Source organism: Capsicum annuum, chromosome 4, assembly GCF_002878395.1.
Source record: "Capsicum annuum cultivar UCD-10X-F1 chromosome 4, UCD10Xv1.1, whole genome shotgun sequence".
In the NCBI taxonomy this organism is placed as follows: Eukaryota; Viridiplantae; Streptophyta; class Magnoliopsida; order Solanales; family Solanaceae; genus Capsicum; species Capsicum annuum.
In genome coordinates this window covers 49,063,344-49,129,526 of record NC_061114.1, presented here as the reverse complement: position 1 = coordinate 49,129,526, position 66,183 = coordinate 49,063,344, and the positions used below count along the sequence as shown (strand labels likewise).

Below are 66,183 nucleotides of genomic sequence, written 5' to 3'. Positions count from 1 at the left end.
AAAAAAAATTATGAATCACAATAATTAACAACTTAAAAAATTTAAAAGATATAAAATATTTGCTTGACTCTTGAAATTATATCATTATCACTTAAATTGAAATAGAAAAAAAAAATTATAAATCACAATAATTAAAATCTTAACTTACTTTTAAAATATAATTGAATATCAATGTTCCAAATGTTTGGACAAGGAAAGTAACATATATTATTTAAAACTTACATAAAAAGTATTATAAATTACAATAGTTAACAACTTAAAATATCTAAAAACATACTAAAAATATGATTGGTTATCTAAATTCTATTCGTGTCACATAAATTGTGACAAAAAGCTCGAGTCCCTCGATATCTAGACTATATATAAGCGAGGATCTCCAACTTTGATAGTCCTCACATGATTTTTTGGTCCATTTTATCCTTAAATGAAGGTTTAATAACTTTGCAAATTTTCAACCATTTTGATAAATTAGATAAATTCTATGTGTTTTTTAAATGCTATACAAAAGTGATGAGTTATAAAAAAAAAAAAAGTGATAGTGACACAAAAAAAAAAAAAATTATCAAATTAAATAAAAAATTATGAGCTCTTCAAAATTTTGTAGTATTTTTTTCTATATGAAAATAATAATTAGATAAAAGATTTAATTTTTTAATCCTCATAAGGAACACTATTTTGTCTTTTTGCCCCTAAGTGAAGCTTTAACAACTTTATAAGCTTTCACCAATTGAAGAAACATCAACAAAAACATTCTGGTGAATTAGATTTGTAATAATTTATCTTAAATGCTATATTTATTTGTAAATTAACTTTATTAACGTGATCATACAATAATTTGTAGCATCAAATATTTTTTATATTATTTAAATACCATACTTTTTAATTAAAAAATGTGTTAGCCAATATAAATTTAATAAAAAAAATTAATGAAGTTAATTCAACGTAAGGTAAAACTCAATTTAGATTGATAAAAATTTTCATTAAAATTTTTTAAGTAAAATATAAAGGATAAGAGTTTTAACACACACATTTGTTTGAATTTTTTTTTTGTTTAACTTACAAATACTTTTACTACCTCTATTTTAATTTTTTTTAATTTGATTTTGACTTAGCACGAGCTTTTAAAATGTAACAAATATTTTAAAATTTTATAATTTTAAATTAAATATATATGAAAAGGACCAACATATCTTTTATTCTTCTAATCTTAAACAATTTCCTTGAAAGAAAAGAAGCATTCTTTTTGAAATAAAATGAAATAAAGAAAGTAGGATTAAAAATTAAAACAAATATATTATTTAATATTTTAGAAATATTGATAAATTGTTGAAATACTTCTAACTAATATTATATTATATAAAAAACAAACATAAAGCAAAGTAATAAAAAATAAAAATAAAATAAAAATTCTTTATAAATATAAATCTTAATGTAGTTTGAGCCCGGATATATATATATATATATATATATATATATATATATATATATATATATATATATATATATATAATTTCTACTGAGGTTTATACTAGTTCAGTCAAACATATCCCAATCTAATAGAATATTTTGCTTCTCCTTGCTGAAGCCAAGCATGGATGAAAGTGTTTTCTAACACGATTTTTTCAATTATACCACCAACTCCTCCTTTGTTGAATATGTAAACCTCACGCACACTGTAGCCTCATATATGCTATGCAAATAGCTAGAAGCAATAAAAGAATGAAAATTGATAATACTTTATGATAGAATTGGATAAATTGTGTCCTTAAGTTTAGAACCATATTTCATCTAATGTCTCTGTAACCGTCTATGTAGATAACTGTCGTAACTTCTTCAAAGAAACTTACTTTCAATTTCAAAAATCGTTCTGGATGGAGAAAAGTATAAATATGACATTTGATTCAAGGATCTCTGAACATATTACTTCTTTAAAACTTCATACAATCGGTGAGTGAAATTTTGAATGCTTAGAAAATCTTCGAAGTAGGAAATACTCACAAAAAAAAGGTGACTTCACCGACGCCTCCATAACAATGATTGGAGGTATGTTGTTGATCTATTTTCATTGCGCTATTATTTTGTATTTTTAATATTTAGTATCAGAGCAATCATTATACTTCTCCTTTATGAATTTTTGGAGTTTGCAAATGATTCAAAAATGGTGTTCTGATTTTTTAATCTATAAATTTTGAACTCGTGATGAAAATTAGTGTTAGAAATCATAAAAAATATAAAATTTTCTAATATTTTCATGATTTTGTAATTAATTTTTGGGGTCTAATTTGATAAAAATAAAACTAGATTAAATAGGTCTTCTTCGCCCCTATTTAAGGAAGAAGATGAGTATGTAGTTTGTTGAAAGTTATTCGGTGGCTTATAGAATTTTATTTTTTATTCTTTTTGAGGGCTAAATAATGAATTGTTTCTATGTGGGCTACATCTGGAAGAATCTTTTAGTTATATGCTGGCAATAATATTTTTTATGACTGCATTCACATTTGAGAATTTTTCAACTAAACTTCCATTTATGATACTAAATGTATAAAGTTTTAAATATTATTCTATAAATATTTACGTGCGTAATATATTATTATCACGGTATATAAATATCGATCACTTTTTAAATATAAGTTTTGAAAAATGTTTAAGCCATAAACTTTAAACTTATAGTATAATGTCTAGCAATAATTTTATATAAAATTTTGATTTAATGTATAGTGATCTATATAATTTAGTTTGATTGAGATTTAACCAAAACAATCTTGATTGAATAAAATCATATATGCTATGTTTAGGATCACATAAAAAAAAAATTATAGATATTAAAGTAAGTACGAATGTTTATGTGATTTATAGATTTGTTTAATTAAAGATTAGTCACAACATCTTCAATTGAATAGAATCTTTAAAATTAAGGATCACATTAAAAAATATTAGACATTAGTATTGTGATGCACGGTATGATAACTCAAAAACTTTTATTATTAGGTTGCATAAATAATTAGAATGTAATATTAAATATTTTCATAATTACTCACTGAAATTATGAATAAGAATTTAATAGTTTATCATAAATATAAAATTTTATGCTAGTAAATGATAATTTTGTCATAAAGAATGAGTCTAATTAAATTAAAAATTTAGCCTACAAGCAATTTTTATGCCAGTAGAATTGATTTTACTAAAAATTACACAAATACACAACTTATGTTTTCAATATTACAAAAAATCCCAACTCCCTAAACATATTACAAAAATCCCAATATATACATAGAATGCTATGTATATGTCGGCTATATTATGTATATTAATAGGAAGAGAGAGTAAAGTAATTAAAAAAGTGGGAGAGAGTGTAATTACTTCTAAAATAGTTGATATTTATGTTATTTATTCTTAATTTTATATTATTTGCCTCAATTAAGCATATATGTCTATTTTTATAGTTATGCAACCTGTGAATTTCTCTGATATTTGTGATATCCCTGAATTGAATGGTGAGAACTATAAAATCTGAAAGGAGAGAATTCTTCTTCACTTAGGATGTATGGACATTGATTATTCTGTTAGAAAAGACGAACCACTTATTGATGAAATTAACACTCAAACTGAGATTTCCCTTTATGAATAATGAGAGTGCTCTAATCATTTAAGTGTTATGTTCATTAAGATCAAAATCTCTGCTGGTATTTCTGGTTCTATCGAATAGCATAACAATGTCAAAGCATTACTGAAGGCTGTTAGTAAACAATTTGAGACTTCAGATAAGGTATTTGACAACTCCTTAATCATGAAATTCTCATCAATAGGGCTCACCTGCGTGAGAGGTGTGCGTGAGCACATCATGAAAATGCGAGACTTAGCGACTCAACTAAAGAATCTTGAGGTTGAAATATCTGAAACTTTTTTTGTGCACTATATTTTGAATACGCTTTCTTCACAAAATCACCCCTTTAAGATCTCCTATAACACACATAAGGACAAAAGATCTATTAATGAATTTATGACCATGTGTATTCAAGAGAAGAGTTGATTACTGATGGGAATAGAGAAAGTGCATTCATAACTATTCAAGGATACAATTCTCATCAAGACAATAAAAAGTTGAAAGAAAAATATTTCCTTGACTCTGACATCAAGAATAAATTTAAGTGACGCTTCTATAGAAAGAAGAGGGACATAAAAAAAATTATGTCAAGTTTCAACGATGGCTTGAGAAGAAAGACACTTCTATCTCTCTTGTTTGTTATGAAACTAATATGATTGATGTTAATTATTACAGGTGGTCAATTGATTCAGCTTTTACAGTTCATATTACTAATTTCTTACAGGATTAAATAAACCTGTGAAATTCAGTGGGAGCTAACGAAGTTTCTATTCAGAAAACAAGATGCAGTCACATGTAAAAGCTATTGAAATATGCACTTTAGTTGTTAGTAGTGATTTTATTTTAGATTTTTTTATGTTTCTAATTTTTCTAGGAATTTAATATTCAGTATCAAAACTTGTACCTTTGTGATACTCTTTTTTCTAAAAGGTTATTTTAATCTATTTTATAAATAAAAACTTGTTGGATATGATACATTGTCTGGTGATGTTTTCTCTCTTGATTTACAAAATGACTCCGCTCATAATGTTGTGCATGTTCAAGCTGGCACTGAACGATGGGTTATGAATGAAGATTTCTCTATTTTATGGCATCAGAGATTGAAACATATTTCCTTAGATAGAATTAAGAGATTAGTAAATGAAAGAGTACTTACTACTTTAGATTTTACTGATTTTGATACTTGTGTTGACTGCATTAAAGGCAAGCATATAAAAAAGTTAAAGAAAGATGTCAAGAGGAGTTCAACCATATTAGAAATCATACATTAAGATATATGTTGTCCAGATATGAATGCATATGATTAGAAATACTTTATTATCTTCATAGATAATTACTCACAATATATGTATCTCTACATGCCTCATAATAAAAGTGAAGCATTAGAAGCCTTATAGTGCTTAAGGATGAAGTGGAGAAATAATACGAAAAATAAATTAAAATTGCGAGGAATGGTATAGGTGATGAGTACTATAATATAAACATTGAAGATGGACAAGCACAAGGTCCGTTTACAAATTTTCTTTTAGAAAATGAGATTGTTGCCTAATACATTATGCTTGATTCTCTAGATCAAAATTGTGTAGCATAAAGAATAAATTGAAAATTATTGGATATGGTGCATAGTATGTTAAGTAGCTCCAAGCTACCTAAGTCCTTGTGGATTGAAGCTCTTAAGACGATAGTATAAACATTAAATCAAGTTCCAATCAAGACTGTCCCAAGAAATCTTTTGAGTCATTCAAATGTTGAAAATTAAGTTTAACACATATTCGCTTATGGAGATACTCGTACAAAGTAAGAATCTACAACCCACATGAAAAGAAACTAGATCTTATGATCATTAGGAGATATTTTATTCGATATGCCGAAAGGTCTAAAAGATATAGATTCTATTATCCATTTAACAACACTAGGATTGTGGAGTCAAGAAATAATTTTTTTTTAGAATGATATAATATATTTGAAATTCATCTGACTCAGGGCATACGTTGGATAGTTGGGTTGGGTACTGGGGGTGGTCCCCGTTCTTGATTGGACTTGGGATTATCATTACGACAAGGCCCCTAGTCGGGTCGTGTCAAGTTAGTATCAGAGCTTTAGGTTCTTGGTCAATTACGAGTCTACAAAGCCGTATCGAGTGAAGTGTGTGTAGTATGACACACTCATAACGGAGAGGCTACAAGGCATTTATAAATGCTTCAATTTCTTTGTATTCTGTTTTAAGATGCAAGGTCTAAGATTTTTTCTAATCTTGGTTTGTTTGATTTTTCAGATCATGCCTCGACGATCTGAGATGCAAAGTAACTCTTCTATCCCAACTAGGAACAATGTTGAAGGGACACGTATTACTCAAGGGGATCCATACTCGGTCTAGGGGTTCAGTCCCTAATATTTCTGGAGTTCCACCGATTCCTACTAGTTATCGTCAAGGTGAGGTGATGAATGCAGAATTTTGTCAACCGATTCATGCTATTACTTAGTTAGTTGTTGCTCAGGATGAGCGGGATGCATTTGATGTTTCTTTTATTGAGGACACAAGGGTTAGAGAAGGATCCATAGGATTTCTTGGATGAAATAGAGAAGATATTCAGGGTGATGTAGGCCACAGATATGGAAAAGGTGAATTTTGCAGCTTATCAGCTCAAGGAGTTTTCATACCAATGGTACGGAGAGTGGTGTGAGGATAGAGGTGATATTAAGGAGTTGTCCTTATGGGATACTTTATCAAATGCTTTTCTGAACTGTTTCTTTTCTCAGGAGCTAAGAAAAGTGAAGGTGGAGGAATTTGTCAATCTGAGATAAGGGAAAATGTCAGTCAAGGAATAAGACTTGAAATTTCATTAGCTGTCAAGGTATGCTACGAAATTGGTTTCTGATATAAGGGTGAGAATAAGAAAGTTCGCTTCTGACTGTCTCAGGAATTAATCTTTGAAAGTAAGACTGCGTTGCTGATCAAGGATATAGATATGTCTAGGTTGGTAGTTTATATGCAACAGATGGAGAAAGAAAAGAAGAAGCAAGTTGAATTTTGGGAAAGGCAGAATAGGGTGATGGACAACAACAAGGTGGTCGGGATGGTGGAAAGTGGCCAAAAAAAGTGGGGAAGTTCTGGTTCCTTATCTTTTGCTAGTGCTCTTTACCCGACGACTTCGGGTGATAGGCGTCAGCAGGGTGGTGATAATTTTCAGGTACAGCGTGTCCAATCTCAAGAAAGTGGGGCATAGTTGGCTTCTTCATGCGCTCTTTGTCGATTTTATGGTTGTCTTCATCAAGGATTTTGTGATAAAGGGAGGGATAAGTGTTTTAAATATAGTCAACCAGGCTATATGCTCAAAAATTATCCGGTTGGTAAGGGTGCTTTGGGAGCGATCATAGCTCCAGTTGCTTCATCTTTTACTATTTCACATAGTGGTGTTGCTTCGATGTTTGCTCTTACTTCTGGTGTCGGTGTTGGTTGGAATAGGTTATATGTTCTTGATACTTAGCAAGAATCCAAGGAATCTCCTAATGTCGTAACTGGTACATTATAACTCTTTTCTCGTGACATGTATTACTTGCTTGATCCAGGACCAACTCTTTCTTATGTGACCCCATAAGTGGTTGTATGTTTTGTTTTTGATCCCGAGGTTATCTCGAATCCTTTTTCTATATCTACCCCGATAGGTAACTCTGTTGTTGCTAAAATGGTCTATAAGGGGTGTATGGTATTTGTTGGTAGTAGGTAGACTTTGGTGGATTTGTTTGAGATTAATATGGTGGATTTTGATGTTATTCTAGGGATGGATTAGTTACCCTCTTCTTACACGCATCCTTAGATTGTCGGACCTGTAAGGTTGTTTTTAGGTTTCCCAGTGAATCGATTGTTGAGTGGGAGGGTGGTTCCCTAGCTCCTAAGGGGAGGTTTATGTCTTATCTTAGATCTTGGAGATTATCTCTAAAGGTTGTCTCTATCATATAGTCTGGGTTACAGATTCTAACTCGAAAGGTCCTTTTTATTTGGTTTTGGTGGTAAATGAGTTTCCTGAGGTCTTTCCAGATGATCTTCCTGGTATTCCTCTAGATAGGGAAATTGAGTTTGGTATTGATTTTGTTTCTGGTGCTCGTCCAATATTTATTCCTTCTTATAGAATAGCTCTGGCTAAGTTGAGGGAACTCAAAGAGAAACTTAAGGATCTTTTGGATAAGGGGTTTATTCGTCCTAGTGTATCCCTATATGGGGTGCATCAGTTTGATTCGTGCGCAAGAAGGATGGTTTCATTCGGATGTGCATCGACTATAGGCAGTTGAATAAGGTAACGGTTAAGAACAAGTATCCTCTTTCAAGGACAAATGACTTTTTTGATCAGTTACAAGGTGCTAAGTTTTTTTCTAAGATAGATCTTCAGTCTGGGTATCATCATCTTAAGATTAGAGAGGAGAATATCCCTAATATAGCTTTCTAAACTCGGTATAGGCACTTTGAGTTCTTGGTGATGTTATTTGGGTTGACTAATTCCCTGGAGACATTTATGGATATGATGAACAGGGTTTTCAGGCAGTTTCTGGATCTTTTTATCACTGTGTTCATTGATGACGTCTTGGTGTATTCTAAGAGTGAGGTGGATCATACTAATCATATTCATGTGGTGTTGCAGACCTTAAAGGAACAACAGTTGTATAGAAAGTGCTTCATGTGTGGGTTTTGGTTGAACACTGTGACTTTTCTTGGTCATATTATTTCTAGTGAAGGGATCATGATGGATCCTCAAAAGGTGGTTGTGGTTAAAAGGTGGCCTGACCCATTACTCCAATCGACATTCGGAGCTTCTTTTGTTTGGCAAGGTATTATAAGAGGTTTGTGGAGGGTTTTTCTTCTATAGCTGCCTCATTGACTAAGTTGACTCAAAAGAAGGTAAAGTTTTCTTGGTCGGATGTGTGTGAAGGGAGTTTCGAGAAACTTAAGGATAAGCTAACTTTGGATCTGATTTTGACATTGACTGAAGGTAATGAGGGATTTATGGTTTATAGTGATGCATCCCGAGTGGGACTTGGTTGTGTTTTGATGCAACATGGTAAGGTGATCGCTTATGCTTCCATGCAGTTGAAGGTGTATAAGGAGAATTATCCTACTCATGATTTGGATCTTTTAGCAGTGGGTTTTTCCTTGAAAATCTAGCGACATTATTTGTATGGAGTGCACATGGACATCTTTTTTGATCATAAGAGTCTATTGTATGTGTTCACTCAAAAGGAGCTAAATCTTAGGCAAAGAAAATAGTTGGAGCTTCTCAAGGACTATGATATGAGTCTTTACTACCACTCAGGTAAAATTAATGTGATTGCTGATGCTCTTAGCAGGTTATCCATGGGGTGTTTGGCTCATGTGGAAAAGCAGAAGTGGGAATTGGTGAAGGATATTCACCGACTGGCTAATCTTGGAGTCTATCTTCTAGACTTCGAGGATGGTGGTGTGTTGGTAAAGAAAGTGGTTTGGTCGTCTTTTGGTGCAAAAATTAAGAAGAAATAAATGCTAGATCCTATCTTGATGAAAATCAAGAGTGATGTAGGTGGGCCAAAGGTAATGGTATTCAAAATCAGTGTTGATGGTTCTTTGATGTACCAAGGAAAGTTATGTGTTCCTAACGTGGATGGTTTGCGTGAAAGGGTATTGGCTGAGGCACATGAATCACGCTATATTATTCATCCTAATTTGACTAAAATGTATCATGATCTCAAAGTGGTATATTGGTGGAATGGTATGAATAAGAATGTGGATAACTTTGTAGCCAAGTGCATGGTGTGTCAACAAGTCAAAGTTGAGCACATGAGGCCTGGTGGGTTGTATCAAGAAATTGAGTTATCCGAATGGAGATAAGAGGTAATCAATATGGATTTCGTTATTGGTCTTCATTGGTTTTGGAATCAATTTGATTCAATTTGGGTCATCATGGATAGGATGACAAAGTCCACTCACTTCTTGCCAGTGAGCAGTAACTTTTGGGCGAAGGACTATGTGAGGTTATATCTTGATGAGATAGTAAAGTTGCATGGGGTATCTATTTCGATTATCTCTAATCTTGGAACGTATTTTTCATCTTACTTCTGGCGGTCTTTTTAGAAAGGATTGGTTACTAAGGTGAGTCTGAGTACTGCTTTTCATCCGCAGATGGATGAGTAAGCGAAAAGAACTATTCAGACATTGGAGGATATGTTTTGGGTATGTGTGATTGACTATGATGGTAATTGGGTTGAGCATCTTCCTCTTGTAGGTTTTCTTATAATAATAGTTACCATTCTAGTATTGGAATAGCCCCTTTTGAGGCGTTGTATGGTAGGAGGTGTATATTTCCTATTGGGTGATTTGAGCTTGGTGAGGTGGATATGTTCAGCCCAAATTTGCTTTATCAGGCTATGAAAAAGGTGAAGGTGATACGAGATTGGCTTAAGGATGCCCAATGTTGCCAAAAGTCCTATATGGATGTAGGATATAGAGACTTGGAGTTTGATATTGGGGATAAGGTATTCCTGAAGGTATCTCCCATGAAGGGAGTAATGTGGTTTGGTAAGAAGGGAAAACTCAGTCCTCGATTTATTGGTCCTTATGAGATCTTACGGAGGGTTGGTAATGTGGCTTATGAATTGGAGTTTCCTTCTAGTTTGAGCTCCATTCATCCGTTTTTTTATGTATCTATGACGAGGAATTGTCTTGGTGATCTTTCTTCAGTGGTTCCTTTGGAGGACTTGGGTATCTCAGATTCTCTATCTTATGAAGAGGTCCTGGCTGAGATATTAGATCGGTAGGTTCGTTGGTTACGAACCAAGGATATGGCTTCGGTTAAGGTTCTATGGTGGAACCAAAAGGTGGAAAAGGCTACATGAGAAGCGGAGAGGACATGAAGTCTAAATATCCACATCTTTTTTCTGCTCTTGGTATTCGTACGGAAGGTATGTTTTCTTCAACATACTTTTGTTTTCAAACTTTGTTAAAGGAAAGGTTAATATCTTTGCATCTTTATTTTCTAACTTGGTTAAAGGTTGGATTGATATTTGATAATGCAAATGAATTGTGCTTCTGTTTACCCTACCTTATCCATCATTCGAGAACGAATGTTCCTAGTGGGGAGACTGAAACACCCTGGGTTTGGGACCCTTAGAAAATTTACTGAATTTCTGGGTTCTGGATAACATATGACCGTGAGTACAGTCGTACACTAGGGTACGAGTAGCATGCCTTGGTTGGTGGATTGGATTTGCTTTCTAGAATGGATACGACTTGGGTGGTATGAGTCGTATCGGTGGATACGGGTTATTTGGTTACTTCAATTAATCTTGGACTAGGTAACTTAAGTTGGATCTAAGTACGAGTGGCTCACCATGAGCCATAAGCCATGGTATGAATTGTACTATGGACTCGTATGATGGACAGTGTATAAACCTCTTGTGATTCTACTCTTCCAGGGGTACGGGTCAAAGGTATAGGTCATATGCTTTGGGTATGAATTGGTTTGGGTAAGTCATAACCTTTGACAGTGTTGGGTCTAAGGGGGAGACCTAGGGTACTAGTGGTGGGAACCACTACTGTTGAAGGGTACGACTGTTATGGTTAGTCGTACCCCTTGAGGGGAATTTTATGCAGTTTAAGTGAGGACAATCTGGATATTTCTCCACTCAACCTAATAAGGACCCACAACTTTTAACACATTCGGGAGGTTATTTGCCCAGTTATTTTATTCTTTAACACTTAGAAAACACTCTCTAATTCTCTTTAAAGTTCTTGGGCAAAGGTAGCTAGGATTTCATCTTAAGGATTAATTTGGGGCTTATGTTGGTGATTTCTCTCCATCATCTAGTCAATTTAAGTCATGTACTCCTTCCCTCATTGTTAGTTCCAACTAAAGGCATATTTTGTAAATTGTTTTCATCGCATAATTGTTATATGGTTTTGGGTTTTTAATTATATGTTGGGGGTTTTGGTTATAATGGCTTGGTTATGGTTTTTTCATATTTTAATTATGTACACTACTAAAAAAAAGGCCAAAAAACGACGGTCAAAAGCGATGCAAAGCATCATTTTTTTGGCCAAAAAATGACGCACAACGTCGCTGTCAGCTGCGTTGCAAAAAGACCTGTTATTTTTTGTAAACGATGGTCGGCGTCGCTTTTTGAAAAAAATTATAGTTATTTTTAGAAAAAGTGACCCGGTGTGTTGTTTTTTATTCTTCATATGAAGAACACATGACAAAAAACGACGGACATCGTCATTTTAATTAAGAATTTTTTTTTTCAGAAAAAATAACACTGTCTGTCATTTTTTGAGAAAAAGAAAATCTTTTTTCTAAAAAAGCAACGTTGGTCGTCGCTTTTTGTTCTTCATAATGAATAAAAAAGAGACGACCATCATAGTTTTTCTTTAAAAAATATAAATTTTAAAAAGAAACAGTAAACGTCGCATTTTTGGAAATATATTTGAAAATATTTTTAAAAATGACAGACAAAAGGGACCCTGTCCGTTGCTTTTCTGCATTCTTTTGGGATGTAGAAATCTGCATTTTCTGCATCCCACCTGTCAAATAAAATATAATTTGTTATATACAATGCCATGCTACACACATTACTAATCATACAATGAACTACATCATCAAAATATTTAAGTAATTCAAATCATCAACGCTTTAACAATCAATCAACAACATCCAAAACACTTATCCAACATTCAAAAACACTTAACAATTAATTCCAAAACATCCAAAACACTGAAGTCTTTAAGCTTCCTCAAAAGTTAAAAGTTAAATTCAAGAATTAATGTCTAAAAATTTTCTAGAAGTTAAATCCAACTAACACTAAGGAGTAGTCTCAACAAACTCATCACTTTCTGTTTCTTCTTTGCTACTTTAATCGGTAGATGGAGAATGGCGACAACGACAACTCATGCTAACCATTTGTTTCTTGAGTGCCTCGACGGTCTTGCTCATGACTTCATTTTGAGCAATGAACTGTGCCAAGGCACGTGTAATCTCTATAATCTGTTGTGACATAGCAGTGAGCTGAGCACCGTCAATCGCCTCAGCCTAGCTTGAGGAACCAATACCATCCCATCCAGCACAAAGACGTCGTAATTTATTTTGAGAACCAAACACATAGGTTCTCCCCTTTTTTTCCTCCCGCCACTTTTTCAGTCCAAATTTTAATAGATTCCTCCTGTGTAGGCTCAGTTGAACCAAACTCAGACAAGTAGCGTACGTATTCATTCTGCATATTAAAAAAGACACATTATTTTACTATCACCAAGTAAGGTGGAATTTATTACTTGCTAGTCTATAATAAAAGGTAGCCAATAGGATAATGATATAGATAGTTCAATATAAAAGTGTAACAGAGTAAAATATAAATATAAGTCTTACATTGACATTTTCAGCCCTGGTCTCAACCCACACATCCGGGTCCGACTCATTCATATTTTTCTTCACATATGTTTGTTTGAAGACCTCAAGTTGAGTTGGTTTGCGACCTAAGTCCTTCTCCTACAAACAAAAGGGAAACAAACGTAATCAAGTAATATTTAATGAACTTTATATAAACACATAAATTAAAACCTAATGTTATTACTTACCATTTCTCGAACTATGGCCCCGACACTCTTTATACCTACTGTGTGCAATGAACCACCTTTTAAACTAGATCTGGGTTTTTTTATTTTGATTACAGAGTGCCTTATATTCAGGAGAATCCCAAATAATACACATCTCATCATATAAATTTTTGAGAAGCCATTGTACAACATTGCCTGTACGTCTAACACGTTCAAGCGAGTTTCGTAGCCTTGCACTAGCATGTCTCTCAAAATTAGTGGATATAACTTTATTGTGCTTTTTCAACCAAGTACACATTGTCTGAAAATCAATTGAGTAGCGTTATATGATATCCATATATACACACACATATACAAATATATATTACTATTAAAGTTAACTAAATAATAATTAAATCTAGTATTCCTTAAACTCTTCAAACATGGCTTGTCTATGGTCTTCTGGAATGTCCGACCAAATGTGCCATGGTTGTGAAAAAAGCCTCCTAACGCTCTCACTTACAACCTTATTAACTTCTTTTAATGCGGGATGCCACCTATAAAGAACAAAATAAATATGCAAGCATGAATATTTCATTAATGAAAAAATATACTTATGGATTAAAAAAGCTCGATGAAAACTCTACCAAGCCCGTCCTTATCTCTAGGAACTAGATCAATCAAATATGCATCAATATCATCTGCTACAGGTAGAGGTGAAGGTGCAGATCCAGATGCGGATGCTACTCTCGGGAGTACCCAAGGTTGACTAAATGGGGGAGTAGATGTTTGTGCATTGAAATCAGAGTTGTCTCTCAACCGTAATCCTGAGAGGTGGGGGGATGAATTGCGAAGAAATGGAGTACCAAATGATAATCTCGAAGTCCCTATATCTGTAGGAGGCCTGAAAGTATGTAGAGTATAAGAAGTGCACGTCTGTCACTGTTTTTTGGGACCATGATAATCTACAGGATTACCAATGCCAAATAGGACATAAGACCTCATTGATGAAGAGGTGTGCATCTGTGGCTATGAAGAAGGTCGACGAGGAATATCATCAGAATTTATAAGTGTCCTAGATTTTTTCTTAGCAGTTGACTTTGAATTATTTTCAGGACGGGGCCGATCACCACTACCACCGGATGTCATCTGTATGCAAGTTTACATTAAAACATATAAAATCAATTTGTATTCTACCAGTGATGAACAACCGATAAAATTACCTTCTTTTATTTTTGCAATCAGTAACTATCACTAACAGTCTGTTTATATGTTAAGAAGCATTATATTTTATATCAATGATAGTAGATGGTACGCTAGTAAACTCAAATTAAAAAGACATAGCTGGGACTTTATTACTTTGGTGAACATTAGGAATCAGTAAGGTTGGAAAACACAAATAGTAGATGGTACGTTAGTAAACTCTCTAACTTGTCCTTCATATTCCAATACTTGTACTATTTATATTTCTCTTGTTAATGTCATCAGGTTTTGTGGCTTGTGGCAACTTAAGTTTCTGGGGAAGTTATATGTTCATATGCAATTGCATAAATCCAACATTTAGCTTTTAATTGACTTGTATGTTGTTTTGTTATCCAGGGATTATGATAGGAAAGTGACCCCTGAGGAAATAGCAACTGCAGCCATGTAATTGAAGGATACTCTTGGCAAAGAAGGGGTTCAAGAACTCATCAGTAACTTTTCCAAGGATACAGGTCAGTTTTCAAGAACACCTTTTATGTTGACACACTATTTGTTTTATAATAGAAATTAGCTAATATTTTCATGTGCTAAAGAAGTCACATATTAAAAACTAATCATAATCCTTGAATTAAGAGTTCCAGGCCTCAACTGTCCTAAAAAAGGCCACTTTCACTAGATAATATTAATGAGGAGGACAGTAGCATACCAAAGCAAACAAGGTACATAAATGTAAAATCATACTTGGAAAGTGAAACCCAACAAACTGGAGATTCAAGATGGATGAGGGAGTACTAAGTGCAGTTGCGTGCTCATAATCCAAAAAATGTATCAACACTGCTTACCCTTTTGATGTGCTGTAAGATGAGACGAAATATAAAAGGGACTCTAATAAGTAAGCTGCTAAAGGGGATAAAATAAAGGGATACTTCCAAGAAAGTTGATAATGGAAATTTAGATTAAGGATCTAGGGAAAATCAAATTTACTGGTATGAAAAGAAGGAGATCATAACCAAATGCAGCAGCTAAAGAAGATCGAGAAAAAATTTATAGAGGAAATGCAGATATCAGACAATAATCCAGGGGATACTGATAAGCACAACAACATAGTGCACAGTGAAATAGATGGTTTCACATTGAACCAAAAAGACAACTAAACATACTCATGTTATAACAGATATGGATAACATATGGAATGAATCGCATAAATATGAGAGAAAAGTATCAAAGTTACAACTACAATAATAAGGGCGAAACAATCAGTAGTAGTAGGAATCAGACAAATGATTTAACATTTGATCTAACTAGTGTACAGAAAAATAGCAATGCACTTAACAATCAAGCCTAAGCTAGCACAAATAATTAAATCTCTAAAAACTCTAACCAACAAAATGCAATACACTTACCTAGAAACCAAATTACCTAGAACCGATAAATAATTATTCTCAAAACGCAACAATTAACTATATAAACTTAAACAACAATCAAATTAGCAAGAACCCCATTATTAGTTACATTATCAGCATACAACAAAAATCATAAGTATTAACAAATAACTAGTGGTAATAAAAAAACTAACAAGCTAATTTATACTCTCTCAATCTTCCTCATCACTTGTTTAATTTCCATCATTCTCCCATTCTTCTTCATCCGTTGTTTTATTTTCATGGTCCCATTCATCCTCCCAGAATGATTCATTTTCTTCATCTATTTCTTTCGCAGTATTTGCAATGTCAATGATCTCATCATCAGAAACTTCTTTAATATGCGTTGAGGATGTTCTAGATTGTTTTCCAACTCATCCACTATTTGATCAACAACTACGACTTCGTTCTGGTATGCCACATCATCTGACACATTCTCAATCTCAATTCCCCCCCCCCCCCATAAGCTTAGTCTTTAAAGCCACCCAGCAATTGACTTTATCTCTATGTAATGGATATGTAGCATAATATACCTGCATGGCATTTTATGTAATGATAAAGGGATAATAGCAATTATATTGCCTCGTGTGCTTAACTTCAATTATATTATGTCGTTGATTCACCTTGGTACGTCTATGTGATGGATCAAACCAGTTGCACCAAAATAATTTTTTTTTTTGGCTAACCAGGGTACCTGATTTCTAATATCTCTTGTATTACACCAAAATATTCAACGATTTGACCATTACTGTCGACAACACCTTCAACACACACACCGTTGTTATTAGTTTTCTTATACTTAGAAACTTAAAACCGTTCACACAATATTTATCCATTGTCTGAATTTAAGTTGCAGGACCAAATATAATATCTCTCACCAATGAAAAACGTTCGACAATACTATGTTCATCCAAAACCTACATATCGTTAAATCAAAATATAAATTTTATTAAATGACCTATATATAATTTTAGTAAATGCACATATGATCTTTCATACTTACATATTCTTCCAGCCAATCGAAAAACCTCGTATATATGGCATCATTACCCCATTTTCCAATGAATAAACTGTCAAGTGTACATCATTAAGATTTTTTATTACTGAAGTGTCCTTAACAAATTAATATAATTCGATAACATCATTAACACTTACTCAAGATATGGTTGAATCTCTAGACAATTGACCAAAATACGTGTCACAATAGATTTTCTTTCCATACTATTGAGGGCTCGCGTACAATAACTTTTAGATCCTTTACCCGAATTGTTAAAAATCGATATAGGTGGAAATATAGGATCACCATCACCTTCATCATTATGATTGGACCTATTTCTCTTACATGGCACTTCATCCCCAAAGTAGTAAGAACAAAAATAAGCAGTTTCTTCTGCAAAATAACCTTTACAAATCGACCCTTCAATCTTTCCCCTTTACTTAATAGTTTGTTTTCACTCGCTAATTTTCCTGCATAATTTATCTTAGGTGAATAAAAGTAATTTTTTTAAGAAAATGATGTCATTAATTTAAAAAATTTTACCTTCCATCTCATTTGAACTAGGCCTCCAAGACGTTCCTCTTCTATGAGGTGAATTGAAAGATGCTCCATCACATCAAAAAATCCACATGGAACGATCTTTTCTAACTTAGTAGTGATGACTAGAATATTCTGCTCTATTTTGTTCAAGCTACTCTCCAACAACTTTTCTGAACACAAATATTTGAAGAACAAACTTATCTCTGTGATGGTTTCCATATCCTCTCAGGAAGGTGGCTAAATTTGATAGGAATCAAGGTTTCTATAAAACATGACAATCATGGCTTTTCATACCAATCAACTTCCCTTCTTTCATATCTGCTCGCTTTTTTAAATTTGAAGCATAGCCCTCGGACATCCTCAAATTCTTAACCTACTCACATATTTCCCGTTTCTCATCTAATGTGAATGAAAAACTTGCCTTGGGCTTAAACAATTTACCATTTATTTTTTCCTTCAACCACAATTCCTTTCTCCTGTAATACTCTTTAATATCCATTTTAGCTTTTGAATTATCTTTTGTCTTGCCCTTAACATTCATGACTGTGTTGAATAAATTATCAAAATAATTTTTTTCAATGTGCATCGAATAATGATTATGTCTTAGTTTATTGTCCCCCCAAAATATGCTTTGTTTGGTCCAATTATGTTCAACACCATATCCAGGAAGTCTAGAAGGTGGACTATCTGTAACTTTAGGCAAATTACAAACTCTCTCCCAAATCTGATGCCCTGACAGTAATGGAGGTGGCGGATCATTCTCAATCTTATTCCTTTTTAAGGTATTTTTCATCCTTCTAAACTCGTGGTCCATTGGTAAGAACTGGTGGTGACAATCAAACCAACAATTTTTTCGACCATACTTTAAAGTAAATGCTTTGCTATTTTTCATGCAATATGGGTAAGCTAATTTTCCAGTAGTCATCCAACCAGACAACATCCCATACACAGGAAAATCGCTAATAGTCCACATTAAATTTACACGCATAAAAAAATTCTGCTTAGTTGATATATCATATGTCACTACACCTTCATGTCATAATTAGTAATTTATCTATCAATGGCTGGAGATATAAATTGATCAAACTTTTTGGATTGCGGGGACTTGGAATAATACAACTTAGAAATATGTAGGGAATTGTTATGCACATTTCAGGTGGGAGATTATATGGAGTAATAAATACAGGCCAACAAGAATAAGGTGTGCCGGAATTGGAGAATGGTATGAAACCCTCTGAACACAACCCCAATATAACATTTCTTGGTTCACTAGCAAAATCAGAATAAGTTCTATCGAAATGCTTCCAAGCTTCTCTACCTGATGGATGAGACAAGACACCTGGTGGCCTTCTATTTTCATGGTGCCATTTCATGTGTCGGGAAGAACTCATCGAAACATACAACCTCTTTAGCCTAGGTATAAGGGGTAAATAGTGCATTGTCTTAATAGAAACTATCTTTCCACCAGGAGTCCGCTTTTAACGAGCATGTCCACAAAACTTACAATTTTTTAATTCAACGTTATTCATATAGAGCAACATACAACCATTTATATAACAATGGATTCTATTATATGACAATACCAACATGGAAACCAATTTCTTCGCTTGATAAAAATTCTGAGGTATGTTCAACTCCGGATTTACTATTTTACCTAAAAGACCAACCATAGAGTCCATAGCAGCTTGAGTAATATTCCAACCAGATTTGATACTCATTAATCTAACTGCAATAGATAAAGCAGAATGCAGGCTCCCTTCACATAGTGGGTGACTATCCTCTTTTAATTTTTGATAGAAACCTCTTGCTTCTTCGTTGGGATCTTCTTCTAAATTCTGTTCGAGTTCCATCCCATCCTCAATTCCAAAAGCATCATTTACCATTTCATTAATCCTATTATCATGTTTTACGCTATCATGTTGTACCCTATGTTGAACTCTAGCATGTTGAATCCTAGCATGTAGACCATGTACAAGCATACCATATTCATCTACAAGCAATGAATTATAAAATAGACCATTCAAACCATCTCTCTCTCCATAATTGACATACACAAAGTATCTTGGCTTAAATCCATTACGATAGAGATGAGTCATAACTACATCTAGTTGAAAAAACTTCAAGAACCTACATGAACTACAAGGATACCTAACCACTCTATTTTTTAAAAAACAGATCTAGTAACATCGCATGATCAATAAAACCTCTAACGCCATTAAGATATTGGGGTTTTAAACCACCAATATTTTCATAATCTATATCATACATCCACAAACGATGATCCAACTAAAAAAATATAGATATTCAATAATATGCAAGTTTACATTAAAACATATAAAAATCAAGTCATTAGTTCATATTTCAAGTGACTACACTTAAATCATTTTCAAGTAGCTACACTTAACCATTTTCAAGTCACAAGTTCACAATTCAAGTAGCCATTTAACCATTTTCAAGTCATAAGGCCACAATTTCATGTAACTACACTTAAGCATTTTCAAGTGATTAACTTCACATTTCAACTAGCTACACTAAACCATTTTCTAGTCACAAGTTCACAATTTCAAGTAACCACACAACCATTTTCAAGTCACAAGTTCACAATTTTAAATAGCTACACTTAACCATTTTCAAGTCACAAGGTCACAATTTCAAGTAACTACACTTAAGTATTTTCAAGTCATTAACTTCATATTTCAAGTAGCTACGCTTAATCATTTTCAAGTCACAAGCTCACAATTTCAAGTAACTGCACTTAACCATTTTTATGTCACAAGTTCACAATTTCAAATAGCTACACTTAACCATTTTCAAGTTACAAGGTCACTATTTCAAGTAACTACACTTAAGCATTTTCAATTCATTAACTTCATATTTTAAGTAGCTACGCTTAACCATTTTCAAGTCACAAGCTCACAATTTCAAGTAACTGCACTTAACCATTTTCAAGTCACAAGTTTGCAATTTTAAATAGCTACACTTAACCATTTTCAAGTCACAAGGTCACAATTTCAAGTAACTACACATGCATTTTCAAGTCATTAACTTCATATTTCAAGTAGCTACACTTAACCATTATCAAGTCACAAGTTCATAATTTCAAGTAACTACACTTAACCATTTTCAAGTCACAAGCTCACAATTTCAAGTAACTACACTTAAGCATTTTCAAGTCATTAACTTCACATTTCAAGTAGCTACACTTAACCATTTTCAAGTCACAAGTTCACAATTTCAAGTAGTCATTTAACAATTTTGAAGTCACAAGTTCACAATTTCAAGTAACTACAACATTTACTCATTTTCAAATCATAACGTCACATTTCAGGTGACTACACTTAACCATTTTTCAAGTCACAATTTCAAGTACCTACACTTAAGTATTTTCAAATCATTAACTTCACATTTCAAGTAGCTACACTAAATCATTTTCAAGTCACAAGTTCACAATTTTAAGTAACTCCACTTAAGCATTTTCAAGTCATTAACTTCACATTTAAAGTAGCTACACTTAAGCATTTTCAAGTAACAAGTTCACAATTTCAAGTACTCATTTAATTAACCATTTTCTAGTCACAAGTTCACAATTTCAAGTAACTACACTTAATCATTTTTAAATCATAACTTTTTATTTCAAGTGACTACATTTAACCATTCTAGTGCACATTCTCAATTGTAATATAAGTCAGATAATTTAATAAATTTAATAAAGCTAAGAAGTAGAGGTGTCGCATGTCCCTCTCACACCATATAATAATCACAAAACCTATGACTTTAAAAGCCTTCTACAATAAATAATTCCACCATTACATTACATATAAAAACTTCACTATAAGAAACTAGAGAGAAATAAACTTACTTTTGTTTGGCCTAATTTGAAGAGAAAGAGGCAAGCGATCGTTGAAAAATAGCAACCAACCTTTTTTTCAAGAAATAGCAACCCAACCTGTTCATAATGGAAATATTATATCACAAATAAAGTAAAAGGTTAGCATCAATATTATATCACTTTATTTAGTTTAAAGAGAACAACTTAAGTTCTTTTAACAGTTACTTGACTTAAAATTTCCATAGGAAGCAACTTTCAAAATAAGGACCTACATAAACAACGGAATTATAAAATAAGGACTACTATATAAGATCTTAGTTGATCTCAAGCTAATACAGAACCTGCATAACTAAACTACCTCATTGCCTACAAATCTAAGTCAACTTCAAATAATCCAATTGATATAAATACAACAAATCTAAGTCAACTTCAATGAATTGACGCTACACTAATCTCATGCTAATCCCAAACCAACAGAAACAAACTACTCACAATATTTTTCACTTACAATTTGCAACTTTGGTAAAACTCCAATTGACAAGTTCTTTCATAGAGTCTATGGCCCTATACCACTGTTCTCCTCAAAATTTTCCTTTGGAGTTCCATTTTCCATTTGTTTCTCCAGTTAATACTAATACCAATCCAATGAAGACAATCCATCATCATAAAAACAATTCAAATAACAATATTACTGTTAAAAAAAGTGCCACAAAAACCAAAGCTTCATCATCCAAAGCAACAATTGTTAGAGTTAAAACAAGCACAAATCATCTAAAGATTCAAAACCCATCTCGAATTTTCAAGAAAACATCCCAACTCCTCGAATTAATACTACCCTTATAGCTTTCTTGAAGGTAAATTAGAAACATAAGTCATCTCACCCTTTTGAGAATCTGACCTCTCCCTTGGAAACAAGGATGTAAACAAGGGCACAAGCAAGAAACTTTATGGCCTTTTTCAACTTTCATATCCCAAATTGAGCCTAAAAATGTAAAGAAATCTCTCAAAGATGTTGACTGGCAAAATGCCATGCAAGAAGAACTTCATCAATTTGAATAAAGAAAAATCCGGTACCTGGTCATCAGACCTGCTGACAGAACCATTATTGGGACAAAATTGGTGTACAAAAACAAGCAAGATGAGCATAGCATTATCACTAGGAATGAATCAAGATTTATTGTACAAGGATATAATCAGGAAGAAAAAATTGATTATGATGAGACCTTTGCTCCTGTGTCAAGAATGAAAGCAACTAGAATTTTTATTTCTTTTGCTGCTTATAGAGGATTCAAGTTGTTCCGAATAAATGTAAAGAGTTTCTTTCTAAATGATTATCAGAAAAAAGAAGTATATGTGAAAAAGACACTTGGTTTTGAAGATATTGATCTACCATATCATGTCCTGAAATTAGATAAAGTTCTTTATAGATTAAAATAGGCTCCCTGAGCTTGATATGAAAGGTTGTAATTTTTTTTTGTGAAAATAGTTTTAAGAGAGGAAAAATTGACCCTATTTCTGAAGTCTAGAATAAAAGCCTATTGATTGTGCAAAATTATTTTGATGACATTATATTTGGTTTCACTTCAGAGATTCTATGTCAAGAATTTATAGAACTTATAGAAAGTGAGTTTAAGATGAGCATGATGGGTGAATTAAGCTTTTTCCTTGGGCTGTAGATCAAGCAAACGCCCCAGGGCACCATGATTTGTCAAGCAACATATATCAAGGAGTTGCTGAAGAAATTCAACATGGGTGATGTCAAGACTATTGATACATCCATTGGAACTAGCTCAAAAATTGATACTGATGAACCTGGTTCCTTATTAAATGAGACTATATATAGAGGAATCATTGGATCTCAACTACACCTAACTACTAGCAGGCCTGACATAGTGTTTAGTATAGGTGTGTGTGCCAGATTCCAGGCATGCCCAAAAGAGTCTCATTTGAAGGATACTAAAAGAATTCTTAAATACTTAAAAGGAACAAAAGACTTGGTCCTATTTTATCCTTCAGGAAATAATTTTAACCTGATAGGGTATGCTGATCTGACTATGTAGGGTACCTGGTAGATAGGAAAAGTACATATGGAATGACTCATTTTCTTGGTTCATCTCTAATCTCATAGGGTCCCCAAAAACAAAAATCAGTTGTTCTCTCTATTGTTGAAGCTGAATATGTAGTAGTTACCTCATATTGTGCTCAATTAATTTAGATCAAGCACTAGCCAAAACAACAACAACAAACCCAGTGTATTCCCACCTGGTGGGGTCTGGGGGGTAGGATGTACGCAGTCCATACCTCTACCTCTGAAGAAGTAGAAAGGCTGTTTCCGATAGACCCCCGGCTCAAGACACGTGGTACCACACAAACACATAGTAAAGCACTAGCCAAAAGATTTTGGAATTATTACTGATACTACTCCCTTGATGTGTGTTAACACAAGTGCTCTAAATATGACAAAGAACCCTGTGGAGCACAAGAGGACAAAATATATTGATGTGAGACACCACTTCCTTAGAGACAATGTTGAAAAAGGAGCAATCTGCATAAAGTTTTGGAAGACTGAAGATCAGTGGTTGATATCTTCACAAAGGCTCTCCACAGGGAGCAATTTGTGAAAAATAGACTAAGATTGGGGATAACCAAGATGAATTAAACTGCTTTAGTGGATCAACTTCCTTATGTTTTTGTCTATGATTAGGGTGCATATAATTTAGTTTCAATTTTTTCAGTTAATCTAACTCAGTACCATACCTTTGCAGGTATACACACACGGTGAGCAAGCACTTGAAGGAGAGATAATGAGACAAACATCAAATAAAGAAATTTCTTTAAAGAAAGGAAAGGAACTGGTCCTATCCCATAGGTTAGTATCATGCGTGTCTTTCTTAAAAATTGCAAAAAGTAACTCTTCTGAAAAGCCATATGTCCTTTCTCGTGTCGCTGAATAACTGTCACATTATTTAAATCTAAAAGGGCGTGCCAATAGGGACCAGACACTTTCTTTTCAATTTAAGTCCCAATGATACAATCTTTTACCTCTTTAAAAATAAATTAAACCTCTTTCTTCTCATTAAATCCAAAATTTCTCATTAACTCTACCTTCAATAGTCTTCAGCTTTTCAAAATTTTCTTTTTTCTTACCTTCTTTCTCAAAATCGCAATGTTGCATAAAGATTCATCTTCAAACCATTCAAATGAACCTGAAATCCCTTACTCACCCGTACCCACTAAAGAAAATCCCTTATTCATCCCACCTCTAGTACCCTTAGCTGTGCTAGAACCGTCTATAGATGAGGGCTCAATAATTTCTGAGACAAACCAGAAATAGCTACTGTTAAAGGGCACCATAGTTAGGGTTTTGGGTCACCTATAGAGTCAGAATCACTGGTGACTCCTTTTGAGATACCAGTAGTTGTTACTCTTTCTGCAACCCTCAAAGAACTAGGTTATTCGACCCTCTCTGAGTCAAACCCAATCTTTGCACAACTATTTAAGAAAGATCTTCCAGTTGAAAAATTAAACCCTTCAAGTAGTGCTTTGGCAAGAGAAGACAGGGTGGCTGAGATCCTGGCTCTTTTGGCTAGTGATCAAAGAGGAAGTCAAGTTAAAATGGAGAGACACTCATATACTAAATCTCCTCTTCCTACATTTGATGCAACTCCTGCAACTACTCAAAAGACAGATGGGCCTGTGCAACCTCCAATAAAAGATAAGAAAGAGAGGAGGATGATGAGCCCTTGAAGTGCCAAAGACAAGTGCAAAGAGGAACAAAAAGAAAAATTTGAGGAAAATGCAAAGGTCGTCAAAACATGTGCCATTAGGAGTGTTGAAAATAAGTTACCAAGTGATGCTATGAAAGCCAACAAATCAGCAACAACTAAAAAGAGAAGGATGAAAAAGGCAACATTAGTAGATGAGGAAAATATTGATGTTGTGGATGTAAGTGAAGGAGAACGTCACATTGATATTGATGTTGCTGCTACAACAACCAAATGAAGGAAGAAAGCTCAGGAAGGGAGGAGGACCAGGTCCTTTAAAGAAAAACTAAAAACCACTTCCCCCAATAGACATATTGTAGTGAAGAGAAGAATTTCTAAGGGACCTAGTACTATGTAAGAAAGTTTGGTAGAAGAAGAATCTGGTAGTGCATCTAAGAAAAGAAAACTGCAAAAGGAAGAGCAAGTCTTGTCTAGGGAAAAGAGAAATAAGATGCTGAAATCTCAGAAAGTGTTGTCACACAGGGTGTTTGACCCAAGGATTTTGAATAACTAGGAATAGTTGAGTTGATTATGTATGACATCAGGGGTATATGCACCTCTTTAAGGAACCAGTTCCTTCAGTATTTGAAAAAGAGGCGAGGGAGTTCTTTTATGCAATCAAATTTGTGGAAGATGGATTGAGTCTATCGGCATTAGTGCAGGGGATAAAAATAAAGTTGGATGAGGAAATTCTAGGAATGAGTCTAGACATTCCTATTATTGGAGTTAGGTTTGTGAAAAATCAACAACCATCTGTGGAGTTCATGCAGACTGCCACTTGTCGCGCTTTAATTTTCTAGCAAAAGGCGAGATTTGATATGTCAACTCTTTTTGAAATGTGTGAAAGAGGAGTCTCCACCTAACAAATTAAGGTGTATTAAGACACCATTTAGGCTAATCACGAACTAATTAATTAGTTTATGTCACCAAAAATCGAATAAGAGTTCAAGTTACCTCAAGGCACCTTTCGAGGTCAACCAATGTGAGTCCCAGAAAAATTTTATGTGATCAACAAAGGTCACTTATTTTTATTAACTTAATAATAACTAAGTGATGAAAAATAATATGAGTTAAGACATATAACTTAATTATTTCTAATTGTAATTATCTAGGCAATAATAAAAGCAGAATGAATCAGACAAGCAAAAAGATAGAAAAATACACAAGTTATATAGCAAAAGATTTAGCGAATTAGAAACTTAAACTACCCCAAATAATTAAAAAAACCAAACCAAAACAAGGAGAATAAGTTCAAAAGTTGGCCAAAGATTAATTTTGGTTTCATTCGGATCAACGCCCAACTTATTAATGAATAAGAATATCGTATGCCGCATTGTCAAATTTGGCTCAGGTCAATTTTCATCATTTCAAATATCTTCCCACAATTTCAAATATCTTCCCACCCCACCTAGTTTGATTGTTTAGCCTAGAGAAGTTCTAAAGAAAATGATAAAACTACTGTTCCCTAAGATGCCTATCCGTACCAACTTAATGTCCAAGAGGCATTGAACTCACTATTTTGATGTGGTGTCTAAACAAAGGAAAGCTAAACTGCCTAATTCGATTCAGGTTGGCATCAAACAAAATAATAAGAACTAACACTTAGCATGTAACAGTCTCGAATAAGCCTCTTGATTAATTCAAGGTTGATTAAGTGAAAAGCATGCCAAACAAATAATTTTTTTATATATAAAATTAAACCTATAGGCATGATACCTATGTGACAAATAATTAAAAGCATGGCAAATTCATAAAATATGACAAAATTAAATAAACCTGTCGAAAATCAAATAAATATGTTGAGGAATAAAAAATTCAATTGTTGGAAATATTATTAAAGTGCTGAAAAATATAATTTTAGTACTAGAAATTAGAGTTAACCGCTGGAAGGACTATTTTGTTATTCCAAAAAATAAAAATAGGTGCTAGAAGATAAGTTAAATATGCTGAAAATTAATTTAAATACTAGAAAATGAACTAAATGTGCTGAAAGTATATTAAGGTGGTGGGGAATGAATTAAAGTGCTGAAAAACTGTGTTTTAGTTGCTAAAATGTATTTAAAGCTGAAAATTGATTTTTTTTAGTTTCTGGAAAAAAAATTTACATTGCTGAAAATTAATAAAAATATGATGAAAATTTATTTAAATGCTGAAAAGTGTTTAGTATTACTGAAAGTAGACATGCGTAAAACGTTGAAAATTAATTACGATATCCGAAATTAAATAAAATAATGTTAAAAATAGTTTTTCAAAAGTTACTTAATAATCCCTAAAACATGATTTCTAAGTGACAATCTAAGTTTATTAGTCATCCTAGATTATATTTTGCCTAAGTGATTCACACAAACACTTAATTCACATAATCCCCACCCCACGTAAGCAGTCCCCATAATTTATTTATTACATAGTGGCAGTTATACAAATATTATTACTGACCAAATGAATAAGAAAGAAGGAAAAGATTGGGTTGCCTAAGCCCTTGACAACTCTTCAAATCCCTTGAGCCAAAACATACTCTAACATGAACCTGTCGAACATAAATGAAGGCACCAAAATAGACAAAGAACAGGAATTTAGAGAGAAAATAACCTGTTGACAATGATCAATAATAACAATAAACTTTTGAGAGAGCACAATAGAAGATCAGAAAGCAAGGGAAAGAAATCCAAAGTCCGTTTTCCTGAAATAATAGCAATATCAAAATATATATTTTCTAGAGAGAGAGTAGATGCTTAAAGTTTTCTTTCTTTTGTATAGAGAGAGTAGTGATTGAAAAGTCAGTTAGGAGTAAATAATAAATCCAGAAAAATCATGAGAATTAGAGCACCACAATATGAGAATATTAATATGCAAACAGAGAGGGAAATAATGGTAGCCCAAGTAAAAGTAGAACAAATTAAAGCAATGAAATTGAAAAGTAGATCAAAGTTTACCATAACTATCCGAGCAGCAAGGTTGTCTCAGTACTATTAAGGAAAAAATCAGTCAACAAGGAGTTAAAGGAAAGAAAATCAATCCACAAAATGAGGACTGGTCCGTATTTCTTAATTGACAAGTATTATCATGTAAATCAAGACCACCGTTACCATAAACTACTAGATAATTAGCTATCACACGCTAATCAAGAAAACAAAATAAGAGTAAATAAGAGCCATAGAGAACTTACGTGGGCATTCAAATTCGTTTCAGCACAAATCAATCCAAGATTAACAAGTAAATCAAATGCAACAATTGTCATAATTCGACTTCAAAGAAAGGGAACAATCGAATTCTAACTCGATTTAAAGAAAGTCGTAATTAATAGTACTCAACCTTAATGAGTCAAACAGCAGAACAAGTAGCCCAAATAGGTCAATACTAATTAAATAATACTAAATTCGCACCAATATCAATTCTTAATCCACTAACAAAAGGAAATTGTGATAGGAGAAGAGAGAATAATTAATAGAACATCACATTACCTCTAAATGTCATACGAGAGATGCATTTAGCGAGATCTATCTTTTATCAATCTTCCGACAAACAATTAGCGGCATTGGGAGTTCATTGACAGTTCTTGATTGGAATACTCCTAAGTTCGCTAGGGAAGAAAAGCCTTGGAATTTCAGGATTGCGAAGGAGATAGAAGAGAGTATAGAGAAGTGGCGGCACTGGTGGAAGCCGGGTCGTTATCCCACTGGTTTCGCGGCCGGTGGCGACTATTGCGGATGGTGGGAGGAGAACGAGAAGGGAGGAACCGGAGCAGCTTGCAGTAGTATGAGAGGAGAAAAGCGGTGGAGCGGCGGCGGCAGCAGTCTACCGGCAACGGTGATGGGTTCTGTCGGCACGTAGAGGTGCAGCGGCAATAAAATTTTTTGGTGAGAAAGGCAGATGACTGTCATGGTCCACCGACAGATTCTCGTCGGTGGCCTGAGGGATATGGTGGCATCACTGGTTTTTTGAGACAGGAAGAGAGATTACATGGGAAGGGAAGGTCCGGAGGTTTGGGAGAAAATTAGGGCTAGCGGGTTTTCTGGGTTTAAAAGGAAAGAATGGGGCGTTTTAATCTGAGCCGTTGGATCACATTTGATCAACGATCGAGATTAAAATTAGAATCTGGGTCGGGTTTGGATCAAAAATTGGGTTGTGAGATTGGGTTTAACTTGAAAATGAATTGAAATTTTGAAATTGAGTCCAGTTGGACACAATTTAGGTTAGAATTAACATAAATTGAACAAAGTTGGGTTAGAAAATAAATAAATTGGAAAAAATAAATGGTATTAGCTGATATTTAACAACAACAATAATAATAAACAATAATCATTATTATGAATAAGTCGTCTAAAATTAATGACATGTAGTACATTTTAGAATCAGTGATAATAATAAGTTAGGCTGCTATAAATTATAAATATGACTTTTAAGAAATGTTATAACAATAATAATAATAATAATAATAGTAATACTAAAATAAAAAAAAAATAAATGTTTGTAAATTACGAGTGTGGATAATAAATAATTTAATAAATATTAACAAATAATATAAAAAGAATTTATATTTAAATTAATAAATTAAACATAATATATAAAATTATATTATAATAGTAATAAAAATAAATTATATACTTTCAAATCATGAATGTGACACATCAAGATTTACCCGATGCTAAAATAATAAGTAAAAAATATTAATATCCGAAGCTGATAGATTTTGTAAAACACCAGTGTAGAAAGATTATTGAGAGGTCAAAATTGGGTGTCAACACCTTTAAAGTGGGAGGTACCTCTACAATAAGGGTCAAAAGAAGTTTTTGGGCGAATTTCAATTGATTTATGAGTTTCTCAACAAGGTGTTACTGCCCAGATCTGAGAAGAGAATTGTGACCCCAGCAATAGATCTATTTCTGATGGAGTGTTTGAGTAAGTTTGAATTGATAAATTTGTCTGCCTTGATGATTGAGCACATTCACCACTTAAAGAAGAAAAACATGAAATGCTCGATGGGTACTTTTTGAACAGGATATTTAGTTATTTTAAGGTTCTATGTGAAAGAGGCACACCTGGTACTATGAAACAGATATTCACATTGAATACTCTGATGGAGAATGAGTGTATTGAAGAAAAAGTTGAAATTAGCTCTCAAGTTTTAGAGTTGATAGATGTCCAAGAAAATTTAAATATAGAGGTGGATGAACTGAGACTGAAACTAGCTGCAAAAGATGAAGAGATTTCACATCTCAAGTTGAAAATGAAACAACAATCATCCGAGAGACCTGGTGCTTCTGAAGAGTTGAAGATTAAAATGCAATATTAAAAGCATAGATCAATGCTTTATTTGGAAAGGTCTAGGATTTTACAAAGCAACTTTTGAACACTTACTCTATTGAAAGTGTTCGGATGAAGATGCTCCTTAGATTTCTTGCTCCCAAACCTCCACCTTCTTAAGTCCCCCCCCTCATCCTTGTGTCAGTGTCTTTTGGTTGTCCCTGTGGTTGTTTAGTTCAGTTCTTTATATTTTTTTTGGAATTGCTATGCTATGATACTTCTCCTAAATTGAAATGAATGAAACTCTTTGTTTGTGTCTATCAATTATTTCTCCTATATGTTTGTTCATTCATGTTAGTGTTGTCTTAGTGGGCATGAGTTAAACTATTATGCTTGATTAACATGGTTTACTGTCTTTACTTTTTTATGATGTCAAAAAGGAAAAGATGAGTCTCACTGAGGTGGTTCTTAGGGACCTGGTCTCTAAGGTCTCTAAGGTACTGATAGGAGTGAGGTGGAGGTGTTGGCGTAAGGGGGAATGAAGTGCTAGAGTAAGGGGGAATTTGTGATATTCTTGTGGATATAAGGGGAAGTGCTGGAGTAAAGAGGAATTCGAACGATTGTTATGGATATGGTTTGTCATCATAAAAAAGGGAAAAATTGTTGTTTTATATTTTGATGATGACTAAGGAATATACTCAAGGACCAGGTCCGTTATTTGCTCTTACTGAAGACTGCTGAAGGACAGTTGTACACTGTAGCACTCTGTATAATTTTTTTCTATAGCATCATTATTGTGTAGGTGCACAATGTACAATATGGAACACCTGGTCTAATTGAATTCTCACTCAAATTCTCTCAAAACTATATAAGCAAACGAGATCAGCTTTGGGAAACAATTTTTCCAATCTCATCTCCTAAAAAATGCGACAAAATCCCTCCTACTCAAAATCCAAAAATTTACTTGTTCTCTAATTTGCTTTATCTTGAGTCTTGTTCAAAGTCAATTTACTCTAGTGATTGTGAGTAAAATTTCCTTTTTGTTTGTTGAGTGTTTTGCTTAGAAAGAGTTACCTAAGTATGATTGATTAGAGTTAGTCGATTGAGTGTGAGTGTGATAGAATTGTCTCGTTTGGTTTGTAATAGAGGTATTACAATCTTTAGGATTTAGAATTAAATCTGATTGGAGTCTGTAATCAAAGTTGTTTGATTATAGTGAAGCTTAGAAAATCCTGTGAGGAAAGGTCATGGTTTCCTTCCTTATGTAAGAATTTTTCACGTAAAATTCTTTTGTGTTATTTATTTAGCGTATTTATTTTATGTTCATTTTTTTTTTCTTATTTATGATTTCTCAGGGACCTGGTCTCTCTATAGTGGTGAACCCTTATAATTCAACAGACCTCCAGAAGAAATTTATATCTTTGGACCTTTACAAAAATTTTGAAAGCTTTCAAATTCATTGTACAACAACTCGAACACGTTTCTCGTCATTGGATTTTTTTTCTCTTTTCCAAATGAAAATTCTAATATATGAGATTTGACATGAAAAATCTTTAAGAATATCCATGTCTTATTTTTCCAGTTCATTTTTTTTTAGTTATGTAATGTTAGTAAAGACAAAATTTGTTATCCTAAATAGGATGAACGAGGCTCTACTAAAAACTCACAATATTTTAGTTTATAAGACTCGAGTTTAAGAGAAATGGAGCTAGTGAAAAGTTTTGTAGTCAAAAAAATATTTAACTCGTATATTTGTTCGCACTAAACATTTCTCATACTTATCAACTAAGCATGTTTATTTTAATATATCCATTAGTGGATTTTTTGCACCAAATATTTCCTCCATTTCTCATACTTATCAACTAAGCATGTTTATTTTAATATATCCATTAGTGAATTTTTTGCACCAAATATTTCCTCCACTTTCTTCCAGTACTTGTTCCACTAAAAAACTTGGCTGCGCTTCGCGCAATCGTTAAAAAATTATTTTTTTGATTAATTTTATAATCACTCTATTATTTGATCGTAATATTATAATATCCCACTTGTTTTAGTTATATAGAACTGATTGCAAATGATGAAAGAAAATAAAGCTTAATAAATTTAATATCTATTAAATGAGGGATAATATGTTCTTCATGAATAAGTTAAAATATATTTTTCAATAATAATTTGCTCCATTTTTATTGCATATTCAATGAAATTGAATCTTTAATCTACCCTATATACTTTGGTGTATTCTTTTTTGTGAGTATCTAAAAAGTATCTCACAACATGAATAATTGTAAAATATTAATAAAATAAATAAATCAACTATTGAAACTTCAACTAAAAAACTGTTAAATAATAATATAATAATACTTTGATACAATTTTCTATCACTCTAAAATGAGACGTCGCCGACTCAATTTATCTAATTTAGTATATTCCCAAAAACATATTTATACATATATGTAAAGTCACTAAAGTTGTAATTATAATAAATAGTAAAAATGAACCCATATATTTAAAAATATAACGGCTTGGTGCTAAGAACATTAAATGTTAAGCCCCTAATTTAAATCTTTATTTCACCCCATTTCTTCATATCATATACTTGCTTTCATCACGCATTAAAAAGAAGTTTCGAAACTCCAAAACCACAACCTGAAAAATATATCACTCGTTTAACCAATAAATTTTTAACATTAACAAAATCACCCACTTCCTAGTAGTTTCAATCTGCATAGAGACTTGTGGAATTTTCATTATTTATATATATATAAAAAGGAAGGATGTGACATTTCTTTGATTGAGGGTTCTATTTATCTTTTTCTTATTTTGGTAATTTCTTTTCATTGATAAAATAAAATATTCAATGACATATCGCTAAATTCTACAAATACTCATAAGTCAATAACTATACAATTATACTTACTATAATGCAGTTATTTAATAACTAATGAAACGAAAAGAGTATCATTTTAGAATTCGATCTCCGTGAAATCATCGATTTCAAATCAAAACTTTAAGATTTCCAATTCAATAAAATAATTAGTTGCAACTCTTACTAAAAATTTTTAATTAATAAAAAAGCAAATAAAGTACTGTATCATGACATTCCTTTATTTTTCTTCTTCTATGTTATAAATTCTCTTAGGTAAATTTCTTTTATCGAAGTAACACTTCATGATTTGCCTAATCATTCTATTTTCCTTTATTTATTACGAATCGTAAGAGGCATTCAAATTTTATAATTACATTTTTCAATAGTCATTTGCTTTTCTACCATAATGATACGTTAATGTGCAATTATTTATCATAATATTATTAAGGCATAACTCCTAGCAAAAATATAATTATTTTGTGAATATTTCAAGTAGAGATAAGAAAAAATTAAAAAATATGAGAAAAAAGATTAATGAATATGATTTTTAAAAGAGAGATGTCACATCACCTACTTTATGCTGACCTTCACATTATTCATCTATAAAACAGATTTATATGAATTTGATTAATATGAAATCAACTAAAAATGAGAAGAAGGAAAAAAAGAAAATAAAAAAAAGAAATGGTACAATCAAACTCAAATCTTTGACTTTCCTTTTTGCTTCTTTTTTTTCTTTATGCCTTTCTTTTTATTTTTATTTATTTTTTCTTCTTCCTCTCAATTAACTATACGTTTTTTCTAATTATAATTATTATTCTTCATTAGTCCCTAAATTTTCTCTAAAATTACAAGTCATTTATTTTCTTTTTCTCCACATAATATTTCAAAATTATCTCGACTTTTTTTCTTTTTTTTTCTTTTTTAATTACATCTCCTATCATTTATATAAATTATTTTTATTTTCTACAAATTTAGGATGACTATATATGGAAAAAATAAATAAATTATTATTTATAAATTTATAAATTTTAATTTTGGCAATGCTTTTCACTTTGTCTTCTCTTAATATTATGTAAAATCCCTTAGTATTAAATTTTTCTTAAAATATTCTCATCTTTTTCTCATTCAAATTTAAAGTATTTTAAATGAAAAGATATAAAGGTGAGAAAAAAAATTTCTAAATCAAGTTAATAATAAATTTAAACTAAAACTTCTCTCTCTTTGAATTTTTTCCTTCATTCTTTTTATTAATTAATTTATCTTTATCTTCCTCGCACGTTATTATGTATTTTTCCTATTTACAACTATTGATTTCTCTTTATTTCCTAAATGTCATCTCAAATAAAAATTTAATTTTTTTATAATATTTTAAAAATATTTCAACTTTATTGTTTTCTTTATACAAAAATATGTATCTCCTTCTATTTATATAATTTATTATTATTCTTTACAAATTTAGGATGACTATATTTGAAATAAAATAAATAAATTATTTAAAAATTAAACCGTAATTTCGGCAACACATTCCTAATATACTCCATATTCTTTTTATTTTTTCTCCTAATTTTATGTAAAATCCTTAATATAGAACTATTCCTAAATATTAAACTTTTTTCCTCATACAAATAAAGTATTTTAATGATAAAAAGGTAGAGAGAATAAAAATGGTTACATTCATATGAGAGTCAAAATTAAAAAATATATCAAATGAAAGTAAAAAGTTTCTTCAGAAAGTGTTCTCAAGCTCCGCCTCCTCCCCTTTTTTTTTTCTTTTTTTGTCTTCTCTTCATCCCCCTCCTCCTCCTCCTCCTTCTTCTTCTTCTTCTTCTTCTTCTTCTTCTTCTTCTTCTTCTTCTCCTTCTCCTTCTTCTTCTCCTCCTCCCCCTCCCCCTCTTCCTCCTCATTTTTTCTTCTTCTTCTTCTTCTTCTTGGCTTCTTCTATTTTTAATTCTCCTTCCACTTCTCGTCTGTCTCCTTCTTTTTCTATCACCAAATCGATATTAATGAAACTTGAAATGTATAATAAAATGGAGAGAGAAGAGAGGAGACTACTTTATTTTTTTCCTCCTCCTTTTTCTATCCTATTTTTGTTAATACATACTGTATAAAGTTTATGAAAAATGGGATGGTGAATGTACATTGTATGATTGTTATTTAGCAGTTGTTTTTAAGTTTTAATGGTACCAAAATCTTTCAAATTCTATAATTTAGTTAATTTAGTATTATGTTGTAACTGAAAGAATTTATTTAGGGATAATTAAAGAGTCTTTTGTTATAAAGGGTGAGGATGGATTAATTTTAACTTATGCTATGAAATATAAAGTAAGAGTAAGAAGAATAGAGAGAGAAGAGAGTCGACTACTTTATTTTCTCCCGAGGAATTCTTGAGGTGTTTTATTACAATGAAGAAAAATCCCTTTATTTATAGAGAAAAGCTAACTTTGTCTCAAAAGTTGGGGTTTCTAACTTTTTCATAAATAGACATTCACTATACATGATAATATATTTATAACACCCCCCTTGAATGTCTAATTGATAGATAATGTGTCTTATTAAAACCTTACTAGAAAAATTCAGTGGGGAAAAAATCGAGTGAAGGAAAGGAGTATATATCTCTAATAATATGCATATAGGTTGCCTCATTAAAAACCTTATAAGAAAAATCAAGTGGGAAAAAATCTCATAAGAAAAAAAGAGTAGAACGTGTAATAACTCCCCTAATGAGAACATCATTGAACACTTGCATCCCAATCTTCTGCACCATCTTCTTGAAAGTTGTAGTTGAAAGAGACTTGGTGAATGAATTATCCACATTGTCCCTTGAATAAATCTATTGCACGTTAATATCATCATTCTTTTAGAGCACATTTGTATACAAAAGTTTTGACGAAATGTGCTTTATTCTATCTCTTTTTATGAATCCTCCCTTAAGTTGCGCTATGCATGCTGCATCAGTTTTGCCGAAATGTGTTTCATTCTATCTCCTTTTATGAATCCTTCCTTAAGTTGCGCTATGCATGCTGCATCATCTTCATATAAAATTGTGGGTACTTGTCACATTTCAAACCATATTTTTCTCAAATGAGATGTATCATGGACCTCAACCACACACATTCTTGACTTGTTTCATGAATAACTATTATCTCATCATGGTTTGATGAAGTAGCTAAATAGAATGCTTTGTAGATTTCCAAGATATGGCAGTATCCCCACATATGAACACATAGCATGTTTGATACCAAGCTTTATGCGGGCCAAATAAATACCCAACATCTGCATAACCAACAAGATCGACACTGCAATCTTTAGAATAAAATAAGCCCATATAGATAGTCCTTTTTAGGTACCATAATATGTGTTTGGTCCTATTTCAATATCTCCTAGTAGGATCAGAACTATACCTTGCTAAAAAATTAATTAAAAAGGCTATATTAGGCCTTGTAGTATTTACAGATATATTAGTGCATCAATTGCACTAAAATATGGTACTTTATAACCAATCCACTTTGATATATTTTTCATTTCAGATAATAATCTATTGCTTTTGAAAACTCTCCAAGAGTTTCTATAATTTTCAAGAAATAAACTTATGCAATATAAGGATTATAAATAAGTTTTTCAAAAACTTTTGTATGCTTTATACATTTTGAATCCTTTAAAAGTTTTCACATAAATTTTGTCAAGTGACAATATTCACATTTCATGTGTGACGGCAAATCAAATAAATTTTATGCTTACCAAGATGTATCCTTTCATGTCACTTCATAAATATTTCTATGTGAGCATGCTTAAATAAACATAGAATTTAGATCCTCATAATCTTTTACAATATTAAATTAAAGATATTATTGATGTATATCATTTTGTATCGATTCACAATGTGACATAAAATTTTGAGATCTCATCACTTCATTAATGTAACATAACATTTTGAGATTTATCGCTTCATTATTTTCAGTTACCTGAACCTCTTATAAGGTTTCATGAAGTGTTATGTTGTAGGATATTTAAGAGCACAATGCTTTCTTATTATGATTATTTCCTTCTTGTCCTTTTCAAGAATGATTTCATTTGGAACCGAATGATTTACCACGCTTTCTGTATGCATAGAATTTGTCCTTTAGGGACACACAATAAGATCACTTGCGATTGAAATATGAGATTAAATTTGAGTCAACCAATGCGTTCGACATTTGACTTAAACTATATTTTGAATGAGGATCTGATGATAATTCCTTACATATTTCGTAGCTGCTTACAATCTCCCCCTTATGTTAGGAAAACTAACATACATCCTCCATATGTTTTGAGGAATCCATCTTTGTGCATCATTGTATATCCATTAATCATATACTGCACATCAAAACTATTAGATGGAATATTTGATTTCTGACCTTGAACCAATTGAGATGGAGAAATTAATCATAATTTATTGGTTCAATGTATAAAAGTGATCTTGTATGCAATATATTATATTTAAGACCAATATATGAAGATTTGTTCTCATAAATAATGGTTCAACTGTTTATTTAAAGACATTCAATGCCGAACCATATTTCATAAACCAACATTATTAAGTTTAGTTGTCTTGATTTTATAATGTGGAAGTTATGCTTTAACTCAATTTATTAAAATCGTACACAACACTTTTCTTTCTTCACAAATTGTTATGAAACCATAGTTGTTATAAACCCTATGATATATCACAACACTTGATTAAAATATTATTGATTACTTAATTAAGTAAATTGCTAAACTAGTTGTCCCTGTGGGTTTTATATCAGGTTCATTTAGAGTTACTGTATTACTTGTTCGACTATGTACACTTATGTAATACCCCATGTTTTCAAGGTCACTGTGGAACCTACGACTCATTCTTCAAGTCGTTAAGACTCATCAGGAGTTGTATGATTTAGTCATAACCAAGACATTGTGAAATGATTGAAGTACTATTTTGGGTACGACTCGACCCCAAGAGTGGTAATGAGACTATACGAGTCGTATAGTCCAGTAGTGACCAGCTTAGTGGAAAGGCCTAAAGTTTATGGTCATATAACGTCTCGACCCTAGAAGTCATTATTTAATATTATGAGTCGTATAAGGAGAGTCGTAAGATCGTCCTCTAAGTTTCTGTCCAGGTAATGAGAGGTTGCTATAAGTCGTAGTGACATGTTATGAGTCGTAGGGTACTACTCGTATCCAGACCAATGAATACTTTCTTTGTTTCTACCAAGGTTATGATTCACTAGGTCAACTTATAACTAGATGTTATGAGTCATGAGATGACTCATGATGATCGATTATTAAGTTTCTATAAGTTCAGTTGAGGGGCCTTTTGGTCTTTTACCCTTTTAAAACTTCCGACCCACAACTTATAACCTAAGAGAGGCATTATTTTCCTATACTTTCAATTGATTAACAACACTCCTTCTTCGTATATCCTCGATAACAACAAGGCTAGGTTTTATCCTACAGATATATCTCTCCATTCTTTAAGTTCAAGTTCTCTTCACAAGTCAAGCAAATCCAGGTATGTGGGATTTTGAACAAAGATACTCTTTCATCCTTGTGCCCGAAAAACTTAATATTTAAAGTTGAATTTACATGTTTTATTTAGTGTTAATCCCTAAGTTTTCATATTTTCGAAGCATAACATTATCATATGATTGAAGGATTTAAGTGTATAAGAGTTTTCATCTATTCATGTTTTGACTTGCAAGATTGCTATTGTGACTTGAATTTCATTAGTTGACTTGAATTTTGATGAAAGATTTGCTATGTAAGTATTGTGCGTGATACTTTTCATAGCTCTATGAAATAAAGTATGAATTTTCAAAGCTTAAGCATAAGCACTAAGTTTACATGAAACCTAAGCTTTAAGTTTCAGTTACATGTATTTTAGAGAGATTAAATTTCAGCTTGATCTCTTGATACAAGACAAGTCAAGAAATCCACAAGTATTCCTTGTGATTATGATTAAGTAAAGAGAAGAATAATTTATTTTTCAATCTATAAACCCTTATACTATTTTAAGGTGGATTTCTTAAGTATGAGCCTATGCATATATTTTTGGAAATAGTATTTAGCACCAATAAGGGAATGTGGATGAACGTATCCTAAATTCTTGGAAACTACAAGCCACCATAGGTTTAAGAGATCTTGTCAATGAGTGCCTATTTTTCTCAATATGGATGAAGTATAGTGATCACTTAAGTTAAGATTATATTCTGATTGCAAGGTAGAATAGCTCTCCCCAATGTGGGTAAGATGTTGGACTGCATGATAGCTCACATGGTTTATATCGTTTAGAAGAACCTCCCACAAGAAAGACTAAAAATACAGATTTCAGAAACTAAGTGTAATGACTCACTAAGCTTATTCAGTATATTTTTTTATTCATGTTTTATGATCATATAGTTTTCAATTTTATTCATTCCCAATGTGAGTCATTTACACTTACTATGCATGATTTGAAAATATATCCAGTTCTTGTTTTACTTGTGCATTCACCCAATGTACTCAGTACATTCCAAAGTGCAGACCCACACGTATATGTCTATGTGCTACATTATCTTATAATGTAGGTTTTGGTACTCATTTACAGCAGCACTAATGATCATAAACATCACTTTCTGTAAGATATTTGGTGAGTCCTCATAGTCTAAGGACACAACTTATCAGACTCTTAATTATTTATGATTGTTACTTTAACTACTTGATTTCAGATTTCATCCGGGCCAGCTGGGGTCTATCCCAATGGCTCTCTAGTTAGTAGTAGAGGCTTTTCAGACTACATATCTTTTAGTTTAAAAAGTTTATTTGAGATTTCAAATTTCAAGTTGAGAACGATATTTTAAGATGTTTTCTCCCGTAATTATATATGCATATGTTAGTTCACTTCCCATAAGAGTTTCAAACTATATATATGTCAAGGATTAGCTGGTGCTATTTGTAGTCCTAGGAACTGTGTGACAACCTGGGGGTACTCCCAGGGCGTTACAAACTTAGTATCAGAGCTTAAGGTTCTAAAGAGTCCTAAGGAGTCAGACAAGCTGCCTCATGTAGAATCTTTATCATGAGTATGAAGCACTCTATATTTATGAGCAAGAGGCTACAAAACAAATTAGAAACCATCTTTTCCTTTATGACATATCGTGCTTGAAGTTGTCTCTATATACCCTAATTCGTGGTTTCACATGACAAAATATGCTTCCTCGCTGAGCTAAAGCTTGTAGAAACAATAATCAACCACCACCACTACACGCAAATTACCTAAATGGAAATATCTCACATGTGGAATTTTAGATTGCCTATCAAGCCTTTGCCCAAGCTGTGAATGCTAATGTTCAGGAAAACTAATTGACAACAGTCCCACTTAAGCAAAATGGTAATGTAGCTACAGTTGGGATTTGGGATTTTATGAGGATGAATCTACTTGAGTTCCATGGGTCAAAGGTAGATGAGGATCCTCAACTATTAATTGATAAGGTGAGAAAAATTACTCAGATCATGCTTTTTACTAAAGATGAGATTGTGGAACTGTCATCTTATCAATTGAAGGATTTTTCTTATGATTGGGTCATTGTATAGATGGATGGTAGGGGTGAGAATCCAGCTCTTATGAGTTGGCAAGTATTTCAGAGTGCTTTTCTAGACAGGTTCTATCTTCGCGAGATGAGAGAGGCCAAGGTGGAGGATTTTATGAACCTGAGGCAAGGCTCTATGACAATGAAGAAATACTACCTTAAGTTTACTCAATTAGCTAAGTATGCCCAGATTTGTTAGCTGACTTTAGAGATCTCATGAGAAAATTTGTTACTGGGGTATCAAATTTAGTGGTCAAAGAGTATCAGACTGTTATGCTGATTAGATATGGTTATTACTTGGTTGATGGCACATGAATAACAGATTGAGGAAAAGAAGTTGAAGGAAAGACAGAAGAGTAAAAAAAGAGATAGGACAGGATAGCTTAAATATAACCAATAAAGGTCTGGAGAGGGAAGTCATTTGCAGTTTCAGGGTCACTCATCATTACTTATACCATCCTCAGCCAGTGCCCCTACACCCAGGACCAGGTAGGAACAGTGGGGTACTACTTTTATTCAAGGACTCAGAACAGTATGGTCGGGAGGCCCAACTATTCGACATGTGCAAAGTGTGGTAAGACCTATTTGAGTGAGTGTTTGGTGGGCAAAGAGGGTTGCTATGGTTGTGGAAAGTTGGCTAAAGGATCAAGGAATATCCGTATGCTAATTAGGGAAGTAGAGCTATTCGTCCTCATACTCAAGCTATAGATTGAGCAGTTCAACTTGGCCGTCCGATCCCTTCGTAAGGTGCATTATCCAGTACCAGTGGCGATCAGTGCTGAAATTGGTTTTATGCTTTACCATCCCATCAGGAGCAAGAGAGTTCCCCAGATGTTGTCACTAGTATGCTTAGTACATTTCACCATGATGTATATGTGTTGTTAGTCCCAGGATCAAACCTCTTTTATATGACCCCACTTGTTGCTGTACATTTTGAGGTTAGCCCTGAAAATCTTCCTAAGCAATTTTCTGTCTTTACTCTAATGGGTGAATCAGTTATAGCTAGGCGAGTCTATAGGGGGTGTCCTATTACCTTTCTTCATAAAGTCACACTAGCAAATTTAATAGAGTTAGAGATAGTAGATTTTGAAGTCATTTTGGGCATGGATTGGCTCCATTCATACTATGCATTAATAGATTATCATACTCGCGTGTAGGAAGTTTCAGTTTCCTTATAAGACAGTTTTTGAGTGGGAGGGTAGTTCTGTGTCTCCCAAAGGTAGTTTCATATCCCATCTTAAGGCCAGAAGTTAACATTAAAAGGGTGTATTTATCATTTAGTTTGAGTCAAAGATATTAAGTATGAAGCCCCAACAGTTCACTCAGTCTGTGTAGTCAATGAGTTTCTGGAGTTTTTTTTTGAAAATCTGCCAGGGGTACCTCCAGATAGAGAAGTAGAGTTTGCTATTGATCTTCTTCCTAATACTCATCCCATCTCTACCCCTTTATTCACATAGATCTAGTTAAACTTCAAGAGTTAAATGAGCAACTTAGAGATCTCTTAGAGAAGGGTTTCATCAAAACTAGTATTTCCCTATGGGGCGCTCCAGTTCTATTCGTACATAAGAAGGATAACACTCTCAAAATATGTATAGACTATAGACAGTTAAACAAGGTTACAATAAAGAACAAGTTCCCCATTCCTAAAATCGATGATCTGTTTGATCAGCTTCAGGGTGCCTGGTGGTTTTCCAAGATTGACCTTAGGCCAGGATACCACCAGTTGAAAGTTAGGGAGTACGACATTTCTAAAACGGATTTCCAAATAAGGTACGGTCATTTTGAGTTTGTGGTTTTGTCATTTGGACTAACAAATGCTCCTGCAATATTTATGGATTTGATGAACAGGGTCTTCAAACAATACTTAGACATGTTCGTCATCATTTTTATAAAGAACATACTGGTATATTCTCGGAGTAAGGAGGAGCATGCAGATAATTTGAGAATAATACTACAAACCCTTAAGGACCGTCAATTATATATGAAGTTTTGTAAGTGTGACTTTTCGTTTGAGTCTGTTAGTTTTTTGGGGCACATCATTTCAGGGGATGGTATGTATGTGGAACCTCAGAAGACTAATGTAGTGAAGTACTTTCCTAGACCCATCACTCCATCCGATATCAGGAGCTTTTTAGGTTTGGCTGGGTACTATAGAAGATTTGTTGAAGGGTTTTCCTCCATAGCCTCACCATTGACTATGCTGACACAAAAGAAGGTAAAATTTATATGGTCGGATAAATGTGAGAAGAATATCCATGAATTGAAAGATAGATTGACTTCGGCACCAGTGTTAGCCCTGCCAGAGGATTTAGATGGATTCATGATGTATTGGTGATGCTTCTAAAGTTGGTTTAGGTTGTGTGTTGATGCAAAATGGGAGAGTAATAGCTTGCTCCTCCAGGTAACTTAAGGATCACGAAAAGAACTACCTAACTCATGATTTTTAGTTAGCTGCTGTGGTGTTTACTCTGATGATTTGGAGGCACTACCTTTATGATATGTATGTTGATGTTTTCACTGACCACAAAAGTGTTCAGTAGGTATTTTCTCAAAGGGAGCTAAATCTTTATCAAAGAAGGTGGTTGGAGTTATTGAAAGATTATGACATCAATGTGCTTTATCATTTGGGTATGGCTAACGTGGTGACAAATGTACTGAGTAGGCTGTCTATGGGTAGTGTGTCTCATATGAAAGAAGAAAAATGAGAGTTAGCCAAAGAAGTGCATAGGTTGGCCCATTTGGGAGTATGTTTGCTTGACACAAATGATGGGGGAGTAGTGGTTCAGAACGGTTCAAAATCATCTCTGGTAGTAGAAGTAAAGGAGAAGCAGCGTAATGATCCCCTACTTAGCTAAGTATTAGAAGCAGGCCAGCAGCAGAAGGTCGAGGTTTTCCCCCAAGGGGGAGATGGTGTACTTAAATATCAAAGTAGGCTTTATGTTTCCATTGGATTGAGGGATAAAATATAAGTTGAGGCTCACAGTTTAAAGTATTCTATTCATCCTTGTGCTACTAAGATGTACCATGATTTATGAGAAATTTATTAGTAGAATGGTATTAAGAGGGACATAGAAGAGTTTGTAGCCAAGTGTCCAAATTGCGAGTAGGTTAAGGTTGAACACTAGAGGCCGGATGGTATGCTACAAGAGGTCAGCATCCCTACTTTGAAATAAAAAGTAGTGAATATGGATTTTATCACAGGGTTGCCTCATAAAAGATATCAACATGATTCAATTTGGGTCATAGTCAACCGAATGACCAAATTAGGTCATTTCCAACCTATTAAGACTTCAGATGCGACAAAAGAATATGCCAAGATGTATATTTATGAATTATTAAGGCTTCATGGGATTTCCCGATCCATTATTTCTGACAGAAGCACACAATTTTCTTTTTAGTTTTGGCAGTCTTTTTAGAAAGGCCTTAGTACAAAGGCTAAACTTGGCACTGTATTTCATCCGTAGATCGATGGTCAGGCTGAACGCACAATTCAAACTTTAGAAGATCTATTGAGGGGGTGTGTTTTATACTTTAAGGGAAGTTGATATAATCATTTACCTTTGGTCGAGTTTGCTTATAATAGTAGTTATTATGCTAGAATTCAGATGGCTCCATTTGAGGCACTGTACGAGCGTAGATGCAAATCACCCATTGGATGGTTTGAGGTTTGTATAGTGGCATTGATTGGGCCAAACTTTGTTATTTAAGCTATGGAAAAGGTTTAGCTGATTTGTGAAAGGTTGAGGACTGCTCAGAGTCGTCAGAAATTGTATGCAGATGTAAGGAGGAGGGAGCACAAGTTTAAAGTGGGTGATTAGGTATTCTTAAAGGTGTCGCCCATGAAAGGGATAATGAGATTTGGAAAGAAAGGAAAGTTGAGTCCCTGATTTATTAGTCCGTATGAGATAGTAAGGCGTATCATATAGGTTGCATACGAGTTGGACTATCCACCAGAGTTAACAGTCGTCCACCCAGTTTTCCATGTCTTGATGCTTAGAAAATGCATTGGGGATCCATCCTTAGTATTTACCCTAGAGAGTATTGAGGTCAAGAATAACTTGTCCTATGAGGAAATTCCTGTCAAAATACTGGATACACAAGTTCGAAGACTAAGGAACAAGGACGTGGCATCAGTAAAGGTTCTTTGGAAAAACTAATTAGTTAAAGATCCACTTAGGAAGCAGAAGTAGACATGATGACCAAGTACCCTTATTTTTTTTCTTCCAATTCATTTCCTACCGAAGGTAAAATATTATTTCTAGCAAATTCTTTCTCTTTAAGCCTGTTTAAGTATTCCTATATTATATCATGTGTTTGTGGATCTTGAAATCCTAGTGAGAAGTTATAAGCTTAATTTTAAGATCAGTGTGGGGAGTTGATTCTGTTTGAATATCCCTATCCGAAATGAGTCTCATTTGAGGATGAATGTTTCCAACGAGGAGATATTGTAATACCTTGTCCTTTGAAGGTCAATGTGGAACCTAAACTCATTTCTCAAGTCATGAAGACTTATCATGAGTTGTAGATGTAGTCGTAACCAAGACAATGTGAACTGATTGAAGTACTATTTTGGGTAAGACTCAAACCTAAGAGTGGTAATGATACTATACGAGTCATATAGTTTAGCCGAGACCAGCTTAGTGGAAAGTACAAAAGTTTCTGGTTATACGATGACTCAACCCTAGGAGTCATCACTTGATGTTACGAGTCATATAAAGAGAGTCGTAAGATCAACAAGGTAGGTACTCTAAGTTTTTGTCCAGGTTACGAGAGGTTACTACAAGTTGTAGTGACATGTTACGAGTCGTAGGCTATGACTCATAGCTAGACCAGTGCATATTTTCTTTGTTTCTGCCAAGGTTATGAGTCACTAAGTCAACTCATAACCAGATATTATGAGTCATAAGATGACTCATGATGATGAACAGTCAAGTTTCTATAAGACATCTCTCCAGTCTATAAGTTCAGGTTCTCTTCATAAGTCAAGGAAATCCAGGTATGTGGAATTTTGAACAAGGATACTCTATCATCCTTATTCCCGAAACACTTGATCTTTAAAGTTGAATTTACATGTTTTGGTTAGGGTTCATACCCAAGTTCTCATATTTTTGAAGTATAACATTATCATATAATTGAAGGATTTAAGTGCATAAGAGTTTTCATCTATTCATGTTTTGACTTGCAAGATTGCTATTGTGACTTGAATTTCATTAGTTGACTTAATTTTGGTGAAAGATTTCCAAGGCTTCAGCATAAGCACTGAGTTTACAAGAAACCTAAGTTTTAAGTTTCAGTTACAGGTATTTTAGCAAGATTAAAGTTCATCTCGATCTTTTGATACAACATAAGACATGAAATCCACAAGTATTCCTTCTGATTATGATTTAAGTAAAGAGAAGCATAGTTGGTTTTTTAGTCTATAAACCCTTATGCTACTTTAAGGTTGATTTCTTAAGCATGAGCCTATACATATATTTTTTGGGGAATAGTATTTAGCACCGAGAAGGGAATATGGATGATCATATCCTAAATTTATGGAAATTATGAGCCACCATTGGTTTAAGAGACCTAGTCAATGAGTGTCTACTTTTCCCAATATGGACAAAGTATAAGGGGTAAGACATTAGACTCAATGATAGCTCACATGCTTTACATCGGTTAGAAGAATCTCCTACATGAAAGACTAAAAGTAAAGAGTTCCAAAACTAAGTGTAATGAGCCACTAAACTTATTCAGTATGTTTTATTCTTCATGTTTTATGATCATACAATTTTCAGCTTTATTCTTGCTCAAGATGAGTCCTTTACACTTATCATGCATGATTTGAAAATATATCCAGTTCTTGTTTTACTTATAAATTCACCCCCCATATACTTAGTACATTCCAAAGTATTGACCTGCACGTATATGTCTATGTGCTACATTATCTTATAATTTATGTTCTAGTGCTCATTTCCAGTAGTACAATAGATCACGGGCATCACTTTCTGCATCCCGACATTTGGTGTGTCCTTATAGTTTGAGAACACAGCTTATCAGACTCTTAATCATTTGGGAATGTTACTTTAGTTACTTGATTTCAGATTTCATCCAGGTCAGCTGGGGTCTGTCCTAGTGGCTCTCTAGTTAGTAGTAGAGGCTTCCCAGACTATATTTCTTTTAGTTTAAAGATTTTATTTGAGATTCCAAATTTCAAGTTGAGAATGAGATTTTAAGATTTTTCCTCCCGTAATTATGGGCATATATTAGTTCACTTCCCATAACAGTTTCAAACCATATAGATTTCAAGGGTTAGCTTGGGGCTATTCGTAGTCCTACGTACCGTGTGACGTACTGGGGGTACTCCTGGGGCGTTACAACTTGTGTGTGCGATAGTCCTTAACTAAATACCATAGGCTTGCCCTTATTTTCTATGCCTTTGTTTTCGGGCAATTGGACTGGGATTACTATTGGACTTTTCTCGACTTGTAATGTAGGCTTAGGGGCAGGTATGACATATATGGATAATAGTAACAAGACCCTCCGTGAAACTAAACATATGTTTGCATTATTCAACAATGCTCCTTTTATTTTCCCTTTTCTCCATTATTTATTTTTGAATTGAGTGTGGTTTCACTTCACTCTTTCTATTTATTATTTCTTTTTTCTTTTTTTCTTCTTTTTTCCTTTCTCTCTTTTGTTCTTTTTCTATGATAACCAACCTACCTTATTTTTTCTTAACATCTTCCCCATACCTGTATAAAACTATGCACCCCTATGATAGTCATTCTCAACTTAAGTGATTTGCTTGAGTTAGGTACACAATATCCAAGAAGGGACCAAGGACAAAATAGGTTCATTGTTATTAAAATGGGAAGGTGAATGGGTAAGACAAGAAAATAGATCACTTTAGGCTTGAGTTTGGGACAAAGGGATACTTATTTTTATTTGGTTGGTCGTTTAGGATAAATATGGACTTATTCAAGAATGGTTTATGATCCTATCCCAACCAACTATTCTACGACCTAGGCAAGACTAACCAGGCATGTTCTGGATTGCACACATAAAGTGAACTCAGTAGATACCTCATACTCACATAATACAGGATTACATTATCAACTAACACCTATAAGATTCATGCAATGCTCAGTTATGGTTATTCTGTCCTTAATGCTAATGCCATAACAAGATCCAACAATCACCATGATATCATATCTTCACAACATACGTTCGTAAACAAAATAAGAGGGGTATCATTTTATTCATCATAAAAAAATAAAATTAGACTGCACCAAGGTTCCTTATTTTTCTACTAATCAAACAAAACAAACAAAACACATATAACAAACAACAGAATATCCTAAATATGCCGACTCTACTATGATAGCACACTCTGGGAAAAAGATACACGACAACAAAAAAGTTGAGTGGTGGTATACCCACACCCTTAACTAAAAGCTGATGTATTATCCCCAGTGTATAACTAAGAAAAAAGTAAAAACACGAGAGTTAACACATATTTGTGATGCTCTAGGCATCAGATATGGCCTCACACCCAGCTGGGCGTTAGGAGGCATGCCGAGCTCAGTGCTAGGAGATAGCACTAGTAGACAAGAGGAGGCTCCCAACTCCTATTGTTTAAGATTACTCTTGTCAACGTGAAACTAGACAAGTGACTTTATAGTTGCCCTCTTCATGTACCACTCAAAGTCTTTCAAATTATGACTCTGCTCAATAGTCTCTTATTCTCTCTTTCCCCTAATAGTGAGAGGCTCATCATCAGCAACAAATAAGTCAAATACTAATAGAGGTTGTATAGAAAGTTGTTGTTGAATAGAGGTATAACTAGGGGATGATGGGAGTGTGGCTCTTGTCCAATGTACGATCCTCAAACCTCAGTGTGGCCACCTTATCTCTCAAACTCAATAAATTAAGAACCCAAGCCTCATGGAGCCTCTCCCTATCTATATCTCAAAACTATAAATCCTTTCATATATCTCTCTGGGAAATGCTTCATAAAGGCTATCATCTAGGACTCAGCTCGTGCCTCATCTATCTTAATTGTAGTATGTATCTATATCCGAATATGAGCCAACAACTTGTCCAACTAGGTGTTGGTATGAGTTTAGAGCTATTCTTACTTCATCTTCCTATCCACCAAACACTGCAAAAACTTATGGTGCACCATAACTATACATGATTGAGGTGTGTAGGGGAACTATAAATGTAGAAAAATGACTGAAGTGTCTGCGACCCTTTTGCTACCTACAGTAGTTGAACCCTCTTCTGACTGACTACCTATCTCATGATCACCATCCTATATTGATGTATCTACCTTTACATCTGACTTTAAAGAACCCTAAAAAAGGCTACTCTAGATGAGGTAGAAGGTTGTGCCTTCTTCTGTACAACTGGGTTGGTAGTGTCTCGGATCAACCCTACATCAGCTAGTCGAGTTACCTCAATAGGATGATCAATACCTAGTAGCGCTAAAACTCTTGATGTATCACATATTCTCTGTATCAAACATGGAAATTGTATACTGGCGATCTCTTTAAAGTTTCTCTAATAGATATCATCACAAATGTATCAAGCAAAGTTTATATCATATCCAACTATAATGCTGGCCACAAGCACAACCCGGTACAAAGTGAGTTATCCACTCTTGTAGGGCACAAACTATGTTGAACTAGAGTCTACCAAAACTTTCTTGTAAAGTGCAAGGTAGATTTCTTGATATCTTTCTTTCCCTCAAACTAAGGAGAATTAATACCATGCTCAGTGATCTGATGAGCCACCTAACTCAAAAAATATCTCTAATTCTATGGATCCTTCTTCTTCATATAACTCCTCATAGTCTCCATCCTAAAATTAAACTTAGAAGTAGTCACAGATATATCATAACCTAGCCTAAATAAGAATCTCTGTATTATTTGTTTGAATAAGTCAATCTGAGTACCTCTCACTAAAGTATGGGCTAGTGGAAGTTGGTCCCGATCTCTCTACCTCATTGGTGTAATAAGATATATGGATGTAATATATCAAGCATAAAACTCATGAACTAACTTTAGGCTATAAGATTCAGAAGGCTCATTCATTCATCCAAGTCTACATCTGTCAAAGGTGGCCTTAATATTAGGGATCCCTACAAAGTCTGTTGTCCTAATGCAGGGCTCCTCAATTATGATCTATCTAATACTTCTCTACTTATTCATCTCAATATCTTAGTTATAAATATCCTACATGTCCTATAAATATCATCTCTGAATCTATAGAGTTACCAATATTATGTAGATATAGGAGACCCCTGTACCCCAGTGGCTAAAGCTGATATAGTCATATCCTCACCACCTTCTATAGACTCTACTACCTTCTCAAACTAGGGAGAATCTATCTATCTCTTGCCGCTACCTAACTTAGATGACTTCTTCTTTTTCTCAGACTGAGAAGTGGCAATGTCCTCCTCGCTGCCACTAAAATCAAATACCTCCTCCCCTTACCAAATTGGAAGGAGAAGATAATGAGGTGTTGATCTCTATAAATTCATCATCTGATGCTTTTCTCCAATAATAAAAGTTAGTGAGGCCTGTGACCTAGACTGTGGTGTACTCTGAAGGGTCAACTGAGGTGCAGGTTGTCTAGCATCCTTGGCTGTAGCCTCCCTCTAGGTTTGGTATTATGTTTTGTATAGTACCAATAGTACATCATCCATGGATTACTCCTCCACAAATCCACTTTTCTTAGAAAACTCATCTTGGAGTCTAGAATTTAGGTCCTGGGCTAAGGATCTTATGGTGGTGTAACCCTTCTTCTGTATTGTTTTGGGTGGCATGGTACCATATATAGGAGTGTTAGTACGCAAACTACATCAATGGGAAAGCATGGAAAAAATAATTGAAGTTGTCAGGCTCCATCCATGAGTCCAGTATATGACTTATAGACTGAGTTCACGATTCATGGACTACACTTGTGAACTAAGGATTCAGTTCACGAGTTTAATCCATGACTTATGGACTAAGTTCATGAGTCATGGCTTGACTTGTGAAAATTAGACCAAGGTTCTAAGATTCAGAATCTCAAGTCTGATTTCCACGAGTCCAATCCACGACTCATGAATGCAATTCACGAGTCGTGGGTTGGACTTGTGAGTTCAAATCTAGGATTAACACTAATTCCTCAGAATTTCTTGATTAACATTTAAGCTTATTGCTCATCAAATTAGTTTAAATTCGATCACATAACACAAGTCCATCTCTTTAATTCAAGTTGGTCTAATTTTTTGGGAAATAAGGAATCATGTTTATAGCGTTTATTGGGGTGTGAAGAATTATCAATCATACAATTAGAACCTTAAATATCATACCATATTTTAAAATAGATGACAATTAAAGAAGGAACAAAGTAATTTCTCGATTTTAGGTATTCTTACACACAAGAATAGTAAAGTGGGGTTGTGATTTACATGGATGAGGGAATTGATATGATGGGAATGTTTGGTTTTGATGAGAAGCTAGTTTTCTTTGTTTTTGGATTAGGTTTTAGGTACTTTATTTATGTGAAGAGGACGAGTCGGGTTGGGTCACGTGGGTCTTCCTATTTTACATGAAGTTTTGAAAATTTAAACTTATCTGGGCCTATAATTAACCTACGAGTCATAGGTAGGACATACAAACCATGGGTTGAGGTTGTGATCAACCCATGAGTTATGGGTGCGACTCATGAGTCATGGGTTGGGATCGTGATTCGAGTCTAGACTGGGTTGGGATCGTGATTCGAGTCTAGACAGAAGAAAATTCACTCTAATTCTCATGAGTCTAGTCCATAATATTTAGACGTAAGTCACGACCCGTAGACTCCAGTCTGTGAATATATTTTTGTTTTATTTTCAAATTTTCTTAAGGCATTGATTCCTGTATGCTTCCTTCCCTGAAAAACAAAATAATGTTAGCACTAAAACCTTAGGTTGCCTTCCAAGTGGTGCTTGATTTAATATCGCAGCGTAGAGAGTAGTAGTATGACGAACATTAAAAAGAGTAGTTGTGAAAACTAGATCCTCAAAAGTTTGGTAGATTATTATGATGGATAGGTAGTGGACCACGAATGTAGCCTACCTAAACCCTTAAAAGAAACAGGAAGATTAAAACTGAAACTTTAAGATGAGGCATATTCTTAGCCTATATAAGGAACTGCATAACCAAAATAGATCCTAAAGTAGTATTCCCTAAGAATTTGAATGAGTTTAGTTTAGAGGGTAGTGAAAAAGGAGACTCACAAACTTAGAGTGGCGATTTTTGATGTAAGGAGGAGATAGTAGCGTTTAGAACCAATCGGATTTTAGATATTTAAGTATTAGTTATAGTTGATTCTTGAATGGAGCTAGGTAGAGGTGAAGACCCAAATGCGGCTATGTTGGGTACTCAGACTTCACCAACTAGCCCATGGGTTGCCTCCCATAAAGTTCCTTTGTTAACATCATGGAACGACTCATCTCCCTTGACTTCTCAGACTTTTTTAAGGCTCATATTCTCACATACTTTAATCTCCACTATGTTTCCCATATACTGCTTAATATGCTATTAATTTACCTAGGATGGGGCATCACCATTTTGTTGTATATCAATTTTACCATGTGGAAATACCCTCACCACGGTGAATGATCCAGACCATCTAGACTTTAACTTGCCATGAAATAAGTAAAATATCAAATTATATAACAAAACCAAGTCACCAAGTTGGAATTCTGATGTGCTATGGTTTTATAGCACTTTTGATGCTTAAAACGAGAAAAATATGCAAGTTACTTAGGTCTTTTTGTTATATATGATGTGTTTTGTATTTTGTTTTATAGTAAACTAGGTTTTGGAGATAAAAAGGAGAAACGTTGTGAAAATGAAAGATTTTGAACTCCTAAGAGGGTACCTATACCCCGTAGGTACTACCTATATGGAATAGGTGTTAGAATATGTGCCAGAAAGTTGAAGTTTAGAGATTCGGAAGCTAAAAAAATTGGACTGTCACCTACACCAGACCACCCATGGGCCGTAGGTAGTACCTATGCCCCGTAGGTGTCATAAATACTGAAGTTCAGAGAGTTTTCCAGGAGATTTGGGCACTAGAACTTACAAACATATATTTGATTCCTAGATTTGATTTTGATCTTGGGATTGCTTTGTTCTTGTTCTTGGTTGATTATTCATTTCTAGACTTTGGATTTTAGTCATTAATTATTTTGATATTTATTTAATGCTTTCAATGTGAATTCCATTGATTGTGTCACAACGATGAGCGGCTAATCTCCTTAGTTAGGGTTGTGGGAACCCTAACTAATTGATGAAGTATGGGAAGTGTTCAATCCTTATATATTATTTTGCTGCTTGTATTGTGGTTTTCTTTGCACTTGGTGATTTCTTAATGATTGTAAACATTAGGATCCCGCTTGTATTCACTACGAGCTAGAGAGAAAGTAGAGATTGGGAAAAGGAGATCACAATAGTGATTTGGAGTTAATTGTCGAAATAAGCTTATATTCTTTATCTACTTAATATAGTTTTCTTCATCTAATCAACTTGAGACTGGGAGGAGACAGTTGAAATGAGGGTCCAAGGCAAGGGTTAATAATGCAACATTCTGAGACCGAGAAGAGATGAGTGAAATTCGCCATAGTGTGTTGAGAGTTTGTTGGTAATATAACTTGATAGATTCTACATGCGTAGTAATTTGATAGTTGGATTGATCACGATAAACTTACAAAGTAAAGAGCCAGGGGGAGCACAAGCCTAGTGTTCCTTTTTTACTGTTTACAACCAAAGCATTCCACATCTTGTTACGTTTCAATGTTTATAAATACAAACCCCGTATTTATTTTTTAGTACTACCTATGATTTCAGCCAATTTGAGAAATAGTTCACGTAGTCCTTATGGGTTCAACCACAACCTGAGTTGATTTTGTTTTTTGCAACTATTTTATCTTCAATTGGAGGTGTAGCTTGGGCATTATTACATTTTTGGCACTGTTGCCAGGGACTATAGTGTAATTTTTGATTGAAGTTATTAAGTTTTTAGGTTTTTGTTTTCTATTTTTAGTTGTGTGTACACCAGTGTATTCCTAACACAAGGAGTAGAGGCAATCCATTGCTCCCACTGAATTATGAACCAGAGAGAATCCTATAGCTGAATCATACGATGATAGAACAAACACGTGAAGGCCATCTTGAAAGAGTTTGGGATGATCCTAATGTTGTGCCTCTCCCTTTTCCTTAAGGTATTGAGGGCATTGTTGATCAAACAACAAAACAGTTATTAGCATAAAAATTTGCTAACCAGAGAAAGGATGTTAAAGCCTAGCATGTATCTCGGGATGTAGAGCTAGCTAGGCAGAGACAAAAAATAGATCATCAAGTAGCACTTGATGGAAATTGAGATAGATTTAGAGGTGGTACAAATACTCCCAACCTATTATTACTTACCACCATATGTAGTTCTAGAGGAGAACTTGGGATATGTTAAGCCTACCGAGATAGGAACTATCATTCCTCCTGCATTGCCACCAAATATGATGTTTGATATCACTAGTGCTATGATTCAACTGTTGAATCTAAAAGGCATATTTTTCGGGCTTACTGATTGATGATGCAACTTTGCACCTCACAAAATTTATTAGGATTTGCAGTTCATACACTATACGGAGTAGATTGGGAGGCTCTCAGACTCAGGTTGTTCCCTTTCTCTTTAATTGGTGAAGCTACATTGTGGTTAGGGGAACTTCTTCGAGGATTAATTACTACTTGGAATGAGTTGCGGACGTAGTTTTTAGATCATTTCTTTCCATTGTATAAAATGTTTCAGTTGAAGGATGAGATATATAATTTCAGACAATTACACTTTGAGTCGATGTATGAGGCATAGTTTCGATTAAAAAAAATGATGGTGCCTAACCAAAGGATTTTTAGGTAAAGCTTGCTTGAGATCTTCTAGCGAGCCCTTAGCACCAGTTCGAGGGATATGGTAGACACTATTATTAGTGGAGCATTCATGTGTATATGCTGGGAGACAACATCAGATATATTAGATTAGGTCTCTCTCACTAGCCAAGGATGTCACACTAGGGAGAATGTGAGAGGCATAGGTATTTATGCTATTAGTGTTTCCAGCGAGAACCAAATTATTAATGACGCAGTGGTGCAAGAAGTTGCTCAACTAGGGACGAAGGTTAAGTTATTGACAAAGTAGTTTGCGATAATGAATTCTGAGAAGGGACATGTAGTTGACTCACTGGGTAAGGCCTCTATCATATGATTTTGATTTAGAAGAATAGGTAAAATACTTGGATAGTGAGTTGGCAGGTTTCTGAGACACAAGGCAAGGAAACAAAGGTCAGAATTACTATAGGGATAGATATAGAGATAAGAGCAGAGAGCGGGACGATGACTGGAGATGCAAGGATGATTACAAAGAAAAGGGTAATGTGTATGTTCCACTATGTAGTCGTGACATTGAGTTGAGAATGGAGGCTATTTTGTCCAAGCTATTAAAAGGTTAGCAAAATCAACAAAATTATCTTAAGAAGATCAAGGCAGATATCTTATGATTGATCCAGAAGGTAGAGCCGCATGCTAGTATGATAAAGTAATTAGAGCAACAGTTTGGGCAGATATCTGTGACCTTGAATCAGAGGTAGTCGAGCACCTTTACTAGCAACATAGTACAAAATCCTAAGAATGACGGTCATTGTTTAGCCATCACCACTCAGAGTGGTAAGACTACTGTAGACCCACTCTATGTTTACTATTAATGAGACAAGGAATAATAGTGTTTAGTTGGTCCGACTATTAAAAAGGAATTAGAAAGGCAACAAGTGTTGATGGTGTTGCTGAGAAGGACAAAGGTAAAGGAAAGGTCGATGAGCCGGTATTAAAGCAAATTTCATGACCTTCCTGTAATACCCCGTATGTATCTAAGCTAGGAGACGAACCATTTTTCCTATGTATGAAACCTCCTATATTGTGAGTAGCATTTTAGTGCATGACTTACAATGAGTATCCTAGCAATAAGATAGCTTATGATACATTAATCATGTTCATATGAGTCACTTAAGGTAATACAATCTAAGAGTTTTTGAATCCATCAAGTTTTAGTGTTCGATTTTTCATTGGTCATCTTTGAATGAGTATAACTAGATGTTAATGTGGTATTTCTGTATATTTCTACCCACTAAATTGTAGATAATTGAATTATCTTTCCAACGATACCAATTTCGCCTTAATCCAATACCCGAGTGAAACTTTATGCCCATTTTTGTGAGAGACAGTAAGAATAGGCGATTGATTAGGCGCCGCCCAACCAAACTTAGACGATTGGTTAGGCGCCACCTAAGTCAGTTCCAATGCCAAAAACACTCCGTTTTGAGTTATTTTGAGGGTAATTAAGTCTTTTAACACTCCTTACACGTCCCTAAACTTAACCCTACAAAATATATAGCTTCTAAACACATTACAACCCTAGTAACATCTCAAAGCTCATCATCCAAGAGCACCATAGGAGAAAAACAACTAGGGTTCCACAATCAAGCTTGAAGATCAAATTTCAAGGAAATTCCTCCGTCAATCATCAAGAACCTCCCTTCCAAGGTATGCGTAGTGTTCATCCACGAATTCCTTTCATCCGTGGAGTTCAAGAATCAATCTTTAAAATACTAAAGCTTAGTTGATTGTGGTGATATGATCATACCCATGTTGATGCTTGTTTTTTTTGCTATATAATAGTATCATGACTGTATATCTCATGAAAGTTATGTTGTTAGTTGAAAAACATGATCTTTAGATGGATTGATAGAATGTAAGTATGAAATCCACCTATGCCTTAAAGAATGCATGCAAGGTGTTTGATAAAATGCCTAGTATGTTAGAACTTCATATTTACATGATTTCATGATATCTAAATAACAAGTTCATGTTAGCTATACACTTTACTATGAATTTCTATGTTAATTATGTATTCTTATGGTAGTGGCATGAAGCATGTATGATGATGAAGATATGAATTATATATGCGAATTATATCCTTGCTTTTCCTACCATGTTTGAGATGTTGAATAAATACATGAAGTTTAATATCCCCAAATCATTACAATATGAACTAAATGTTACACGTTGCCGTTCTCTTATGCTTGAATGGTTTCCATGCGATTGCTGTGAATAGTATATGTTGTTGGAATGCCCATGATATTAGAATATGAGATTTATGACTTGATTATAAGCATTCCTATTCATGATAGATATTATGATGACCATGTACTTCATGAAATCCCCCACTCATGTATTATGGATTGTTATTGATGGTCGTGTACTCAAGAAATTCAAGTTGCGTCAGTTTCCTTCCATCGAGTCCTGGGGGTACTTGTACCCAAAAAATATAGTTGTGTGCCTAGAGCCATGTCATGTTTTCATGATACTCTCAGTCAAGCCATGATCTATAGAATTCAGTCAGTGATATAACTTAGGAAAACTCAGAAATCTCAGTAATCTCGGTAGTCCAGTAATCTCAGAAATCTCAGTGCTCAGTAACCTCAGCAACCTCAGTATTCACTGTCAATCTCAGTAACTTCAGTACTCTCAACCAGTCCTCAGAACTCAGTACATTCCGTCAGTCCTTGGAGTCCAGTAAACTTTATTTAGATCTACTAAACAATACCACTAGTATCATTCCAGTTAATCAGTATCAGTTCAGCTAATCAGTTCAGTTCAGTGTCCTTCAGATGGAAATAGAAGTTAGCACCAAGTGAACCCAAGGATGGGAACTCACCCACCAGTTCAGGGTGTGATTTATAGTAGTCATCCTTGTGTTCCAGAACTACGTATCCAACATAGGTTGAGACATCTTAACCCGTTAGATTAGGGTTGATAAGGTGTCTTAACCCATCAGTTTAGGGTTCCCACCATTCTCATTGAGTACCTGTCAGTATAGGGTTCTCACATCTGTCCTTACCAGTGGTGCAGTATTGACACCCCTCCAGTAGGGGAAGAGATTGGACCCCAGCTTAGCTATTATAGCGTATTTGGGGCATGTTAGTTTGATAACTACTTCCCACAGTTTCAGTTATAGATTTCAGGACTGTCAGCTATAGCTACCCAGTCTCAGTAAAGAACTCAGATAGTTCTTCAGATTTTAGTATATTAGGACTGTCAGATACAGTCAACTCAGAAATAGAATTGAACTCAGATAGTTTTCTTCAGATTTACGGACTGTTAGATACAGTCACTTATGCTATCAATCACAAAAGTTATCAGAACTCATGCTATCAGTAATCAGCTTCAAGACTGTTTGATACAGTCAATCAAACCAGTTTTTCATAATTTGAACTGTCTGAAATAATCATTCCTTTATCAGTAATATAGTATCAGTCTTCTAGTATTCAGTAATACAGTATCAAATCCATCACTTATTAGTGATTTACATATCAATATTAGTAAACTCAGTCTTTTAGAATCTCATTATCAGTACACTCATGTTGTCAGTATTCAGACTCAGTAGCCAGTATCTCCACGAGTTCAGTTACAGTTACGTATGCATGTATGTACTCTCACGTTTATATCAGTCAGTATTTTTCATGCATATAACCCTTTGTATTTAGCCTACCTCACTCGTATACTCAGTACATTCAGACGTACTGACGCATTTGTGCTATGGTGCTTTCTTTTATGTTACACCATAGGTTCTGAGGCATGAGCTCCAAATCAGCAGTAGATTCCAGGATCAGCAGTCAGAGTTAGACGTGAGTCCCCATCCTTCGAGGATATGATAATTTCATTTCTATTTTGGTTTCCAGTTTATTTCAGTAGTTGGAGTTAGTTGGGGACATGTCCCATCAATTCCTTATTCAGTTTAGTTAAAGGTTTTCAGACTAGATGTCAGATTAGATGTTCAGACTTTAGTATTATTGTTTCTTTTTGGTATTGTTATAATATATTTTTCAAATATGTATTAGTATTGAACCTTATGGCCTTACAGTTTATGTTTCCACATATTTTATGAGATATTATGCAGTTTACAGGTACAGATATCAGTCATGGGTTAGCTTGTGGTCCTTTGGGGTCATGAGCACCGTGTAGCATTTCGGTTCAAAAAATTGGGGCTTTACAAACTTGGTATCAGATCCTATGGTTCGACAGTGTCCTAGGAAGTCTGAAAGCTGCATCAAGTAGAGTCTAGTACATGGGCGTATTGTGCACCACACTTATATGCAAGAGGCTATGAGATGTTTTAGGAACAGTTTCCCTTCTTTCATGTCTTAAGATCATGCAATAGCAAGTTTATTTAAGGAAACCATGTAGATTCATATCATGCAACCCTCATGTTCACTTACCTTACTTTCAAGGTTATAGAAACAGTGAAGTTCAAAGTCCTTAAGACAGGGCTTTCTCAGACAGTCCCTACGGTCAGTTATGAGATTAGCAACAGACTCAAACAGTATCCCATCAGTTTATTATTGTTCCAAGGTCATACAGATTTTATTCATGATCATGAGAACTCATTCTTGAACCCAGAAGTTTAGCAGTAGTAGAGTTGGGATAGTATTATTCTATTTGATTAGATTATGTATTCATGGGGATCAGATCAGTAGGCTTGAACAGTACGAGCTAAACACTTAAGTTTATTGACTCAAAATTAAGCATGAAGGTATGAATGTGATATTAGCAGTATATGAGGAAACAGAATCAGATGATGTGTTTAGTAAGACAGACAGGTGTTGAACATAATGTAGGTATGTGATGGTAGATCAAGTACCTAAGACAGGCCCTTAGATTTCAGTAGTAGAGCCAGTATGTATAGAAAGCAATAAGGGAAGACAATTCCAAACCCATTCTCATCTCAGTGCAGAGTTTTTCACTTCAGCCCACGAAACCAACTCAGGCATTGCATACCAACTCTATGGTCACAAACTATAATCATGTATGAATTCAATTTCCAGCATAAGGAGTCCCTTTTACTCCACAGTATGGGTCATGTTCCATGAGAATAATCTACTTTCACACACTTTCCATGGGATTATGTGCGCCTTCAGTTCCCAGTATAAGGGGTTCAGTTCCAGCTCCCTCAGTACTACGAATTATGTCCCACGAGTATAGAAACTCTAGACTCAGGTCATGCAGCTCATGACTCACGTACGCATATCATGCTTTCCAGTATACTTAGCTTCCATGACTCATGCTATACCCCTACAGATCAGATACATTTAGACTACATCATGTATATCCTTAGTTCAGACCTTATTGGTAAATCCAAACTATTGATATTTTATTTCTCAAGTTTTAGTCATGTGTCAAGTTTAGTTTGTATCTATTCATGTTTCAGGTCATCCTAATTTACTTCTCCAGTTATCTCTCTTTATGGAACAGTGTAGTGATGAGTAGTTATTTAGATAAGAGAAGATTGTTGCATGCTTACTTTGCATGAGGGTGTAGTTGTGAAGATAGGCTTGAATGTCATGATAAATGTGCAAGTAAACGTCTAGCAAAGGGTTGTATTTAGAAGTTGATAAAGTACAAAGTGTAAGTGTACATTTAGATCCTTGACTTATGCCAGTCCCCAGGATGTAGCCATCAAAAACTCAGTTGCCAACTCAATTATAGTTTCAGTATCCAGCACTCAGTGATCAGTGTTCAGTCCTTGAATTTAGTACTTCTGTACTAGCTATAGGCTTAGTTATAATGTTATCTTTAGTTCAGTAACCAGATTTGAAACTCATTCAGCTCCAGACATGCTTGACCATAGCATTCAGGTTGTCAGTACTTAGTTATCAGTGTTTCAGTACCCCAGTCTATAGAATACCTCAGAGTCATGTCATACGCTTGGTCTCGCATTCTTAAATAATACATACTTCATAAATCCATGCTCAGATACCTCATTCTACTCAGTTAGTCCTTATCTTCTATGCATAAAACTCAAAAAAAAATCTCTGCCCAACTATTCATACTAAGTACAGTTTAGCTTTGTAGATCCAGTATTCAGCTATCAGTTATTCAGTTAATTAGATAAGTTAGTATATTTATGCACTCGTGTTCATCTCAGTTTATGTATCATGTCTCAGTTTCAGATCCTAGTTATTCAGTCATGACTCAGTTCCTAGGTTTTTGAACTTTGCCTTAATTTCCTTTGGTAGCTCATCCAAGTTAGTATTATTTGAGTGACATAGTGTTCCAAGAGGGAGATACATCATACCCCCAAACTTTCATAACATAAACATGCTGCTCTATTTTCTTTTGATGAATCCAGTTTGGAGAAGGGGTAATCATAAGTTAACCCTCAAACTCCAACTTTAGTCATATGCCATGTTTTCAAGATTTAGTTCATATCATGATATTCAGTATATCTACCACGTCCTAGACTTAGTTATGTTCTCATGTTTCCGATCATGCATATGAAGTAATTAATCTCAAACTTATCGGTATTATCAGTTCAAGGTAATAGTTTTTCTTAAACTTACTCGTTCTCATGTTCATATTTCAGTGCCAAACTTGGTATTCAGTTCCATGCTCAGTTTTTAGTTCAAACTTGATACCTTTACCATTGCATGTTCATGAGTAAGTTTAGTCATGAATTCACGCATCAGATATGTGTGATCAGCTCATTAGTACTTTCAGTCATGTATTCATGTATTATGTCAGTCATATAATCATGGATCAGATATGCATGGATTCAGCCTTTCAGTTGTGCATCAGATATGCATTCTTATTTTGAGAAAACTTACTTTATTAGAATCCTCAGTATTATATTCATGAATCATCTTCCCATGCATCAGATATGCATGTTTAGTATATTGTGCTCAGCTTTCAGTCATGCCAGTCATGAACCTATGTTTTAGTAGTGTATGTCTTGTATGTACTTCATCTTATCATCTCTCCCGCTTCAGTTAATTTCTATTCGAGGACAAATGTTCCCAAGGGAGAGATATTGTTATACCCCATATATTTCTAAGCTAGGAGACGAACCATTTTTCCTATGTATGAAACCTCCTATCCTATGAGTAGCATTTTAGTGCATGACTTACAATGAGTATCCTAGTGATAATATAGCTTATGATACATTAAGCATGTTCATATGAGTCACTTAAGGTAATACAAGCTAAGAGTTTTTGAATCCATCAAGTTTTAGTGTTTGATTTTGTAAGGGTTATATTTGAATAACTTGATGTTAATATGGTATTTCTGTATATTTCTACCCACTAAATTGTAGATAATTGAATTATCTTTCCAACGATACCAATTTCGCCTTAATCCAATACCCGAGTGAAACTTTATGCCCATTTTTGTGAGAGACAGTAAGAATAGGCGATTGATTAGGCGCCGCCCAACCAAACTTAGACGATTGGTTAGGCGCCACCTAAGTCAGTTCCAATGCCAAAAACACTCCGTTTTGAGTTATTTTGAGGGTAATTAAGTCTTTTAACACTCCTTACACGTTCCTAAACTTAACCCTACAAAATATATAGCTTCTAAACATATTACAACCCTACTAATATCTCAAAGCTCATCATCCAAGAGCACCATAGGAGAAAAACAACTAGGGTTCCACAATCAAGCTTGAAGATCAAATTTTAAGGAAATTCCTCCGTCAATCATCAAGAACCTCCCTTCCAAGGTATGCGTAGTGTTCATCCACGAATTCCTTTCATCCGTGGAGTTCAAGAATCAATCTTTAAAATACTAAAGCTTAGTTGATTGTGGTGATATGATCATACCCATGTTGATGCTTGTTTTTTTTGCTATATAATAGTATCATGACTGTATATCTCATGAAAGTTATGTTGTTAGTTGAAAAACATGATCTTTAGATGGATTGATAGAATGTAAGTATGAAATCCACCTATGCCTTAAAGAATGCATGCAAGGTGTTTGATAAAATGCCTAGTATGTTAGAACTTCATATTTACATGATTTCATGATATCTAAATAACAAGTTCATGTAGTGGCATGAAGCATGTATAATTGCTGTTCCCTTATGCTTGAATGGTTTCCATGCCCTTGCTATGAATAGTATTTGTTGTCGGAATGCCTATGATATTAGAATATGAGATTTATGACTTGATTATAAGCATTCCTATTCATGATAGATATTATGATGACCATGTACTTCATGAAATCCCCCACTTATGTATTATGGATTGTTATTGATGGTCGTGTACTCAAGAAATTCAAGTTGCGACAGTTTCTTTCCATCGAGTCCTAGGGGTACTTGTACCTGAAAAATATAGCTGTGTGCCTAGAGCCATGTCATGTTTTCACGATACTCTCAGTCAGGCCATGATCTATAGAATTCAGTCAGTCATGTGACTCAGGAAAACTCAGAAATCTCAGTAATCTCAGTAGTCTAATAATCTCAAAAATTTTTGTGCTCAGTAACCTCAGCAACCTCAGTATTCACAGTCAATCTTAGTAACTTCAGTACTCTCGACCAGTCCTCAGAACTCAGTACATTCCATCAGTCCTTGGAATCCAGTAAATTTAGTTTAGCTCTGCTAAACAATACCACTAGTATTAGTCCAGTTAATCAGTATTAGTTAAGCTAATTAGTTCAGTTCAGTTATTCAGTTTAACTTAGTTATTCAGTTCAGTGTCCTTCAGATGGGAGTAGAAGTTAGCACCAAGTGAACCCAAGGATGGGAACTCACCCGCCAATTCAGGGTGTGATTCTTAGTAGTCATTCTTGTGTTCCAGAACTACGTAGTCAGCGTAGGTTGAGACATCTTAACCCGTCAGATTAGGGTTGATAAGGTAGCTTAACCTGTCAGTTTAGTGTTCCCACCATTCTCATTGAGTACCTGCCAGTATAGGGTTCTCACAGCTGTCCTTACCAGTGGCGCGGTATTGACACCCCTCCAGTCGGGGCAGAGATTGGACCCCAACTTAGCTATTATAGCGTATTTGGGGCATGTCAGTTAGATAACTACTTCCCACAATTTCAGTTATAGATTTCAGGACTGTCAGCTATAGCTACCCAGTCTCAGTAAAGGACTCAGATAGTTCTTCAGATTTCAGTATATCAGGACTGTCAGATACAGTCAACTCAGAAATAAAATTGAACTCAGATAGTTTTCTTCAGATTTATAGACTTTTAGATATAGTCACTTATGTTATCAATCACAAAAGTTATCAGAACTCATGCTATCAGTACTCAGCTTTAGGACTATCAGATACAGTCAATCAAACTAGTTTTTCATAATTTGAACTGTCAAAACAATCATTCCTTTATCAGTAATATAGTATCAGTCTCCTAGTATTCAATAATACAGTATCAGATCCATAACTTATTATTGATTTACATATCAATATTAGTGAACTTATTCTTTCAGAATCTCATTATCAGTATTCAGACTCAGTAGTCAGTATCTCCACGAGTTCAGTTATAGTTATGTATGCATATATGTACTCTCACGTTCATATCAGTCAGTATTTTTCATGGTTATAACCCTTTGCATTTAGCCTACCTCACTCATATACTCAGTACATTCAGATATACTGACGCATTTGTGCTATGGTGCTTTCTCTTATGTTACACTATAGGTTCAGAGACATGAGCTCCAAATCAACAGTAAATTCCAGGATCAGCAGTCAAAGTTAGACGTGAGTCCTCATCCTTCGAGGACATGATGATTTCATTTCTATTTCAGTATTCAATTTATTTCAGTAGTTGGAGTTAGTTGGGGACATGTCCTACAATTCCTTATTCAGTTCAGTTAGAGGCTTTCAAACTAGATGTCTGATTAGATGTTTAGACTTCAGTATTTATGTTCTTTTTTGGTATTGGTATACCATATTTTTCAAATATGTATTAGTATTAAACCTTATGGCCTTACAGTTTATGGTTCCGCATATTTTATGAGATATTATGCAGTTTATAGGTACAGATATCAGTCATGGGTTAGCTTGTGGTCCTTCGGGGTCATGAGCACCGTGTAGCATTTCGGTTTAGAAAATTGAGGCGTTACACTCCCCCACCTTTTCCTCAAAGGTTAAAATAAAAAAAGCAAGAAGGGAGTTCAAGAAGTTCATTGACATACTGAAATAATTGAGCTTGAATATCCCTCTTCTTGAGGCTCTTGAATTGATGCCTGGATATGACAACTTTCTGAATGAATTGGTAACAAAGAAGAGATTTGTTAGTTTTGAGGATGTTGATGGATTGTACCATTATAGTGCGGTTACTTCTCAATCTCTTGCACAAAAAAGGTGATCCCAGAGTATTCATGATCCCATGCACCATTGGGACATTTAGGTTTGCCAAAGCATTGTGTGACTTAGGAGCCAACATTAATTTGATGTCGTTGGTTGTGTTCAAGTAGCTAGGATTGTTCCCTCCAGAACCTACGACTATGCAGTTGTTAATGGCAGACCGTATAGTAAAGAAACCCATAGGCATATCGTTTGATGTTTTGATAAAAGTAGATAATTTTATTTTTTAGCTAACTTTATTTTCTTAGACTGTGAAGTTGACTTTTGAGATGCCCATATTTTTGGGAAGACCATTCATAGCCACAGGTAGAGAGATGGTAGATATGGAGAAAAGAGAGATCAAGTTTAGAGTGAATGATAATGAGGTCACATTCAACCTCCACAGAACTATGAAGAAGCCAACCGACATGAGGGTGGTGTCAGTTATACATTGTGTTGATGACCTAGGATGCTACTCCTTTGGTTACCTTGATGAATTATGAGTAATCAGGGTATCCATGTCGAGCGGCGATGTTATAACAAGCATTCTATGGGAGGTAACCCATGGGCTTGTTGGTGAATTCTAAGTAACCACTTAGCCACATCGTGCCACGATGTTAAATAAAGTGTTGTGTGAGGGGCAACCCACTATTTCAATGTTCAATTTGTTTTTCTTTTTTGTAGGTGTACAACATAAGGAACAACCTAGAATATGGTATATCATCACGTAAATTTAGAAAATTCTAGGTAAGAGGACTCATTTACCCACTCATGGTGGTCATATGTCCCACTCGGGCCAGGTAAGTTGTGCAATAAGCATCAAAAAAGATATTTTTGAGGATTTTTGGGAATTTTTGAAACTTAAATTACAAATATACTTATGATGTATTAAGCACCACTTACGACCTCGTAAGTAGTGTAATAAGTGTCAGAATAAAAAGTTCAAAGATCAGGAAAAGGACAAAAAAATTTGGGACACCTACGGGGTGTAGGGGCCACCTACGCCCCGTAGGTGATGTTGTAAGGGGCCAAATTTTGGGCCTAGTTTTTTTTTAAAATGTAGGTGTAACCCGACCCTAATTGACCCAAAACCAAACCCCAGGGTTATTTAAACACCTTAACCCGACTCTTAAACCCCACTAAACTCAAAATCTCTAACTCCCTCTTAAATTCAAACCTTCCAACTTCCCCTACACTTTATATAAGGCAAGAACTCTGCTTTTTCACAATACCAACACATCCAATTGCAAGTATTATGCATTTAAGTTAGAGTTTCTCTTCATTTTTTTCATATTTCACTTTCAATTCTCAAAATCAAAGGAAAAGTTCTTCGCTTCTAGTAGTATTGTCTTATGCTAAACTAAAACTAAGTAAGTTGGTATGTTTAAATT

General features: G+C 34.2%; 1 protein-coding gene across 22 annotated transcripts; it reads right to left on the bottom strand.

Moving 5' to 3' along the window:
• Positions 1-12,291: 12,291 nt before the first annotated feature.
• On the bottom strand, positions 12,292-28,920 carry LOC107868084. Of its 22 annotated transcripts, none has more exons than XR_007054916.1 (7): positions 28,370-28,920; positions 27,345-27,435; positions 21,653-21,775; positions 21,175-21,261; positions 13,197-13,711; positions 12,988-13,107; positions 12,292-12,835 (listed from the first exon to the last, which is right to left on the bottom strand). XR_007054916.1 is itself a non-coding variant. In XM_047411798.1 (5 exons), the coding sequence occupies exons 1-5, from the start codon at positions 22,173-22,175 to the stop codon at positions 12,704-12,706; spliced, it is 501 nt and encodes a 166-aa protein (XP_047267754.1). In that variant the 5' UTR covers positions 22,176-26,694; the 3' UTR covers positions 12,292-12,703. The 22 variants fall into 22 exon arrangements, 3 of the variants coding, with proteins under 3 accessions (XP_047267754.1, XP_047267755.1, XP_047267756.1); XR_007054905.1 differs by lacking the exon at positions 21,653-21,775 and adding an exon at positions 15,099-15,211; XR_007054908.1 differs by lacking the exon at positions 21,653-21,775 and adding an exon at positions 15,099-15,211 and having other exon boundaries at positions 13,197-13,476.
• Positions 28,921-66,183: the final 37,263 nt, after the last annotated feature.

Bases quoted from the DNA above. Each gene is read 5' to 3' on its own strand.
- LOC107868084 (XM_047411798.1), bottom strand. From the start codon at position 22,175: ATGGCATTTTGCCAGTCAACATCTTTGAGAGATTTCTTTACATTTTTA. The intron at 21,262-22,025 runs GTGAGATGACTT...CATTATGAACAG, and splicing joins GAGGTCAGATTCTCAAAAGG to GTTGGGTTGCTATTTCTTGA. The intron at 12,836-12,987 runs GTAAGACTTATA...TTTAATATGCAG, and splicing joins CCAGGGCTGAAAATGTCAAT to AATGAATACGTACGCTACTT.